The following is a 72,089-nucleotide window of genomic DNA, read 5'->3' on the forward strand; positions in this document are numbered from 1 at the left end:
AGATCTTAGCCAGTTGTCTTCCAAAAACAAGGTGCCACTTGACAGTGTGTCATCATTTGAGAATCCTGGTTACAAACTTATATCTGTGCCAGCAGCCATTTTCACGTCACCTTCTATGAAATGTAACAAACTTGACAATGTAAATAAGAAGAGTGCGTCACAGCTGATTTCAGCGAAAGTGGATCGCGAGAGACAGTGGTGACACATCCTTTCATTCTGAGGCCATTTTTTTTTTACAATGATGGGCAACTGTGGACACAACAACTAGATCCAAACAGTGGAGGCAATTTTAAGGGATGAACTCAGCAGCTATTTTGGTTACTAGCTCAATTTTGGTAATATGTTTTATAGATTTGAAATGTTATCACAAAGACATACAACATTGGCTTCACACTTCCTACACAGCCAGTAGGATACCTGAGTGATGCACATAAAGTATGCTTATAAATCATACAATTAATTCGAAGAATTACTCACATTGTAGTGTTTCTGAGTACACAAGTTTCCTTCAGAAATAATGGATTTCTTCTAAGCTATTTAGATTAATGTATAACTATCTCTTTTAATTAAATGGTTGAAATTATTAATATTGGTATCTGAAAGATGGCACAATTAAACAGGATGTGATGCCAACTATCACAGAAGCTAATGTGTCTCTCTGATTTGTTTCTTCCATAATTAATAATTCAATAGTCCAAATACTTAATGTTTAAAATATTAGACATTCATCAGCAATACACAAAATTAGCCAGTATGTTTGTATCAGTCATTTATATTCACCGTTTGCTGGTAAACCCTGATGTTCCCTATAGAAATCATTGGACTTAAATTACTCCCTGTTACTATCTGAAGTCACTCTCTCATATAAGTAGCTCACATGTTCTCTGTAGTCAGGGCCAGACTTAACACGAGGCAAAGTTATTGACTGGAACCCCAAAGTAAGAGTGCACCTATCAGCTTTGTTCTTATTTGCTTTGATGTTCAGAAATAAAATATAGAAACCTTTCTCTTCCTTTCTAACTCATACACTGTATACTCTGCAGTAACCTACAAAAATTCTCTCAAAATATTTACTAAATTATAGTCAAAGTGCAACTATCACATGATCAGCAAATAAAATATCCATCAGTATTTAAAGAAGCTAAAATTGACTCCACATTGAACAAACTTTAGAAATTCTAATATATTGGACTGATAATACTATTGTGCTTTTAATTCAGTAAAATACTGAAATCAGGATTTTATATATTTTTTACATTGGCTCATTGGTTCATTACAAAAGTTCTTAAATAATCTGAGCACTTAGTACTGCTAGAACTAACATTTTCATTTAGAAGGATGAAGACAGCTCATGAGGGAGGCACCATGACTGAGTTTGCCTTGTGCTCCCAAAAGACTAAATCTGGCCTTGTCTTTGGTCCTGATAGTAAAACAGGTTCAGTGTAAAGTTTTTGTACTTTCAGATAAAGGTCAGTCATTCAGCAAGGTCATCAAAGAAATTAAACTGCCATTTAATCCATGTGTGCAGAAAAATCGGAAAACTAAAATGGGAAATAAAGGTTAACCTTGTGAACCTTCCTCTCAGCCCAACATGGTTCCACATTATTAAATCAGACCACTTAGACATAAACATGACATTAACTTTTTAATAATTGGTTTTGCTTCACAGCAAACAACATAGCTGTCATCAACGAGACTAAGTCTGTTTTTAACACGCCTTCTCGACTGCAGCCACAGCTCAAGCCCAGGAAAGTGCGGACCATTAAGTGGGTTATCATTCTTTATTTGTGATCTGTTACCGGTTAATATGTTTTCCAGCCTCGGGGCTTGTTTTTCTGGCTGTATGTGAAGCATTGACTTCTTAACAGCTGTGTTGCTCTCGCTGCTGGAATACAATTTTAAGTATTGTGAATTTTCTATTGAGAGTCTGTTATGATGTTTGTTTCTCTGCTGTATGGGAAGTAAGAGAAATGTTTCCTTTACAAATCCATTCTTACAGCTGTGGGCAAAGGAGTGTTTGCATCACCATAAATATACTGATTCTGGCAAAACATTCCTCTCCTTGTTGTGGTGGTAAAAGAGTAATTACACAAATTGATATATATTCGCCTATCATTCTGTGACATACTTACAGAAAAGTATTTTTCCTTGTTTTGGGTGTTAGTGTAAGTTTGCCTGGTGAATGTTTTTCTGCTCACTTCAAGATTTTAGGACCCTGATTCGTGTGTGGGCGGAGCTGTGCGATGGTAGAGAATCGTGTGAAGCTTGAAAAGGCACATAGGCAAAGTGTAAACTGTGCCTCCAGCTGTCCAGCTCATGGCAGGATTGAACTAAAGATGATGAGTCTTAATTTTTCTTGGCATGCCATCATTAAGAGAGCAGCTCTCAGAAGTCTGTCATCCAAAATCTGTACTTCAATCTCTTCCCTCACATTTCACATTTTTTGAAAGTGTTGTTAGTTAGTACAACAAGCCAGTGATTAAGCATGTTTTAGCCCCTTACCTGAACTGTTTATAGTTCATCACAAATAACCCTTTGTTAAGTATACTTTTAAATTTTACTTTGCATATGCACCTAATTTATGATAAAAAAGAATAATAGCTTGAATTTGGATATACATCAGTTCAATTTGCTACTTTTGTAATTTTGTCTGTTATATAATTGTTGTGTGGCAATGACAACTTCTTCTGTGTTGTGGAACATTTACAACTTACAAGTTTTAATACAGGAAATGTTTCAATTTACATGGCCTTTTACGTGATATCCATGTTTTCCTACTACTTTTCGTACTACCCAACATACACTCATGAGTGCTTTGTGGTAGATGACTATCAAATCGCAAAAGAGTAATTTAACCCTAGGCTGAAAAGCAGTGTTTCTCTGACCTTGCTTCTTGAAAGGTGTGATGATAAGTTGAGACAGAAGGCCAAACAAGTTGTCAGCTCTCGTCATTCAGACCATAGCTGGACTGTTTGTGTTTGTTCGCACCACACAGCCAAAGTAGCAAGTGCACAGACATTATCTGTAAGAACGCAGCCATGTGTGTGGGGGTGTGCCTATGTGTCTTTGTTCAGCTAAGACTCAGACTATACTGAGAACTCAGAAACTCCCGCTCTTTGGAAACAGAATTTGTTTTTCACCGTATTTAGCCACATGGGTGTAGGAAACATTGACAGTGTGGGTGGGACAATCTCTCAGGAGTCTGGGATCTCTAACCCTGAAAACATAATAAATATCTTTTCCTATGTTCAGGTGCCTTTTAACAGGTGGTTTGATACTTTTATCTGGCTGTGTGAGCATGAGGAGAATTAGGATTTTGTAATTTCCAGAAGAAGTGGTTGTCCCAACATCACATATTTAAAGATATCAAAAAGTACAATCATTGTTTATTTAAATGTGAGGGTTTCTTTATGCTTTCATCACGCATTTGCAGTTCTTGTTATAAAAATCCGTAAGGGAAGTGGAGAGGACAGCTGCAGTCAAGGTGCCCCTATGTGTTCTCCAGTGAATTGCATTCATCTTCCAATCACTTCTGCTGCTGTGAACAACCACTGAAGCCTGTGTCTCATACCTCCATTATGTTGCTGCTAGCCATCATCTCTCTGTCTTTGTTTACACATACACAACACTGCTACTGAGAAGCACTCAGTTCATGACAAAAGGCTTCAATATAACAACCATCTGCCACCTTCTATGACAAGCAATAGTCTTGAATTCATAAGTGGCAAAGGTTTGAGGACTGGGTGTCAGCAGATCTATCAGGTTAGCAGGATAACATCATAGCTTTGTGGCACTGGCCTCTGATATATACTTTACTTTATTTTCAACTTTTCAAATAGCAAATAATTTAAAACCCAACAAGTAGAACTCAGAAATCTCATGAAATATTGAAATGAATGTGGCACAGTCATCAACAATGACTTGGTGGGGGGTGCTGGGGGCTGGGGGGTATGCTTTTAGCGAAATTACATAAGCTCACTCAATTATCAAGTGCCCAGTTGTATCAACCAATTTAATGGTAGCACTGCAGTAATATTTAAACGTTTTAGAGTTAATAATAAAAAATACAAGCCTTCAGTGACTTGGTAACTCTTCTTTATTTTTGTTTCCTCTCTTACATCACTTGTTCCTTCTTTACATCTTCATTTACATCTTTCTCTCCTTCTTGAGTCCTACTTTCCATCTTACGTTCCTGTCACGTTTCCCTTCTTCTTACCGAGTATATTCTCTTGGCTCTAAGCTTTTTGTGGCGACACCTTAACTCAGCTACCTGTCCCACACTCTTCTAATCGTTGCAATGCCCAGCAGCTGTGATTGGTGGTGTGGTTGGGTGTGTTCAGTGATGTCATGATGTACAAACACACCTTGGATTACATCATCCTGGAGTCTTATCATCAACATGCTGCTTCCAGGGAACTAGGGGCTCCAGAGGATTAACAGGACCTGGGTTCAGCTTTCGGACTCCGAAAGTCTTACACTTTGTATATCCGCAATCCAGCACAAACACTTTGTGACTCCAGCGTAACACATAAATATAATCCTTGTTTCAGTTCTTTTCTCTCTCTCTTTTTCTCTCTTTTCACATTTCCTGTCAACCTCTACTAACCTCTAACTTTTTTACATACACCAGAATTCTTTCTCTGCATTTAACCCATCACTGATTGGACACACACACATGCAACATGCAGTGAAACACACAGGAGCAGTGGGCAGCCAGTTCAGGCACCCGGGGAGTATTTGAGGAGGTTAAGTGTCTTGCTCAAGGGCACATCAGCTGACTAATAGAGAGGAGGAAATCGAACCAGCGACCCCCAGGACGCAAGCCGCTTCTCAAACCTCTAGGCCACGGCTGCCCCCAGGACGGGATCACTGTGCTGTGAGAAATTTACTGACTCCATCTTTTAAGATTTATTCTGTACTCATTTTCCTGAACGTTCAGTGCAAGGTTGCCTTGAGTGGCTTTAATGTTAACATTGGTAGAACGCTTCATCTTACTGAATATGTCACATAATATGAGGGTGATAAAAGATTCAGAAATACATACAGAATATAAACATAAATGTTTGCCCATAAACGCATATGTGCCTTGTCCTGTGTGATAAAAAGTATCACACATGACTGCACATGTTCTGTGAATACATGCCCCGGGGATATTTCACACACAGCTAGGAAAAAAAGCCACTCAACAACTAATTTCAAACTGTTTCTCCTGTTAGTGCGTGGAGCAGCACTGACACTGTGCCACCTGACCTGGTGTTAACCGCCTGCCTATCCTGCTCTGAGTGCCGAATTCCTCACCACATTGGTGTCATGGCTCACATCCTTCTAATAGCAATAGCTGCTGCAGGGAAGCCCTTTAAATCTCTCCCCTGAGGATTTAACCCATTAGGATAAATAGGCACAGTAAAGCATGTGCTTCTCCAACAGCTTATCCCCTATAGCCACAACCTGCCTGCATGCAACAACTCTAAAACCCCTTTGTGTGCGAGCCACATTTCCAGGTGTTGTACAGTGCTCATCAACAACCACGACACACAAAGGAATGCATTTCTGAAAGGAAATCTCGCTTTAGAGTTCCATTGGAGTTCAAAGGAAAAACTGATATCCATAATCCTGGCTGTGGTTTAGTGTTGTTGAGGTATAAAGAGAGGAGGGGTTTGTGTTGCAGCAAGCCATGCATGGGCTTTGTGCTACAATTTGTTGATTTGCTAATGACACCTCATTTGCCTTTCATCTGAGGCAAATGAGAAGCCTGTCTGTGGGATTAGCCAGTGCCTTCAGCTGTGGTTTATAATAAGGGATATTCTTTAAATTCACTGACTGAATCTCAATCCTGTAGCTCAGGGGCTTTTTAATAAGAAAATAATAGCTAAACCAGGTGTAGCCGGTACTTCACAGAAACTGTGATTACTCATATTTTGACAACATAATAATACAACAAAATGTTAAAAGTGATGATAGGACTGTGATAATATACTGCACAGTTGAGTCTTAAATTTCACAGTGACAGGAGGAGCGGCACCGTTTGTTCAAGTTCACGGAGCAACACTTGTCACTCATCTTGATGAGCAGTCTGCCTTAAATCAGGGAGGGTCAAAGCCACTCCAGGTGTTACAGCAGATAACATCAGACACACAGAACTGAAAGTTTAAACAAACAACACTGTGCTGATTTCTTACATCTCTTCTGTTGCCTGTAAAGCCTCAAAATTGTTGCCCATTTTTTCATATCAATCATTTTTCATTAACAATTATTGTAAGTGCAACCACAAAGTTAAATTATAACTTACACAATTAACAGTGACTTAATAAGCTGGAGAAAGTTTAACCAGGTGGCCACTGATTATTATTCACTGGCTAATGACAACATCTGACTAGCTGTATCCTGCATTATTAACATTAACTCTTTTCATTCCCATACTGATTCTTTAATACATACTTCTAAGATTCAATACTTACAGTGTGTGGGGTTTAGTAGCTACTCTGCAGTCCCCTTAGAGCAGCAGCTGCTCACAAAAGCCACTTTTTTCACCTCTGACCAATGAAGGGAGGGCGAAGACATACTGTAAGTAGGAAGTTTTCCCATGATCTCAGTAAAGTTGTTTCAAATGTAATTGTTACACTGAGTGTTTGAGTCCGGTGTTAGACTTTTTCCTTCATTTCCCTTTAAATCGCGGTGAACTAGCTGATGCAACATAAATGCATTAATGTAATCTTTAAATGGGCACTTCCTCCTAATGATGTTAATATGTAATCCAATCTAGACTGACATGCAATATGAAATTATACAAATTTGAAGAATGACAGAACCCTACTAAATTAGCTTTTTTGTTTAGTGAGATAGTTTCCATTTCTTTCTCTGTCTGCAATGCAAGATAAGAAAGCACTCAGTCAGTGCTGCCATTTCTGGGACATAATGCTTGATGTGTCCAAGGGACATGCTGTAATAGCCTTCACATAATGGAAATGCTGTGAGATAAATGTCTTTCAGACTACAGCAATAATAAGCCTCTTCTAGCTCACAGCACCCATAAAATGTTGAATTCTCTCGATGGTTCCACTCTTTTAATTTTATTTATATGATGTTTCAGATGGTTGCTTATCCAGACACTTGTCATCTTCAGCCTGGACTGCTCCACAAATCCCTCCTCACCAAAGCCCCTTCATGATTTCAGATGTGGGGCCTGATAATTTAACTCATTTAACTCTAAAGCAAGGCATCTCCAAATATCATGAGAACCGTTCATCTGATCTACTTAATACTTAGAGAACCCAAGGATGAGCAGCATAAGGTTAAAATTTTTCACAAATTTTCTCTGCTGTTATTCTACATAATATTACACCATGTCACATGTCACCTTACATTGTTATTCCGTTGTTTTCCTTTTACTTTAACAGCCTTGTAAAATGGCTTAAACTAATGTTACTGTTGTTAATGGGAGACACAAATTACCAGTATAACGAGGACGCTGTCAATTCTGGATAATTTGAAAAACATAACATCTTGAAAAATCCAAGACACACATACACAACACTGGATTCGTCTTCTGCATTTGACCCATCCTTAGTTGAACACACACATGCAAATTACATGCAGTGAAACACACACAGGAACAATGGGCAGCATCAAGTGCCCGGGGAGCATATTGGGGGGCGCTTGCTCAAGGGCACATCAGCCGGCTAATGGAGGGGGGGAGCATTTTTCACATTAATCACTCCACCACACCCAAATTTTTTCCTGCCCGTCCGGTGACCCTCCGATCACAAGCCGCTTCTCCAACCTCTAGGCCACAGCTGCCCCCAAAGGCACTGCTGGGTTTTGAACCCAGGATCTCCTGTTTACTAGACAGGCACTTTAACCAAATAAGCCACAGTGCCGAATAAAGTTTATGGTTTATATATGAAAACCACAAGTTTATATACCATGTGGTTTTCAAGGTTTTCAATGTTTTTTTCCTTTCCTTATTACAGTAGGGGAGGAAAAAAAAGGAGGAGAATTGATATTTTTGGAGCTTTAGGAGCCATCTATCGTAGCACAGCTGTGTGGAACAACTGTAACAGAGATTAAGACAGACTTGAAGCTGAATTTAATCAGTTTATTTAAAAATACCTCCCAGAAGCACATTTCCTGAAAATAAACCTGTCCGACTGAAATAGGCTCATGTTTACTGATAATGTTGCTTTGTGTAATAACCCTCTGGTCGCAAGTTTATCACTTTCACTTGGAAATGTTGACAGGACAGCTTTTTTTGTTTTCCACTTTAGATTATCCCTGCTAACAATACTGTCAGCTGTGATTATTTCCCTCTCGTCACTCATGAAAATTACTTGACTTTCTCAAGCATTGTTGAGGCTTGTTAATGGGGATCAGTCACAGTCTCTGTCATGTTTGTAGAGCAAAAAAAAAAAAGAAGAAAAAGAAAATTGCTTCTTATATGTGTGACTTTAGCTGTTGCTTCAGAATAGCTACTTCCTCGCTGTTTTCTCACAGCTAGATGTTTTTCTGGCAAGCAGTGCTGTGTGATGGCTTACCTCTCACATTTTACATTATTTTTCAATCAGCAAGCAAATGACCGACATTAAGAGACTCAAAATACTTTAGCAATATGCTATGGAACAATAAATATCAGCAAAATATACAGTATGCAAAACAAGGGTTTCAGATTTGAGAAAGAAGTCACTGTTTGAGTTAGAATATTGGAGTGAACCTCATATGAATAACCGATGAAGTATTGATGAATAAGGGTATAAGGATCAGCACATAAAGCACTGAGTACCAGCTACCGCAGGTCTTGTTCTGAGTATCAATGCCAGCATCAACAGGATTAATACCAAAGAAATGGACCCACACACACCCTTCTAGTTCAACAAATTCACAATAGCTTGTGTTTAACATGCATGTTATTGCTTTAGTAAATGAATAGCAAAACAATGCTTAATAATTAAGCACCTTTTTTGATGCATTATACTACATGAGATTATAGTACTATATTATAGCAGCTGCTTTGAATAAGACTGTAACAGCATCAGGGTTGATGGGTTGCCACTGGTATTTGTCAGTATCAGATCAAAGCCAAATTAATTGTATTTTCGACACTCATTATAATAACATAATAAACAACTGAAGATTAGAACTGTAAATAAAAAAGTAGGATAAAACATAAAAACAGCAGGAGAAAGTGTACAACTTAAGTGAAACAACAAGAATAAAGTCTTTCCATAAACAAAAAGGAAGTGTGATTTAAAAGAAGATACTGCAGAAGTCCCTCAGGCACGTTGTTCCATAGCCCTGCACCCCTAGCAAAGGCCAGACCAACAGAAAACAACTGGAAAAATACATCGAATATTTCCTTATTTAGTGTGATAACAACGCTTTACAGGCATTTTCCGTGTTTTGTCACCATCAAATATAATAATTGTTTACATGAACGACAGTAGGGTCTATTGGGCACCAAATAATGATGAAGTAAAACCAACTCAACAAAACAGAAGTTCACACTGTTATCTGGATGAAGGCATCTTGAATATTTGAAGATTTGATTAACATTCACAATTACTCTATGGTATCATAGAATTTATAGTATTTAGGTTTATTCCATTTTAGGAAACATCTTAGCACATTGCTAATAATAGCACTTTTACGTATTGCTTATGTAAATCTCATTTGACCTCTTTCTGTTTACATTGACGTAGTGCCTCTGCTCTAAATGAACCAACATTATGTGGAAACAATAATCCTTCAGCAACCTGCAGAAATATGGACTGTCAACCATCAACACTGGCCCATCAAGTGGTTTGAATTCCTTCAGAGAGTCATGGAAGCCATCCAATTATAACAGTAATGAAATCAATTTAGCGATTAAGCTAGAAGGAGCAGGTGGCCACAACCACACCAAGCTGAAAAACTGAAAACCCCATCCTTGAAGTTAATGAACTAGAGGAGGAAGCCTGGTCTCTGGGTGTAAATTTAAGAGAGTTGTGTGTGAATGGCCCTATGACTTAATATCATGAAGCACTGGATCTGAAAGCTTTAAATTTCAACACAGTAATCACTGGGCCAGTGCTAATCAAGTGTTTTTTGATAATCATCAATACAATTTAGAGCAAGCAAATGACGGATGTCACTTATTCATCCAAAAATGTTTCATAATACACGTCGAAACACATTCAAATGTACACTTGCAGCTTGTGTGACACAGTCACACATGGCCTTCTAATTCTCTATTTAAAGCCAAAGTGAAACTCAAAAGCACCCTTCACCTCATCAGCACCTCCACCACAGCATGCTTATCAACGCTGCAGAGGCCTGAATCCTCCATGTGTGACCAGCTGTGACCGTGACGGACTGCCGGGCCAGGGGAGAGATGTGGAGCACAATGACCCCTGAGTGGATAATCATCGGTGTGTGAACGCCTATGGAGCCGCACCAGCTGTGACTGCCGTCCCTGAAGAGAGTGAGGGGCTGTCTCTTTCAGGGCTGTGACCTTAGCTTGGTCAGTGCCAGTGCCTGGTTTTTTAAGCTCTGTGGAATGCATGCTGACAAATGTTTAAAGATATCGTACACACACACACACACACACACACACACACACACAAGCACACAAAAACTTGCATTGCTGTGTTGTCCAGGACCCTCACTGACTACATTACCTTCTACAATACATCCCGTTTGACTACAGCCCAGTGCAACTCCAGCTCTGTAAACAGCTCTGTCAGCGGCCCAGAGTAATCAGTTGAAAGTGAACAGGTGGATTTCTAAGTTAAGCTACATATGTCTAAACCTAAAGACAATTTTCAATTGTTTCTTTAAAGTTGTATTTTTTATTTTTTTTATTTTTTTTATATTTATCCCATTTTTGTCCTAAACTATATTTGAGATGTGGTTTTGAATAGCTAAATATAGCCATTTACTTCAAAAAGTACATATTTTTTCCTTCTATGTACATTTTATTTACCACTTCTATATACAGTCATGTCCAGGGTTTTGAAAAGACCATTTTCAACTTCAGTTTTCCACATGAAAGATGTCAGTTTAAAGATTCTTCAGTGTAGAGCGTGTGCTGTGTCGAGCAGTGTAGGAGAGAAAACAGCTCTCCATGTGCCAGAGCCATGAGGGAGATTTAACTGTTAAGCAAGAACAGAAACAGATGAAAGGGCAATGTGGGTTAACAATAATTAGAACGGAATAATTACAGTTAAAATATGTTTTCTTTCAAATCAAATATGCCAAGATACGAGTGGAAAAGGTTGTTGTAGCATAGCAACTCAATTTGTGACCATTTTTTAAAGTCCAACACAGCATAACCATGTCCTATGATCTGCTGCTTAAATATACTTTAACAATTTAATACCCAGGTATTCACACACTACCACAGAACCCTGTAAAGAACATTTTCGCATGTGTGGCAGAGCCATATACTAGGTTTTGAACTTATCTTGTTTCTTTAACTTTAAGTAACTGTTGCGCCTTTTCCATTGTGATGTTTATTACATTTACTTTTGAAAGGATTCTCCTACCTGTTTGTACAACATTTATATTTGAACACCTTTTAAAAGCAATACGAGTAAGATCTAAACACATGTTAGCTAATGTGTCACACATTCGGCAGACACAAAACAATATTAGTGTTCATTTGGAGCCATACGTTTGGCCTCCCAGAAAGTGTATATCCAACATTAACTCTCTTTTAGCTTTGTTTTGGTCTCCACCAAGCCTTGCAGGAAATAGCTTAATGCAGCTAAATGCTCAATATGTTCACCAGCATGCTGCAACCATTTTCTGTCTACTGTTTTGGGCTGGTAAAGGAACTGCAGAGTCTGTTGAGTATTTGTAGTTTTGTCACTAAAAGAAAACAATTTGGGTGTGACCAAGCTGAACCAGGCCTGTTCCAGTATGGGTCAGTGGATGTTGACTGTTAAAATCACATAATGAATGTGGTGGAGTGGGTTAGTGTGCTCACCCCGTGTACAGAAGGCTGAAATACCTTCACAGCAGTGGCCTGGGTCTGTGTCTGTCCTTTGGGCCTTTGCTGCACTTGTTCGCCTTTCTCCCATCCCTCATTTCTTGTCACTCTCTCTGTCACTCCTATCCAATAATGTCATAAAAAATGCACAAAAATATAATTAATTAAAATATATATATAATATAATTAAAGTGTACAGACTCGGAGAGTGTATGACAAACAGCACTGAAGCTGTTCCAAAGGTTGATGGTGGCCTAAGATCCTACTAAGACACTTTCTGTTAGATTTTCCTTTAATATCTCACCCATCTGTATTTACTTTTACTGTATTGGGTCTTTATACTGATACTGAGTCATATAGCTATAACCATACATTTTGTGCTTTCATTGTGGATTGCAATTTTTAATCTACTGATTTATAACTGCAGGCTGTCTCCTCAAATCCGCCTCACCTCTGGATTTGCGACAGGTTTATATGCATAGTGAAGTGCTAATCCCCTGCAGTCACTTAACTATGAGAGTCTATATGAATTGAGCTATCTGAGCTAGCTTAAACATTTATTGGAAGTTATAATTAGTAGTAGCATATATTTTCATACTTTAGATAATGCTAATTTCATATGATTTCTTTATATGCTTTACATTAAAATATTAGCATGTACTCCAGCAGAAGAGAAACAGGGTTGAGCTCTTGACAGGAAAACTCATTTTACATTCTTATCCTGTCTCAGTGCTTTTAAACTTATTGACACTAACCCAATAGTCCTAGCCCTTTGAGAAGACAGAAGAAACAATGTTTCAACCATTTTGTCAGTTTTCTGTCTACTTGAGAACATGCTGTCTTTGACCTTCAAGAAAGAAAAAAAAAACACCTTTCAATGCATTTCAAAAGTCTCACAATAACAAGACCCTTGCAATTTCAGCCACTTCGAACAAGTATTTTCAGCAGACTAAAAGAAAATTAACTCTGCCTCCAAGACAGAGAAAAAGAAGTAAAAACTTTACCCTATAACAGAATTTCACTGTGAAATTCCGCAAATGAAACCGGGGAGGTGGAGGATGTGGGCTGTTGTCTTTTGTTCAAATGACTGTTTGAGATACCAAAGACAGATTTGGAGACGGTGTGTGCTGTGCCTTTGTTAGTGGTAGATGCCAGTGAAGAAAGCTGGAGCTACGGCTCCTCTTCCTGTAAGACACATCTCAGGCTGACTTTCATGCCAAGTTTGGCTGCTGCTCCCTGTATCACAGCTCCGTCACTGAAGTCACAGGGAAAAGGAACAGGATCGAAGCAGAAGCTCCTGGGAGAGACTTTTAAGAATAGTTTGGACTAAGTGAAAATGCTGTAGCACTTGGACTGATGCTTTAAATGCATGTCACACTCCTGAAATGACATGGAGGGGGTTCAGGCCAGGTGAGTGACTTTAGCTGCAGAGCATGCATTTCTCTTAATAGTTTATAAAAGCAAATCTCAGTACATCCAGCTAGTTCCCAAATGATGTAGTGACACAGCTTTAGGGAGGAGAAACAATTCTGCTGAATGCATTTTAATCCTGTAGCCCTCATTCAGCATCTTCTCTGCATTTTTCAAACAGAACCTAGTCTGTAATGGTGGTTGGAGGATGGCCCTCTCTCCCACTAAAGCACTTCTTCATTGCAGTTAGGATGTCAGGAATGAGCTTGATGCCATTTATAAGCTAATGATACTGTTTACCTCAAAGATAAATGAAAGCTTAAGATGTTGCCTGTGCTGTACAGCACATTATTCAGGATCTACACTTTTAAAGTGACAAAATTGAACTGAACTCAACTGTGAAAACAGAATGAAAATGAAAGCTGTATTTTCTGGAAGGCGTAAATATGGAGATTTGCGCCACCGGAGACTGTATTTCATATGCACACATTTTTATAGAAGATTCAACTCAAACACACTGGAGAGGGTACTTGCACTATCCATGGGTACATCTTTATCATTTCTGGTAATTGAATTATTATTATTAATTGAATTGTCTTATTTCATAATAATGAACATTTTTATATTAATAACGGATCAAGCTCTGACTGCATGCTATCTGCCCTGCACCAAATGTCTAACAGATAACGTTAATGACTGGCTTGTGAATATATGGTGAAACTGAAGAATACAGCTTTAAATTAAAAAAAAAAAAAAGATTTTAATATTAAATTAAATCAAAAGATAAGATAAGATAAGATGAACTTTATTGATCCCGCAGTGGGGAAATTCACTTGTTGTGGCAGCTCACAAGAACACAAGAAGAGTGCAAAAAGTGTGCATAAACAGTTACAAAAAATATAGAGGTGAAATAAATTAACAATTTACAAGGTAAGTAAAAATAGTACACTATAAAGCTATATACAAGTCCTCATAAGGGAAGAAAGAGGACTAGACCATAGAAAAATGCAATGGAAATCCCGGCTTATTTGATTGGGGTTGTATCAAGTGCTGCAGGAATGAGTCCTAAAACCCCAAAATGAGCATTTTAGTGTAGTACAGCTTTGTGATGGTGACGCTGAAGTCATTCCACTGTGGTGTAGTTTTTTTCATAGCCGACAGCTTGTTACTTCAGGCCTATGTCTTTATGTTACCAAAATCATAAAAGTGGTGTGAATATCATAAACTTTCCTTTGCCACAGAACTCATTTTCTGATTTAATCCACTAAAAAAACAAAATCTATTTGGGTTTTTGTTGAGGGAACCAGGCTGATGCTAACCTCCAGGTTGGCCTACAAAATCCCTGCAGCATTCTGACTTATACCTTACATTTTATTTTTAGACTCTGTATGAGTGACACATATGGTATTCATTTGAATTTAATGTATAATATGTAGCTAATATTCTTCTGAAGACAACTCTGTAATCATCTGCAGCCTTCACAAACAGGGGAAGAGACAGTTGTTTCCAGAAGCCTCGGCACTGAACTGGGTGTGCATGTTGTGTTGGCTGCTTCAGTTTAGTCACTCAGACGTTCAATGTCAGGCTGCCTGAGCCAAAACAGGATAGAAAAGCATTTGCTGAGCGACTCTCCCACAGCAGATCCAGGCAGGGAGTAAAGATTCACATTTCCAAATGCCAAGATGTGATTATTTTTATTGCAAATGGCAGCAGGAAAAAAAAAAATGCAATTTTCTACAGTTTGATGCAGTAGAGTTTCAAAATAGTTTTATCCATCTTGAAAATGATTAATATTTAATATCATTATAAATATGAATGTGTGACTGAGCAGTGGTCCTTTTAAGCTTGAATTATAGTACATACAGTACATTAACAGGCCTTTTTTAAAACAGAAAGTCCATAATCACCATTGCTTTAAACTTCTAAAACAATATGTTAAAAGAAATCTCCAAATCTTTAATTACTTTTTAAATTTTCTCTATGGTAATACTGTATGTGACATCTGCCTCAGACAGCTTGGTTAGATAAGAAAATTAGTTAATCAACAACTAAGTCAACTTCCAAAATTACAGGCTTGTTCACTTTTCCTTTCACCCTTGGCTGCATTATCATAAAACCTGATTTTCTCTGTGTTGTGTCTGTATCTACACAATCATTACATTCATTCAGGGTTTTAATACGCACTGTGCATTGAATATTGAGGAGGAGAATGATTATTCTCCTATTTGTTGAGTGGATTTTGGCTCACTGGTACACTTCATAATTAATGGAAGTGTGGGAATTTATAAATGTTGCCTTAAAACCCACACAAATAGAGACATAGACCATTGATTTTACAAATAAATATCAGTTTACCTCAAGTTAAATACTTGTCAGTCTTTTATATCTGTCTCATGTTACAGTATGTATGTCTGCTGTAATGTAACTCTATAATGTAAGTCTAATGTTAGTATGTCTGGTTAACTAGCTTACTAACTAAAGTACTAACCAAGTGTTTTCTCCAAATGTTATATCACATTATTTTGTTACAAGTTAAATAAATCAAAAGCACCATAATTAGCACATCTATGGTATTTCAAACAGTCCTAGATGTGTTCAGAGTTTAGTCACTGCTCTACTGGATTTGGGAAGGAATTTGCAACTCCAGCTAAACTATTATCCAAGATAGTGTTGGATATATATATATATATGTATATATAAATTGGAAAGTTCTTATCCGAAAATACTTTTCTTTTGTAGCATCAAAGATGAAAGAATATGAACAACTAGAAAATTTCTTCACAAGAAATTCTGAGTGGGCCAATGGCGCTCGCTGGGGCTCTGCTGCCGGACGGGACCCTGCCTATTGCAGGGACCCTGCCTGCCTGCGCATGTCTTTTGATGTGCATGCATTTTTCATGTGCATCTTTTAAGTAAAAACTGAAATAAGTCAATGAAAGACTTGTTAAACACACTTCTTCTCAACATGCCGGTCGATTTGATGTATAATTTGTATGGGTTGCTAGCGCTAGTTAGCTCTGTAATGATTTTGAGGCATCTAATTTGAAAATCAGCGTGTGTCTGTGCAAGAGTGTCTGTGTGTCTGGGTGGGTTGAAAACAATCACTGACATGTCTGATAATAGGATTGAGGCTTTTATTTTGAAAATCAGTGTGTCTAACCTTTGGCTTTGCATTAAACCCCATTCTAGTGCATTGGCCCACTAACAAAGAATAAATCTAACCTGTAAGCTATAAGTTATAGCTGACTTAAAATTCCATGTCATACTTACTATCAGACTGGCTAACTAACTAGCTCTACACAGCAGTACAATAACAGTGCAGTTTATTGTCATGTCTTTTGCATGAATCTTCAACCGGTGAGGATGTTGACTTTTGCCCAAAACATGCGACTTTAGTGTGTAGTCATCAAGTGCATATTTTACACAAGGCTTCTTGTTTTAAAAAATGTTTTTATTCTTGTTAACAAACTCACAAATCGAGAGTAAAAACTAGCATAATTAGATAAAATCTGCTGGCATTTCCAGCCAAACGCCTTCATCTAGAAATGAGGACCCTGTGTGTGTCTCTGCCTGAAATCAAGGACTTGTTATTTTATAAAATGAATTCGCTAACTGCAATTAGTAGCTCTGCCCCCTTTATCACTGTAAACAGTATATGTGCGAGAACAAAAAGCCTGACAGTTGTAGAGTAACTAATAGGGGGAAGGCTCAGCAAATGGTCATTTGAAGTTAGAATATTTTCAGGAACTTCATTAAAAATGGCCTGAATCACCTCTCTTTGCATGCCTTGTTTTCTCTCCGGCTTTCTCACAGATTCAGTGCTCCTGCCTCTGCATTTTGCTCAGGTAAGTTTCCCCTGGGTATTTAATGTGACACAGTCTGCTCCTCTCTTCCACCTTATGTGTGTTTTTCTGCCTCCTTCATCCACCACCTAGCAGATGATTCGGCACCGGGATCAGCGTTTATTTTGGCTCCCACTTCTTTTCTTCCCTCCTTGTGCCTCCCAAGCACATCCCTTCCTCTTAAAGTGAGCAAGCAGAGTAGGAAGTGAAGGAGAGTGATGGTGCCCTATAGGAGGGAAGAGGGTTGACTGATGATCCATCCCTGCTGCACAGTTGGTTGTCAGTATATAAATGGCCTCAGCCTCACGGCCATTCTATCTGAGCTGTAGCGGGCAGGCAAGATCTCACTCCTGCTCTTAATGCTGTGCAGTTTCACGTCTGCTTCCAGCTGAATCCAAGTGACAGATGTCGACAGAGAGCATGGCACATGTTTCCCATCACTTTGGTGGTATGAACTTACAGTGCATTCCCAATTCTCTCTTTTGTCATAAATATGGTTTTGTTTAACCAGAATTACCCTAATACTTGTGTGGAATGTTCACCTGGCTTGTTTTGAAGGCTATTTTCAAATTCATGAAATTTGCGCCATCACTTGACTCACGTAGCGATCAATAAATCAAGACTTGTGGAGCTGATGTTTTGTTGAAGGAAAATACAAAAACAACAGCTTAAAAGTTTTCCATTTGGCATAACAGAAGAGATGACACATATCCCATTGTCTCCATGGGCATCCACGTCTTCCATTGCAGTGGAATTACTGACATTCAGTTGTATTGGCAGCCAGTGTCACTGACATCGCCATTGTGCACGCCTCGTTTATTGAAGCCGAATCCTCCCTGATAGGCTCGGTGCTTGTCTACAGATAAGCAGGTTTGAAAGACAGCTTTTGAAGAGAGAAGAGACACCATGGGGAGGCTTCTAGAGTAAAGCCAAATGAGAGAAAAAAATGAGAGGACAATAATGAAGTGAGGGGGTACACAGGGCTGATTATAACTACAGAAATTGTCAAAGCTTAAAAAAATGGATCCGTATGACAGCTCACATCCAAGGGAAGCATGGGAGTGTCTCAGGTACAGGAGCTTACTGTACACCAGTGCTTCTCAAATAGTGGGGCGCGCCCCCCCAGGGGGGCGCGGTGCGATGCCAGGGGGGGCGCGTGTGACCCTGGGGAACATGCTTTTTTTGCCGTACTAGAATAAAGTGTAATTGCACATCCACTACAGTAGTTGGCAGTGGCGCTCTCATTGTCAGAGTGTGCGCAGGGAGTATTAGCTCTGTGGTGTAGCGGTTTTTTTGCACCGAGCAGGCGATATGAAGTGCAGTAAACGAACCCTTAAGAGACAACATGAAGAATTTTTTAACAGGCATGAGAAGAAAGGCGGAGAGAGACGAAGATAATGAGACAAAAGTAACTCACCCGAAAGCTAAGACGAGGAAATATGACTAAGCATATGTAGCGCTTGGCTTCACTGTGACTACAGTGGGAGACGAAAGACCGGTGTGTTTACTGTCTAAAAATGTTGGCAGCGGACAGCATGAAGCCAAATAAATGAAGGCGCCACTTGAAGACATTACATCCCAATCATGCTGATAAGCCGCTGGAGTTATTTCAGCCAAAACGTGCCGAATATTGCCAACAATCATCCCGCTTTGTGAATGCTACTTCAGTAAACCAGCGAGAATTGTTAGCATCCTATTATTACATATTATTAAATATTATTACATATTATTATTACTATTATTTATAGTCGCGGGGGGGGGGGGGGGGGGGGGGGGGGGCGCGAATTGTTTTCTACTTGCTGGGGGGGGGGCGCAACAGAAAATAATTGAGAAGCACTGCTGTACACAGACAAAGAACTAAGGAAATGTAACATGACTTTGACAGAGGCATTAAAATAGTACCTCTACGTGTGCATCTGCAGTGTCTCTGATGTGTTGTTGTGCACTCAAGCTACAAGTGTCATACATAAAACGTACTTTAGCATCTGATGTTGTCTTCTACTTTTCTCCCCATTAGATGCTTTTCTGACAGGTATCGTGCTGTAAAATGATGCATACAGTAGTCTAGAGATGCCATCAGGCCATGACACCCACTCTGGATTACCCACAGCTACTAGTCTCTTGTCTGTCTGTCACTTCCCAAGTCTTGCCGGATCAGACTCTCCTGCCTCGGCGGCATGCAGTAACGGTGTTGCCATAGCAACAGCTCATCCCCCCCATCTGTGCAATCTGATCTTGTTTATCGAGTTCTTCTTCTTGTCAGAGCAGCTGCATGGAAACAGCCCTTGATACCTCACGGGCAAAGGAACAGCTTCAGATCTGAATAGAAATTGATCACAAAAGGAATGAAAATGCGGCATCTTGAGGATCCCTAAGAAACTCCAGCAGGACTGTTAATCAACCTTTCATTTGGAAGCTCTGTGTGGTTCCATACCTGTTGTGAAGACACACAGCAGTTCTTCTCGGTTAAATTAGATAACTGCATTTTTTAAAAAAGATTTATTATTACTAAATTATTATTATTATTATCATTAAATATTTGTAATTATTTTGACACCACCAACCTGCCTGTCAATATCCACCTCTTCCCCTGACATGCCAGGCACCTCTAAATGGTGTATAATATGCACAATATACATGACCAAATGTATTAGAATATTGAAACATTACACCCATACGTGAACATGTTATTCCAAACTCGTGGTCATTCCTGTGCTATAATGCTGTTATTCCCAAACTGAGATATGTGCAACAATGTTCATACACTATATACACAAAAGTATGGGACCACCCGATCATTACACAGAGGACTTTGGTGACATTCCATGCACTTAGAAAAACTGATCACTGGTTGAAAGAGTTCAAGTGCTGTCCACAGAGACATCAACTGCCACCGCCGGCAGAAGGCCAACTATCACGGACACATCTGCCAATGACAGCAAACCAATTTGCCCTTCCAAGTCTACCGCTGTTCTGGATGCTAGCTGCGGTATTGGTGTTGCTGGTCAAGCTACTAGCAAGACTGAGATTACGTGTCTACAAAACTTTGACTTTAGGAGGAGAAGACATTTGTGGCTGTAGTGGATCCATGGCTGCACATGTGAATCCATGCAGCATGTGTTGGATTGACAGTTAAATGTCTTGGTCTCTCTCTATGCCTCCTTGTTGATGATAGCCATGTCCAGAAGGATTATGTTTTAGGGTTGTCCGTCTGTGTGTACGTCCCAATCTTGTGGACATGACATCTCAGGAACGCTTTTTCAAAATTTGGCACAAATGTCAACATGTACTCATTGGTGAAATGATTAAAATTTGAAGGACAAATGTCAAAGGTCACTCTGACCTCACAAAAGTCATTTTTAGCGGTAGCTCCAGAATTCATACTAATTATGGCAAAATTTCACAACTTAAACAGGATAAAATTATGAAATGATTACATTTTGAAAGGTCAAAGGTCAACTTCACTGTGCTGTCATATTGTTTTGCTAGACCACTTTTCTGTCCATTATTTAACAACATAACTGAGTAACAGAAGGACAGATTATGACCATATTTCACACACAGATCCTGAATTGATAAAACTAATCTTGGGTGTCAACTTTGAAACTGTGCTGACTGTATAGATCACCTGTGCTGCCAGGCTGAAGATGCATGTGAAGCATATACATTTTAGAATTTGTAGCTTCTTTGCAACAATGACACAATAACAGCCGTGTCTGAAGCATTGTAGTCTACCGTGAGCTCAGTGATTCTGTTCATACTGATCTTCAAGTGACAGGACCTCGAGAAGTATTGGTCACTGGCATCAGAATGTTGGGTCCTCTGGGCTCTGTGCATTGAGGCTGGGTGCTCCTGCTGGGAGGGTGGAGGTTCTAGTGCATCCCACAGATTCTTGATCAGGTTGGGATCTGGGGAGTCTCCAGGCTGTTGTTGCAGTCCTGGAGACATTCCTGAGCTGTTTTCAAAATGTGATGGGGTACATTGTCTAGCTGGGGGGGAAGTCGCTGCTGGAATTGGAAACAGATGATTAATGTTATTCACTTCACCTGCCAGTGGTGTTAATGCTGTGGCTGTTCATCGTATATAAGTCCGGACAGACATGGATGTAAACTGCAACTTGACTGGTGCATGGAGACATACCACCTTGAGGTGATAATTCAAGTTGTTTTTTTCATGCTTGCGTTGTACTACTTCTGATAGTACTGATTTTGAACTGTATAATATTAAATTAACTCTCACCCATTACATGCTGGAATAGGCCCAGTGTAAAAACCTCTGTTTTACCCTTTGAATATCTAAAATGGTCTTTATGGCATTCAGTGCCGCACTGTCAGAGAGTCGCTTTGAGTGTTCACCTGAACACAAACAAAAATTATGTTGTGCAAGTGTTGGGACTCTTTCACTTGTAGAAATACTGAATTCATTATAAGGAAGATAGCATTTTAATAGAAAATCATAATACAAGTGTCGAGGGCATAGGGAGTTAGCTGAGGTTAATTTCATTCTCTCCTCCCTCTCTGGCAGCAAAACGCTATCTCCACCGACACATTTAAAAGGAGGAGTAATTGAATCATTTGTGTAGCAAAGGCATTTGAAGGCCACAAATTTTAAAACCAAAGAGCATAAAGTAATAACTTCTCAGCAACACAGGGTTTGAGTGAGCTGCGTTTTAAGCGGATGGCAGGAGTTAACTGGCCTTTTGTATATAGGAAATGCAACTTTGCATAAACACCATAGTCGTGGTTAAAGTAGTTGTAGGTCACAGAGCTCATGTGGAGCTTATTGATCTGAATTTCTGTGATAATACAAGGAATATTCTGGGCTTCAGTAGACACTAAGACAATGAAGCTGCACATCTAAGGTAACCTCAGATGAAAAAAAGGTGTCTCTGGGTCTTTTGCAGTTAGGATCAAAATGTATCCAAATGGCCCTACAGTAATGTTCAGAGGTGATCATTCTAGTCTATCTGCTGGTCATTATTTATGAGAGTCCCTGATAACTGAATGGAAATAATAAATTTCTGTTTTGTTCTCCTTATTACTTCCAACTTCATATACACATTATATAGACAAAAATATCTAGACACTTTATGGGGCTGTTTATCAGGGATTTGGTTAGGTCCCTTACTGTGCAGTGAGGTATTGTATTGTTTTGGGTTTTATGTCTCATCACTTCCTGTTTTATTTTGAAGAGTAACTCTCCTCTCGTTTCAGGTCACTTGCCCTTCCTCATGTGTCTCCAGTCTGATTGTCTCCCTGATTACCTGATTGTACCCACCTGTTTCCCATTACCCTCATGTGTTTGAAATAGTCTGCGTTTCCCTTGTCTTGTGCCAGTGTGTTTCGTCTTTAGTGAGATCACGCCAGCGTTCTTTACCACAGTCATTGCCACAGTTTCTTGCCTTGAAAGCTCTTTCTCTGTTAAGAGTTTTTTGTAGTACTTTTCATAGCTCAGTTTAGTTTCTAGTTAGGTATTGTAGTTTAGGTCAGAGCTTTTCCTCTTTATAGAGCGATTTTTAGTTGTTGTCTTATTAGTATTGATGGTTTAGATTTTCCTCCGGTTGGAGTGATTTTTAGTTCTTAGAATCAATGCCTCAGGCGGTAGATTTATTCCTCCCTTGGGAGCGTTTTTTGTTCTTTAAGTTTTATAGCCAGTCGTTGTTTCTTTTTCCCTTCCATTATTTTGATAATGTTTCATAGCCGTGCGTTCTCTCCTAGGAAGAACGCACTTTAGGAAATTTTCATAGCCTTTTTGTTTTCCACTCTGCCAAGAGGATTGTGACTCAGACTTCATCAATAAAGTCTGTTTATTCGATATCGAGTCTCTGCGTCTGAGTCCTGCCCCGAGCCCCAGTCTGACACTTACTTCCAGTGAAGGGAAATCTTAATGCTTCAGCATACCAAGACATTTTGGTCAATGCTATGCTTCCAACTTTGTGGCAACAGTTTGAGGAAGGCCCTTTTCTATTCCAGAATGACTGTGCCCCAGTGCACAAAGCAAAGGTCCATGAAGAGGGTGCTCCCATTGTTTTGCAATGTCAGACAACTGCATCTCCATGAAGATGTAATTGCCCTGAATTAATGAGTAAGAACATTGATTTCATTATAATATTTAGTCTATAGTTACAGAAAGGAAATTTTCAAAGTTGTTGGCCACCCAGCATTAGCTCAGAGTTGGAGGACCTGACTGTGCCTTCATTGTGAGGACAGTCATGCTGTATGCAGTCACTCAGGCTAATGTTAAGATGGCTGTTGATGGTCAGTAAATACCTCCATTTGCTCAACACTGTTTGTGTGCCATTAAGGCAAGATAGCAATGCTGATCTTCTGATCTAACTATTGGCTAAAAATAAGGGTGCTTCTCAGAATGTCTTTCACTACTGTACAGCCAGAACATTTATCCCTAGTGGGAAATATGTTCTTTCAGATGAGTTTCTCAATACCTAGGAGCTGCTGCACTGTGTTTCCTGAGAGCACCTGTCTTAGACAATGAAGATTGTCTCAGCATCAGCAATCTGAAGCAACAGTGAAACGAGTGAAACTGCTGAAGTGTGATTCATCTGTGAAAGGGGAGAAAAGACAGCAAGGTTAACTAGACAAACTACAGACTATTCGTTGGCGTTTATTGCTGTCAAGAAGCTGTCTAACAAAAATCTGTGAGATCAGAAGAAGAACTCAAGTTCGGGAACTGAAAACAAAGCGTGCACCAGATGAAATAATGATGTGAATAAAGAACTCAGCCTCAAATTAAGAACAAAATATCGAGGCCTATGAAGTACTACCACATACTTCATTACGTTTCACAAAGTGGACTGAAACAACTTGAGTCATCTATTCACTACTTTTCAAAAAGCATGAAAAGTAGTGAAGAGGAGAATAACACATGTTCCAAAGAATCTGTGAAGTTGGACTGGAATTTATGGCTTTGAATATGAAAAGTAATTTGATGACTAAGTTCGAGTGGGAGACGAATAGCAAGTAGGAGGAGTATGAGGAGGACGAGTGTCGCTTTGCAGGTACACTGTTGAGTTGGCATATTAAACATACTTTCAAAAGAAAGCATTTACAGTATGTGGCTTGTGCTGACTTTTTGCCCGTTTGACTGGAAATAAACCTGATTGCTTTATGGAAAGGTTAAGTTCCTATGTCGTCTCCAGTTTCAACTCAGGCAGGTAAACAACCCCCACCCCCCACCCACCGCATGCGCCAGATATTCCTCTGCACACCTACACTCAGCAGTTTTCGAGGGAATACCAACAAATAAGCATCATGATTGAATGGTGTCACGTATATCAAAAAGGCGAGCGCCTCCATTCCGAGCTTCAGCTTCTTCCTGTCAGACGTTGCTGCTTGCACTCAGTTTTGCACGACCCTGAGAGTGTTTTGACAGTTTTGGAGAATGTGCCACGAACAGCAGACGGGGCTGGGATGGTGTCATATACTCGGTATCAACAAGCTGACACTGAGGACTCATCAAAGTGTCACAGCTTCACAACTGCGTTGTAACAAACTAATGCTGCCTCACACCAGTGTGTCAGGCCGAACACAGCTGCTTTCTATGAACGGGCCATGAGGCGAAACGTGAACTGACCCGGTGATCCTTTTTTTTTTTCTTGGGCAGTTCTTGAACAGTTGTGGTCTGAGGACTCGGCCCTTAAAAAAAAACCAAAAAAAAAACAACCACAGCAGCATTCCCGCTTGTCACAGCATTTTATTAGCAATGACAAACGCATTTTTAGTGTTTGCCTATGTGTGGAGCCGAAGGCTAACTTCATGTCTCGGCAAGAGGTTTTCAAAACTGGCACGAGAGAGTTACAGGGAGAGCCTCAGAAGCAGAGATGTGAGGCAAAGCTAAGTGGGGTGAGAGGGATGGGTGCATGCAGGTGTTCAGATTTTATCAACACAGTCAGCAGTTGCAGCAGCAGCAGCAGTGCGTGTGACATACAGCTCATGGAGGCAATTTAGGTACTTTAAAACCATTAGCGCCCGATTGCTGCAATTTGTGTTAAAATTTGTGCTTCCTCTCGGAGTCATAACACAGTCAAAGTCGAGTCACATTGAAAACCGCGGCCTAGAAGATCTGAAAAAACAACAAGTACAATCTTTGTCGTTTTGTATAAAGATAAATGCAAAAGCACACGGCAGCATTTTAGCTCATGCAAAGGCAATTTCAAGGCACATTTGAATTTGAGCTACTTTAATGAATACAAACATTACAGGGTTGTACTAAACAGCAGATTGATCACTTTATGATATCAGTACCACCATCTAAAGTGCTTTCAGTGTCTGATGTAAATGTGTTACCGGCAGCTATGTCAATTGTGGTGGAATGGAATGAGAAAATGGTGTTGCTATTTTTGTGCATTTGCTGCCAGCTATGTGCAGGCACAATCCCCCTAATTGGTTACTCTTGTGTTGCAAAGGCAGATGTAAGAAAGCACTAACTCAACAACTGGCTGCCATGACTGACAAGCAATTAAGGGCAGAAAACTCTTTTTAGGTGAAAGTGACAGGTCTGCTGCAATATTTCCCATTTTGTTGAGGAACATATCCAGCATACTCACTGGTTTGGTATGACATTATGGGTTAGGTTTCTTTAATACATCCCAATCCTATTCAGTGACGTGGCCATGCAGTTACAACAGCAAGCTAACTATTGCCATGTGTTGAAATGTATTCATTTGGTAACATTGCAAATTCACTACTCTGCAGTGTTCTGATACCATAAAACTATTTCTCGCACTGAAGGCTTGGGAGTGTCCAGGTCTAAATTCTGCATTTGAAGAGGCCTCAGTCCAGCTACAGTTTGTGCGCGGCACAAGACTGCCCTCCGATGGAAGATGCATGAACTGTCGCTCAATGAGACTGACATACCACAGACGTGTCATTTCTTAAGACCAGTGTCGGTTCCAGTAAAATATAATGCAGTCGAGTGGCTCCATTTTCAGAGTGGTCTGGTTCTGGGCGATATTCTGCCAATCACCGTGGCACTTCAAGGCCTGTATGGAAGATTTAACTTGCGCATGGATACTAACTGTAGTACATTTTTTCTGCTTTTGCAGTTCATCAACTGACAGCTCCACAAATTTATCTATTGGACCCTTGGGTACAGGCTGTGAACTCAGTGTTCAGATGTGTACTCTGAAATAAAAGTACCAGTACAACAGTGTAGAAATACTCAACTACAAGATAAGGTTGAGTAAAACACAACAGAAGAACTCACCATGGCCCCTGAAACTAATATATAATTATATATCACACTATTAGATTGGTAATGCAGAACTCAGTAGCATCTCACTGTTGTAATTGGTCAAAACGGACATACTTTTTACTTTTATCAAGTTAGTCAGTGTTTCCAAAACCAGAGGTCAACCCTTTTCAACGGCTCACAAGCTGGGTACAACACATCACAGAATAAAGTACAAGTACCTTAGAACTGAACTCAAGTGCAGTACTTGAGAAATGCACTTTAATCCAAGGTTTATTTGTAACTCCTACAATACTTTTGTCTATTGTCCAAAGGAAAAAAATGAACCACAGGATGCAATTCCCTGTCAGTTTTTACTTCATTTTACATTTTCAGTCAGATCACCCAAGAGAAAATATCCATTGATAAATTCAGATGGAGACACAGTGAAATCAATTCCCTCATCTCTTGGGTGCAGTGAAATGGTTCTCACAGTGCCGTTTGTAGCATGCGACCCTTTGTACCTGTCACATCCCATATGTCTGGTAATTTATCTCTCTGTTGATACAATCATCTCGTCTCATAATTCATTATTTGTCTCCACTGCGGATGTACAGTCTCTCTTGTCTGATTACAATAAACAGAATTCCTATGATGACATTGCTTTAGGCTGAGAGTCTCCTTTCCACTTTACATAGGATTTGTTCGAAAACAGACAAATGAGTGCCCTGAAGGACCACTGTGTAAAAATGAAACGTATTCCTCATTCTGCCCACAAACGCAGGACTCGACTGGAGAGATTAAATTTCATGCCAAATTAATGACTTTGCACGAAGGAATGTAATTAATCATTTGTTGGATCCTTATCTCCAGCTCTTAGTGCACTCTGGCCCTCTAAGAGACCCGTGCTCAAAAACCATCTTGACATTTTTGTAATTACACCTTTCCCACGCAGCGCAGAGCAACTCAGCAGCTGTTGACAAACTGAGAGGTCACAGTATCGCAGCACAAACACAACAAGGCTGTGTGTTACAACAGCGACCATTAAAAAGGTTGGGGTTTTTTTTCTTTTTACTTTTCAGTAAAAATTTCACGTTTTCTGAATCTTTGTCTCATTTTCACACAACTCCCAACACAAACGTTGCATTCAAATCCGTTTTATCTCTCTTCCAAAACACATTTTTTAACACAATCATATGAACTGAACTTTCAAACCAATCAACGATGTGCTCTAAACAGAACACTATCTTATCATTTTCACAACTGTAGCCACTTGTAAAAGGTTGTTACAGTAAGAGCCTGGTGTATATTTACACAAATATATATGCAGTAAATAAACGCACAAATGCAGCCCAGTAACAATGTTGGCGACTGTGTTGTGATGTCTTCATCTATGTGACCAGCAGTGCTAAACGGCAGAGACAGATTTTTCTGGAGAGCTCCTTAAACTTCACCACTGACATGCTCCATTATCAGTGAGACAGGCACGGCGGTCAGGCATGGGGAATGTGGTGGGAGGTATAGATATGTGTGTGGTTGATGAACCAGTTGCAGAGCCTGACGACAGCATACCTGGGCTGTTCTGTTCCATCCCAGTGTGTCCAGGAATGTGTTGGGAAGTGCGGTGTTGCATGAACCGAGATTGGCACGGTGATGAGGACGTCTTACTGGCGAACAGCTGCTCACATGGCGATATTCCCTCCACTTTGTGCAGATAGAAAGAGAAGGATGGGTGTCCTTATAGCATAATGTGTGGTGGAAAGTAACAGTACACTCACTCAGGTACAGCTACAATACAAATATGTGGTACTTGTAGTTTACATTTCCATATTATCCTATGTTACACTTCTGCTCCACCACAGTTCAGAGGGAAGTAATGTACATTTTATTCCACTGACATTAGCATTGGTTACTAATTATTTTTCAAATCAAATTTTTACATGAAAACAGATGATAAGCCTCTAAAACAAAATAAATAAAGCACATTACTGAAGACCAGACCAATGGACATTTTAGGTGCCTAAACTGTTTCCACTTCCATTTTCACCAGACAGATGTTTCCCTCTAAACCTCTCAAAGTGTGGCCTGCGGGCCAATGAAATGCATGCATTATATATCAGTACAACACTACTACTGGTTCTGTCAGGTTAGGAAAAAGATGCAAACCTGTATATGTCAGAGCTACTGGTTGCAGTGCAATAGGTGGCACGCTGTGGGCATCACAGAAATGATGTTCTGTCACCGGTGCTAGTGTCGTTAGCTGAGCGATTTCAGTGGCTCTGCATATGGGAGATGGAAAGGCCACCATGGAAGAAATGCTCTATGTTTGAGTAGAAAAAGAGGTCTCAGGAAAAACGGCTCAGCTCTTACTTTGTCAGACTTCAGGGGGCAGATAAAGTCATCCGCCTTATCTGCAAACAGGTGAATTCAGTGCTTAGGGAATTTAATGTTGAATGAATGTCAATGATACTAATCACAAATCCTATGAAAAGTTCACAGCTTTGCCTGTGCACCCCTCCTTTGGCTGGCTCTCAAGCACTCAATTGTCAAAACCTTGAGAACCTCTGCAATCAACAGTCCAAAAAAGTCTCGAGCATGAGCAGAAACTACACATATGGGTCATTTTGGAAGGAAATAGCTTATTACATACTTCACCGACTTCAGTTGAAGAGTCACAATTCTACATATTATACCTTTATATGGTTACATGTGAGTATTTTTGTTTCCTCGAAGGCAAAGGGTTGGGCAGCCATCGTTTCTCGCTGGCATAGGACTTAGCTTTGTGCAGTGACTGAAGACTCCTGTAACGTCTCTAACAATTATTAGCACAGTCAAGGGGAGCCTTTTCAATCACAAGTCTGGCATAATGATTTTGTTTTCCAGCTGCTCTATCTCACTCCCAGGTCACACAGGACTGCAAATCAGATGCATTTTCTGAGGTGTAGTGCAAAACCAGAAATCTGCTATCAACACAGTTAATTAAATATCAACACATACTGGGCCATAGGCACTTCCGATTGCCTGACAATTGCCACCCTAACTGAAAATGAAAGAGCCCTACACAAAATAAAATCACATGTATTCAAACAGGCCTGCTCATTCAGAATGCAAAATCATGCACGCCATAATTAATTTGCCATTAAGGCTGGATTGATGTCGCCTTCATGATGCAGACAACCAACCCATAATTGCCTCTGGTGTTGCATTCACAGCTTTGCCTCATTACTGAAACAGATGCTGATTTAGCAGAGCAGCTTCAGGTTGACAGGTGTGTGAAGTGTGTGTGTGTGTGTCTCCAAGTGGATCGTTCCGCTGCTGCTTCCCTACATGTGAAGTGCACTGCAGAAGGGAAACGAGGAGCTGTAAATACATCATAATAAGCAAGGGCATGTTCACGAGGAAAAAAAAAAAAACCTTTTTGCTGGAGCATCTTTTAATCGTAATGAACGGCACAGGCAGTAATTGGTACGTGAGGAGAACGAGGCTTAATAGCTTGGGAAAACAAACCATTTTGCTGAATTATTAAGTTGTACAACTGAATTATTTGCTTTCGGGCTGCTACGATTTTTCCTGTTTTTCAGTTTATTAGGGTAATTGTAACCCTCCTTCTGTGTTTTCTGAAAAACGCCTCATAACTCAAATGAACTGATACATCAAAAGAAGTTTATTCTTTTGACATTAAACCCCAGTCATATAAGTTTAATGGCAACATTAAGCTATGTTGAAAGAAACGATACAAACAAATGAAAAACTACAAAATACAATTTTTTCTACCACATTAGTTCAGTTCATTCTTCACATTAACGTCTCAGTCTATGATCTGCTGAAAAGCTGGTGTGTTTTCAGCAGCACACTGGCAGATTGTTGTTCTTTCACTGTAGGATAACAAATGTGGAAGACTTGCTGGTTCTGTTCAGTTCGGAGTTCAAAAATATGTCCTCACATCTTCTTTGCCCGTTTCTTGGGTCTTTGATTGAAGACCGGCGAGGTCCCCATCAAGGAGTCGGGCGAATGCGAAGCATAGCTGCCATCTGACGCCGCTCCTCCTGGAGAGGGCGCCATGGCTCCTCCTGACTCGCTCATGGTGGACATGGGTCCCCCCTCTTCGAACACATCTCCACCCAGGACACTGTGGTGATGGTGGTGGTGGTGGTGATGATGGCCGGCACCCTGGCCCTCCTCACCATCCTGAGGTTCCATTTTTACCTGTGGCCACAGCGGTGAGTTGTTGGCCCCACCTCCACCTTGTAAGAGAGTGAGTTTAGCAAAGGTAATTTTACACCACAAAACTAAATCTACCGTAAGCTGAACTTGCTGCTCGTGGACAGAAAAGTGCTACGTGTATTATTGTTCTTGAAAAAATTCACTGCGATCAGAATAAGATAAATATGGTGATAGCAAAGAAGAATCTCAAAAGTAGTGATAAAGTCATAAAACAAACTTGTATCACAAAGTAAATGAAAGATGAAATAATTAATGCACAATACGGCCCAGTTATGTACAGGCGCAGTCAATTTATCAGCGAGAGAAACACGATGCTGCGCTGTCAAAACCTAAACCACAGTTATCTACAGCAGGAAACTCTCAAAATCTTGTTTTTGTTTGATATTTAATACGTTTTGTTTGAATCTACTGACACAAATGTAATCTGCTCAAATGAAATTCCTATTTAGGACCCCATTTTATGATCAGTATTTTAGTATTTTTTAGTACTTTTAGTGTATTTTAGTACTTAGTATTTCAGTGTCTGCACTTATGAACATCACACAGGTAACGTTCAATAAGCAGTACACTAGAAAAACAGTCATATTTCTGTAATATCATCATATTATTCTGATAAACCACTTTATTAGAAGCAGTGAAAGAGACAGGGCTACAGACTAACTTTATCCACTAATAGCTGATGCTCCCTACTGAAGCAGCACTTAAATCAGCATTGCATACGCAACACATTCATATTTTTCCATCTTAACTCTAAGACCGATAAAAGGTTGGTAACAAATGGACAAAGCTGCATTTCATAACTTTTTAAAAGGGGGACTGCAGCATGTCGAAACTTGATATTATATTATGTATTTTTCACTTTCCTACTTTTTTATATGTATTACGTATTCACATTAGTCCTCCTCCCTTGTGATTTGGACTCCATCGCACAAAAACACTGAGGTGTTTTAGAGGAAGTTTTTCAAGTGTTCCATTAATAAAAAAAAAAAAAAAATCACACATCAAGCTCTTTGTTTTCTTCATTGGTCAGATTACCAATCAGTGATGAACTAAATATACTTTATCTCATTCCATTGCTGGTTATTCTAAATTTTGACCCTATGAATTTAAGTTTTATTACAAATTTATAAAGGGCTCCAAATATCAGTGAATCCCTATGGTGTACAGTGACGCTTGTGAGCATTTTGTACAATAGGACGTGTTATTAGGTTACAACATCTGAGCATAAAATCGATTTGGCGAGTTCACTTTTAACTCCTCCAAAATGGTGGCCAGTACGTCCATCACTGCGATTTTAATGATGAGAGTCCGTACACTTGAATTCTCTCTTGATGAATGTGGAGTATACACCTGAACAGGAATGCTAGCCTCACCTGATGTGTGAGGAGAATGGTCACCATCCAGGCCCGAAGTTAACCTCTCACCATGGGCCCCGAGGACCCCCATGGGCAGAGCTTGATCCCCTGACGCCAGGTCGGCCTCGGGCTCCTCGCTAACAGGGAAGGAGATATCACTCATGGGCTCCTCCTTAATCCTCGGGGGTTTGGCGTCTTCAAGAGCCTTCTCCGGGTTCACCAGTCTCTCGTACTCCTCTGACAGATCCTTACTCACCTGGAAGAGTGAGTCCAGGTTAGTTATTAGTCCTGTCTCACTGCTGAAGGCTGAAATATAAAGCAATGTGAGAACCAAGCCTAGATGATCTAATATTTTGAAACAATCTTGATCATACTATTACATAACAAGAAATACCCATAACCCAACACATTGTGAAAACAATAGCCTGCGTTGCCAGCCACAGACAGAAAGGATCAGCTCTTCAACCGTTTATCTTTAGAAGTCATGCTGGCACTGAACACAGGGAATCTCTCAGTTTGCTTTCAGTCTCACTTGCAAGCAGATTGTACACAACTTGCCACACGGTCCATTGTTTTTATGCACACAGTACTCCACATACACAATTCTTTATGATTAAGCATTGTTGTGGTGATACCACGGCAGCTTACAGAGAAAAACATTTTTCAAGCATTTTCTCATCACTGTGCCAAATGATATTATTTTCATTATCAATATATCATTTAATCTGTTGACCAACATAATATTACAGAGCTTATGGTCACATCTTCTGGTGTTTCCCCTCAGGAAACTGATTAGCTGGGTGGTAGGTGCAGTGCTGAGGCTGTCAAATAGCAGAACCCCATGAATAGTTATGACCCACTCTAACCTCACCTGCAGCATATAGCTGTGATAGTCCTTAATTCGCACTTGCCAGAAGCGCTGCAGGGCCAGTACGCTGCCGATGCCCACCTCATGGAACACTTGTTCCACCACATCTGGGAAGGGACTGGCTCCCTGCCGAGCCTCCCGGTCCACCGCCACCCGCAGGAGGCGGGTGATGCGCAAGTAATGCTCGTGGACCAGGTCCGTCAGGGTCTCCAGTACGCTCTCCTGTGCCGACTCAAAGCCAGAGTGGGCCAACACGGTGGCCACTGACTGATACAGGAGCTGCCTGCAGGAGGGCCAACTGAGCTCTGTGACAGGTTCGCCTTTACCCCTTATGATGGAGAAACCAGAGGAAATGAAAAGAAATGATGATTAGTTGGTAGACAGACTTATCTTATATCTGTGAAAAGCTGGATAATAGGTGTAAAATAAAACATAAGTATAACATCTAAACTGATAGACTGATAATTTAGATGATATCCTTGATATGGAACATGTTTCATCACAAGGATACAAGGAAGGGGGTGAAGCATATTGGCTCAGCTACACCGTCAGATTAACTTACTTATAGAAATCACTTTCAGGGTCACTGTGGCGGAGCTGGAAGGGCTGCCGTGGGGCTTTGCTGTCCGCAGGTAGCAGGTCATCTGGCATCACAGGTGGGGTGGGAGGACGCAGCGGCAGGTTGGTATCAGCATCCTCCAGCTTGCCACCACCCTCAGAGAATCCTGAGCTCTGACCCTGAGCCTGGGCTTGTGCTGCTGCCAAGAGAGCACGGAGGCGGCGGACATGCTGACACAGCTGCACTGTGTGAATGGTGAGGCTGCAGGGCTCTGAGGGGATGTCCAGCATTGTGGTGGGCCGTGGACGCTGAGCTGAGGGCTGGTGCAGGGGAGGGTCCTGCATCTCCACTGAGCGAAACTCACGTTGGAGCAAGTCAAAGGAGCTGCGACTGGGAGGAGCCCCTGCAGGTCCAGGGATCTCACCCCAATAACGCATCATGATGAGTGATCAAAGACACAAGTCTAATTCCAATTTGCATTCAATCTGAAAATTGGAAAGGTGGAGAGGATGTTAGAGTAAGCCTAAGAATCAAGGATGCAATAGATATAAACAACATCAGATTAAAAATAGTCTAGACTCTGATTTTTTACATTTAACTCAACACTTAATAACTCAAGGTTATTACAACTGTCTTTGGCTTGCCAAAATAAATAAAAGGGTGACGTTTGTGCTGATACATAGTGGCAACTAAACCTAAAACTTGTCGAGGGGAAATCACGCCAAATATTAGTCAACAGCTTTGAAATTTGTACTCAACTGTATGGTGGCAATCGTTCACAACTCACAGACAATGCTTTACGATAGGCTGCAACAGGGTACTTATCGTTTACTAATTCGGCATACATTTGACCAACCACCAACATAAAGAAAACATTAGCAATTATAGTTGGATCCCACTGTTGCTCATAGAAAGTGGGGATACCAAGGATTAAAAAAGTGGAAAAACTGGAAATACAATTAATTGCATTTGATGTATGCTGAATTGAAGGTTAAATTGCACTGATTCGTGTAAACTCTGAAATCAAGGTTTAACAGACGAATAGCAAGACAACACAGAACGTCAGGTGTCTGACTAGAATCTGGTACAGCATGAGCACACAAGAGAGAGCGTTTGTCATACAACGCTCATTCATGAAGGAGCAACACTTAAGCTACGAGTAAGCCAGCCAAGTGCAAGGCAAGCATGTGTAGCTAGTTAAATTATGTATTTTAATAAAAATTCGACCGTGACTCACATTAGACGGAAATTCATGAAACGCCCGTGAATACTTGGAACCAACAGCTCTTGAATCTTTTTGACGGAAGTTGCACTGGAACTCGTTGAAAAAAAAACCGCTTTGAAAAACCACTCGGGTGAACAGTTGAACAAGAGAGTTCCGCAATAAACCAACTATTTCACAGTAAAAATATATAAACTCTATTAACACATAATCGTGTTTTAAATGTTTTTCGACGACTTTTTGTTGAGCTTTATTTTTCAATTAATCGTTTATGAGAGGTTTTAGAGGTCTAGCACAGACTGTAAGAAGACGGAGATAACCCGGGCAAAATTTATAGTCACACCAAATAAACATGGCTGCCTCCCCGCCGTCAGAAGTGTGTGTGAGAAATACGGATGAAGAAATGAATTCTGCAATAGAAACGGACGATTGCTCGGTCACGAAGAATGGATGTGAACCCCAAAACAAAGACGTACTTAAAACTGAATCAGAAACAAAGGACATTTTTAAGAAACCGGCGCTTTTCGCAGCACCTTCCCTCACCAGCAAACGCAGCACAGTCGCTGCTACGTCTAAACCAACAGCGGCCGAAACAAAAGCTTTGCCAGAAAATAACAACGTTGACGTTGCAGACACTACTCGAGAAAATTCTGTAACTGATGTCAGTGAAAACAAAACTACCGAAAAAGGGAAAGAAGAGGGCAAAAAAGGCGCTAAAGACGCTTGTGTGGCTCCTGATAAATCCAAGACAGAAGCTAAACCCAGGGTGCTCCCTGTGAAAGGACCCCCGGCTGGTAAATTCCCCCCTATCCCTTATAAAGAGCCGCCCTGGGGTGGCAAGGCTCCAGATACCGCCTATGCTTTGGAAATCCTTAAAAACGGCACTATCGTGGACACGGTACCCCTCACACAGAAAAGTTACTTTGTGGTTGGACGTTTACCTGTGTGTGACGTCTCTTTGGAGCATCCGTCCATCTCCAGGTACCACGCAGTGATTCAGTACCGCAGAGAGGCTGGAGCGAGAGAGTGTGTCGGGGAGGAGATCGGGTTTTACATCCATGACCTGGGCAGCACACATGGTACTGTGGTTAACAAGAACAAGATTCCCCCGAAGACCTACATCAGATTACGTGTGGGACATGTCTTAAAGTTTGGCGGGAGCACGAGGCTTTTTATCCTGCAGGTAAATGATGATCATATGTAGCAACCAGGACCGTTCAAGTCATTTATAACCCATCTATGACCCTTGCAATCTTCCCACTGTGCTCAGAAAGTCTTACGTTCAAACCTTCAAAAGTTTCTCACCTACAGGTCCTCACAGTCAAGGCACATAGTTTTACACTGTATTTATGTTCTGTTGACAAAAGAGATTCACAAACCAACATTTTTTGCAAAGTCATTACCAAGTGCAAAATCATCTTAATATCTTGTGTGTAATATCTTCAAAGTTTGGAGTTTTGGCTGTACAAACAAGGGGTAGTTGGAAATACAGAAATTGTGGATGGACATGTTTCACATTTTAAGATATTTTTAATTAAATAATTCATTAAAAAATAAATGAAGTAATTTTCTGTTGCCCAGAAGCAACACTGTGTTAAATAAATCTCATAAAAAGCATGGATTATTAGTCAGTAGACAACAGCCATTTTCACTACACTGTCGGAATCCTAATTTTGTCAGCTTTGTTGTGTTTAAGGACCTACATGGCTGCTTCTGTGTGTATGAGCCAAATTAGTAGCTGCAGCAGGAACGTTTCTGAAGTTAATTATTTGATAATTAATTAAGTAATTCATCAAGCAAAAATGCCAGTCAGTCTCTGATTCCAGTTCATGTCTCTTCATCAAGTGTTTTGGGCAGGCAGACAAAGCAAGACACGATTCTTCGGTTCTGAGAACATTCTGGTGGACCTTTTGTACTTTTTCATTTTAGGGAGAAACCAGTGGTTTTATTTAAACTGAGAGGTGGCGCCCCCTGGTGGGGTACATAGCCATTACACCAGAATACAGAGCAAAACTAGATGCTGAGGAAAAAAAAACCCTTTTTAACAGCAGACGTTTTGACTTGTCAGCCAAACATGTAACAGATAACATTATTCATCTCTGCATTGCATTTCCACTGTGAAGAAAACTTAAGTATGATTTATTTGGGAGTGTTATTTAAAAAAAAAAGAGAAAGAAAAGAAACCATAGAGAGCTCTGAAGTCTGTAAAGCTATCACAATTCAGTTTGCAAGATTTTTGTCAGACAGCAGAATGACATGTAAAGGACTAGATTGACATATGCTTGACAGGGGGAAGGGGGAAACAGATGATTCTCTTTGTGCAAACACCTTCATGTGAAATCTAAAGGAGCCTGTGTTGCTCTCGACGTCACTGTCAGTATTGCAGTATCCAAGTTCTTGAAAATGTTATTTTATTAAAAATCCAACATGGCTCCTTACTTGTACAACATTGTTCATAACATCTTTTCATTTAATACTCTCACACATTTCTTTTTGCCCGTTTGCTGAATTTAAAGGGTCACTCCACTGATTTTACACATCTGTGGGCAGCACTACTACATGTTTATCGAAATGTTGTATGAAGCTGTAGTCTCCAGAGGGAGTTAAGTGAAATTTGACAAATTACCTCAAGGGAAGATGACACTTGAGTCCGGATCCTTTGGGGCTGAAGACAACTTTGAAAATGAGAAACAATCTGGAGGGAAACGGCAAGTTCTGACAAAGGACATGAAGTTGTGGAATAAAATACATATTGTTTCTGATCCTTTGTCTTTTTAAACAGTGCTAAACCAATGGAGTACTCTTTTAACGAGAAGTTGCTTAACATTCTTCTCCAAAACACAGAATTAATGGAAGTTTATTAATAAAATCCCCCAAAGTATTTTACATCATCTTCCCATTTTTCTTCTCTCAGGGTCCAGAGTTTGATGAGGAAGAGGAGTCTGAGCTAACGGTGACAGAGCTCAGGGAGCGAGCCCGGAAACAGAAGGAAGAGCTGGAGAGGCGGATGATGGGAGAAGGATCTGATGATGAGGAAGAGGCTATGGAGGGAGAGGAGGAGGAGGATGGCAAAATAAACAAGGGCCAGAGCAAACTGTCAAATGAAGACTCAGGCTGCTCATGGGGAATGGGTGAGACCTTCTGCTGGTTGTAGGATCACTCCACAGCATGTTGTGTAACCTGTGTTGTCATCCTGAGTGTGCCGTGTCAACTTTCTCTGAAGGCAAGTAACTAAAAAAAGTCCTTTAATCTCCCCCTGCAGCTGAGGAGGTTGTTCCAGAGGAAGACGAGAACGAGGAAAACCCTTTTTCAACAGAGTTCCACGAGGACCAGGAAGCTGCCTACCTGAAAGACCCAAAGAAGGCTTTACAGGGCTTCTATGACAGGGAAGGTGAGAAGACTTACTATTAATCCACAGATGTCTGGTTCTTCTGTTTTTGGGTTTCATTTCTTGACTTCGTTTGTCTTAGGAGAGGAGCTGGAGTTTGAGTATGAAGACAAAAGCCGTGGAAGCTGGCTTTGCAGAATAAAGTAAGTGACACGAAACCCCTGATTTGTGATCGTTAACTGACAAAATACATTCCCTCGTTTTGTGTGTGCAGAGTCACACAGTTGATGTTGATGCTGATGATCTGTCAGGCTTCCTGTGGACGATGCCATGGGCCGGCAGCTGGTTGCTGAGGTGACCCACACAGGGAAGAAGAAAGAAGCAGCCGTTCAGTGTTGCCTGGAGGCTTGTCGCATGCTGGAAGCCAGAGGGCTGCTGCGGCAGGAAGCAGGTGTGCACTCAGCTCCGGTGGCAATGTCTGAGAGTAGAACTACAAACCGCCATCTGGAGATCTTATAGCTTGTTGTCATCGATTATTGTAATAATGACTTCTCCCGTTACGCGTCTGATTTCTAGTGTCCCGTAAGCGCAAGAAGAAGAACTGGGAAGATGAGGATTACTACGACAGCGATGATGACACCTTCCTGGATCGGACCGGCACAGTGGAGAAGAAGAGGCAGGAGAGGATGAAGAAGGCGGGAAAGATTGAGGAGCGGCCTGACACCTATGAATCATTGGTAAAAATCTGCTACTGTTGATGCACATGACTTGGAAAATGACAATATTCTGACTCAGTACATCTTTATTATGAAACTACGTGCACGTTTTGTTCAGCTGGATGACATTGTTCTGAGAATCCACAAAGTCAGTTTCGTTTACTGAAGAGCCAAACACACATCACCATCGGTGTAGAGCCTGACACCATGTGGCTCTGTGGAGCTGTATTTAGGCAAAGCAGTGCTTGTTCTTCCTCTAGACCTCCTGCCTGGCAGCTCTAACATCAGCATCCTTTGACCAGTATATTCACTATCCCTCCTTTGAACATGTCCAAACCATCTCAACCTGACCTCTCTGACTTTATCTCTGAAGCATCTCACATGAGCTGTCCCTCTAATGTACTCATTCCTGATCCATCCTGGTCGCGCTCACAGAAAACCTTTAGCCTAGCACTACTCTTTCGCACAACCTCACTGTTTGGCTCGTCAGCTTGATACCTCTGTAGTTTCCACAACTCTGCACATCTCCCTTGTTCTTGAAAATCGGCACCAAAACACTCCTCCATTCCTCAGGAATCTAAGTTAGCAGGCTAATATTTACTAATTAGTACTCAACCAAAAGTACAGCTGAGGAAGATGGGAATATCATTAGTTTTGTAGGAATTGAATCATAATGTAATGGTGTAATGGGGAAATTAAAAATCTTGGTCATTGAATGTTAATGGAAAAGGCAAGGGGTGACATTATTACAATTCATCCTGAGGGGTGGATATGAATGTCTGTACAAGATTTCATGATGATCAGTTCAATAGCTTTTCGGTCAAAATGGCGCATGTAAACCTCATAACAACAGTGTTGGTATCAAAGTCAGAGGATGACAGATATCTGTACCACATGTCATGGCAGTCCATCCAGTAAATGTTGAGATGTTTCAAACTGCTTCAGAGTGGTGACCGGCTGACAAACATCACTGGTGCCCCACACTGTGACACCACAACCTCATAAACCTCACAAGAGGTGCCTGTGTCCATGGAAGAGATAGGAACACGTGTAAAAGCAGTTTCTTTCTGTAAGGTCTGTGGAATATTTGGTTTGTCCAGAAAAGAACCCAAGAATCAATTGCAGTTGGCTTTGGAAACAACTCTATGCTGGAAGGTGCATTTATGTAAACTACACTATGATGTTAAGCGTACTGTATGCTTCTGTGGTAACATCCATGTGTTTGATCCATGTAGGTGGCCAAACTGTCAGAGGTGGAGAAGGAGCTGGCAGAGACTCAGAAGAAGCTCAGTGCTGCGAGGGGAGGTGAATCATCATGGCCTTGGTGTTCACTGCTCTGACGCCACACTACCTATGGGTGCCTGTTCTCCTCGTTTTATTACACGTCTCATCTCCCCCCTTAGACTCCTCCGGCTCTTCTAGCGAGGACCCGCTGGACGCTTTCATGACTGCAGTGCGGACTGAAGCGGCGATGGACGGCGTGGAGCGCAGGAAGCTTCACGTGCATGTAGCCGACTTACGCAAGGAAGCTCAGAGGCTCCGCAAGCTGGTGGAGCTCACGCGGCCCGCCCAGATGCCCTCGCTGCTGCCGAGGTTAGACACAGAAACTTAGATTCCTGAAATATCAGCAACATATTGTGTTGAGGACAAAGGTACATTAATGTGCTTTGTAGCTTCTTTGAAACGTTTTCTGAAGTTAAAAATGTGATGGCATTTTTAATACATACAAAGCGACATTTAATACTTTGATGTGTTTTGGTGTGATAGTGGCAGCTCAGAGACAGAGAAACCCAAAAGAACTTTACCTCTGTTTGGAGCCATGAAGGGAGGAAGCAAATTCAAACTGAAGACCGGCACCATTGGGGTGGGTGTTGTTTCTCATGTTCGATAAGTCCAATCATCTGAGTGCATTTCTTTTCTGTTTTTTTTTCCAGCCTCTCTCTGTTTACTGATGTTTTCTTCTCTTACAGAAGTTGCCTCCTAAGCGTCCTAACTTGCCCGCAGAGCTCTTCAACATGAAAACACTTTCACCAGGTGGAGAAGAGGAGGAAGAGGTGGAGGAGGAGGAGGAGGAGGAGGAGGAGGAAGCAGAAGAGGCAGAAAAACATGAGGATAATGATGAGAAAGCAACACTTACGAAAATGAATGCTGACCCTGAAGAGTCCAGTGCATCAGTGTCTCAAGAGAGCACTTCCTCAGCGAGCCGAGGACGGCAAGCGGTGCAGTCCCAAGGGCCAAGAGGTAAAAAGACCGAACTCACTGAAGAACTGGAAGAATTTTTGTCATGTTGGCAAAGCGTGAGGAAAGAAAAATGGCTGGAAAATGCATCCTCTATGTTTTGGTTCAGCAGTTTTAACATGAGTTTCTTATGTCACTGGGTAGCAGCAGAACAAACACAGGCAAAAAATGTACCTGCAGTTATGTTAAAAAAAATAATCCCAATGACATTTATTTCATTAATTCTAGTTATTAAAATGAATTTTTATTGACAAAATATCTGTAAAAGTTCGATCAGTTTTTGCGTTTTAGGTGACTAGAGGTGCTTTCTTGTTGGACCGAAAATGCTAGAAAGATTTCACAAATGAAGAGACTGATAGAGACTGAATATTAATAGAACTTGCAGATCAGTGTGTATCCTAATTATTACACTGAATATTTCTTTTGGCATGACTTCATGTTAGAGCAAAGCCACAAGCAGAGGAGAGGCGAGGACTCAGCTGAAACAGTGGAGGAGGTCCCTCAGCAGGGCAGCAACAGCAAGGCTGCGGCCGCGTCCAGTCCAGGTGGGCCCTGTGTTTTACTGTTTCCAGTATACGTAGAGGGCCCCCCACCCCCCCTCAGGGGGGCGCCAAAGACCACAGAGGGGATGTGTGAGGCTTTGTCTTAATATCACACTTAATGGATAGTTAATTTAAAAAGAAATCTGGATATGAAACAATTTTAAAAATAAGTTATATGATTTACAATTTAATTAAGAGTTTGGTCTAGACCTGCTCTAATTGGAAAGTGTCATGAGATAACTTTTATTGTGAATTGGCGCTATATAAATAAACTGAATTGAATTGAACTGAATAGATTTTTTTTGTGCTCTCACTTAAATATCAGGCTGTTTAGCCACAGCTCTGTGACCTGCGCTCGCAGTCAGTTTCATCAGGTGGCTAACTAGCTCATCCTCGTTTGTCCTGCAGTGAGAGTTTTATGAATGAAAGAACATCGCTGAGAAAGTGACTCATCAGTATATATATATATATATATATATATATATATATATATATATATAGCTTCACTCATATACATGAAGGAGAAATGTTTTGGAACCACTGACTCTTATTATACCCATGTCTCTCTAGAGTCCAAAGCAGAAGGTGACAGAGAGCCACCAGCAGGGTCCAGTGCCAGAAAGAGTGTGAATAAGAAAGTGATGGGCCCCAGGAGGGTATGCACACAAACACACAGAGGAACTACTATCTCATTCCATTATGCAGAAAAGTGTTTTCAAATTTCCTCATGATTTGTCTCTTCAGCCACCAGTGAAGCTCTCAGGACAGTATCCAGAGGACGACCCTGATTATTGTGTGTGGATGCCTCCAGCAGGTAAACTACCTGACCTCATCTATTTGCACTGGACTCCAGGACTGACTGATCATGTCCTTAGGTCCTTGTCAAGCTGTGTAACCTTTACGCTATTGCTCCTTGTTCTGATAAGCAAAATTCTTTGTCTAAATCGGTAGACCTTTCTTCATAAATCCATTTTCAAATATAAATACAGGTAGGATCTAGGATTCAGATATGATTACAGTCTATGTAGCAGTGAACAGATAGCTCGGGTAGCTTGCATGTTCTTGGCCTGCTGAGCACAGGAATGAACAGGCTTTCATGTCCCATTTGTGCAGCTGAAATTGCGGCAACATTTTTATTTCACACTAAGGAATGCAGATCAAAGTCACTTACAGGCGATAAGATAAGCTGGAATGAACCGCCATTCTGAGCTTGTATTCGGGGTCAGAGCTAATTGCACGTCATTGTAGGATTGTTGTTAGTTTGATGAATGGTTGCACACAAGTCAGCAGTCGGGGTTTTTTGCTTTACTTATGGTTTACTGGGTGAATTTGTACGTAACCGTGTCTCCGTTTGATGCTAAATCTTGCCTTTCCTCACGCGCAGGTCAGACTGGAGATGGCCGCACAGCCTTAAACGACAAGTACGGCTACTGAGTTCTTGCGTCTCCACTGCACCCAGCTACTGGAGATAATACCTGCAGCACAAAGCCTTCTTAGTCCTGACCATTAACCCCCTCCACCAATCCCAGTTGCCCAGTGTGTGGTTCAACTCGGACAAGCCTGTGACAGAACAGGCAAAGTTAATAATGCTGCTCCTTATATCTTTTGGAAATATTTGTGTTCTCAGATAGCCATAAACAAAAATTCACATTGAACTGGCCCCCCTCCGTGCAGACACTGGGCAGTCAGCCTGCTGGCACTTTTCAGTCTGGACTATAATTGAGATGTGTAGCACTTAAATCTTGTTCTTTTATTCGAATTCCATATCATCCAAGCAGAAAGTAGAAAGGGGCCGAGCAGGAGCAGTAACTGATCTGAATTCAGCTTTCTACTCTTTGGCTGCTCCCCTTGCAGTTAAATCCACCTGACATCCAATCTGTATCCCTCCCCTGTTTGGCTTCAGTCAATCGCTGGCATAACCTTTTTTTTTTCCAAAGGAGAGTGTGTAGCAAGAAGGGAGAAAGAGGGAGAGTATTGAAGCAGCTTTTCTGACCATCTGGACACTTGGATGGCTTACTGGATGAAACGCAAGCTGATAATGACTCAAGCTAAGCGGAGTGTGTGTCTTGTGTCTACACAGAGACACACACACACACACACACAGCGTCCAACCTTCCCAAGTTCTCTTTTTAACAAGATTGTCTTTATGAGCGAGTCAGCTATTGGTGTGTGTTTGCCTAGAGCAGGATTCCTCGCGCTGTGAAATCCCACTCAGTGCTGCTCTGTTAGTTTACTGCCATACTTTCCACCCTCTTTCCTGTTTTTGTTTCTTAAATCACAAAATAAAGAAATGTAAACCTTATTTTGTTATATAAGTGTATAATAAAAATGTCTGTACATAACTTGGGAGTTGTTCTAAGCTTTTTATATTTGCTCTGCCCCTTATTTTCAAGTCAAACGTCCTCTCTGATGTACTCCTTCACATCCAGTCCAGCACTGACGTCAGAGTTTCTTTCCCTCTCTTTCATGCTGTCTCACTCACACAAAGAGTGTTTCTCAGGGTATGATCTGGCACAAAGAGGCCTGTGGTATTGGCTGTAGATCTTTGCTCTGATGTTCTGTGCTGTGACCTACTAATCAGTGTTAGAAAGCATTCAAACACGAGATGAGTCCACCTGGAAGATCCTTCTCGTGCACACTCTCACTCTATTCTGGGGGGGGTTGAGGGTTAATTGCTGCTTGACAAATTTTGTGAGATTACTGTGCCTCTTTCCTTAAATACCTATTAGGTATTTGAAAAGTGATGTACAAATTGAAAAGTAGGACAACCACGAGCTGACGAGCCAGCTTCAGTGCTCCTTGGCAGACAAAGGTGTTTTGATGACGGTCACAGAGAGAGCTGTCTAACATGTAGGTCACACTGGGATTGTCCAACCAGTTACTAAGGTTTTCCCTTGACTTTGTCACAGTTGCCACAACATATATTGTATACTAATACAAGTAAAAACCACCCCCTAAACAAGAGGCCACAGGGCATTTATTGATTCATTTTGGGCAACAATGGACGAAAATATGTCACAATGTTACATTCACTTCGGCAAAATCTTACAGTGGTGACATCGTCTTTAATCAGTTGGTCAGCTCGATTCAGGAGCTGAGAATTACCTTAAGCTTCGTTCAATACAACAGGAATGTGATTTCAAGGCATTAAGAGATCTTTAGAAAACACTGGGATGTCTTGGATTTACCAGTGGTCCTCTTCTACCTAGAAAGTAATGAGGTACAATATCGGAGAAACAAAATGGCACACTACAAGTAGGCTATGCGTAACATAGCACCAATTACACTTGCCAAATGTGCAGCAAACTATTCTCAGACTTTCTTTTTCCCCAGATACCTCTCCTTCTGCAAAACAGTGGAATTCATGCAAGGAAAAGAGGATACGAGTACTGAACTTTGAGTTGGACTAAATGACAAATTCATTAAGAAACGTACATCACCAAAGTCAACTATTCAACTACATACATGTCATACATGTTTGTTATATCTCATCGTGACCTGCATATTCAATGACACATCCAAAGAAGTAATTTTTCAGACATACGAATGTGACCACTGTCTATGTTCATCTCAACAATAACAAGATATCAGGTGACTCAGGTGACTTGTTTAGTATGGAACGTTACTAAGAACCTTACAAGATGTCCAGTGATGACATCAAAGAAAGAAACCTTGGAACCGTTTGATTGTCTTACATGCATTATTTCCCTCGAATATTAATCTAACCCAGAACTAAATCCGGTTGGAAAATGGTTGGCCTTGTCCTTGTGTACCACCTCTGGTCCATGTCTGTTTTTCTCAGTCTTCCTCCAATCACAGGATCTTTCCGGGGACAGCTATACATAAGGAAAACCTCAAGTATCCTTACAAGTGTTGCGTTGAGAGTGTTCTCCGAATGTTCCATCTGATTTCTCGTGGAGAACAATGATCAAAGTGACAGGGTTACAGGGTGAGATTACCTGAGTGTGCAATAGTTCCACCATAAAAACGAACGTCTTTCTAGCGGTCAGTTCTTTCAGAAGGTTCACTCCTTGGTTTCGCTGCAGAAGCCACAAAAAAAAGCAGCTGTCTGGGAATGAAGAGCAGGGGAGAGGATTATCTGGCCATGGCTGAATTTTCTTATGGGCAGGGAGGATCCTCGGACGGGGTCAGGGGGCTGCAGGGGGGCACTGTGCTCAAGGAGCGGAAGGCAAAGATGGACGGATCGTAGGTGTACCTGGGTGGGGGACGACTGCCGGTCAGATTCTGAGGACACAAAAAGAGACAAATGGTCATGCTGAGTAGGGCAGGCCTGTCGGACATACAGTAGGTGTTCGGGTTAATCCAGCATTTGAGCTGACGTTGATTATCTGCTGTATCTAAAATAGTAAACAGCATCAACAGTTTTCCATTTCGCACTGTAAATGTGCAGCTGTGTCACACGTAAGACTGTGTGTTGGCAAGAATCTGCCGATGAGATACCAATCACGATACATGGTTTACAATTCGGTGTATTGTGATGACATGTTTCATACTGTTCTTAGTGTTTACACTAGCAATATGTGCTATCTCGATGTGACATGGGAGGATCAAACAACTGAAGACAGATTACAACTCAGCTGAACCACTGCCACAAATCTTTGCACGGAAGCTATTTCTATCCAAAACATAATATTGCGGTGCTCAAGTATATTCATATTTTCTTGCACTCCTATCATAAGACCGAGAAAAGCGATTGCAAACTAAACTAGCAATGGTGGGAAAATTACTGCTCCATGTTAGAACATTTTCACACTGATTTTTTTCATTCACACCGCAGTTTGGGTGACATAAATGCTTTTCCACTCACAGAGCCACCCCCGTCCAGGCAGAACCTCACTTCTTGTGGCTCTACAAGCCCTCTGTCTATAATTAGCCCTGGTCATTCTCCTCCCTACAGGAAACGACAGGAAATGACTTTGTTGGATTTGGCAGTGAGGCAGCACTTTCTCCAGAGCCTGCTGAGGGGGAGTGAAGTTTGTGAGAAGGTGGACTGGGAAAGATTAGGACCCTGAGACAGACTCACTGTAATGTGAGTGTGTGTTTATATGGATAGCTGTATATTCTCACTGTCAACTATCACCAAACATCGCTCTGAGAACAGATACATCCCTGTTACGGACAGATTCCTCTGAGATGCTGAGAAAGTGCTCCTGGAAAAGTACCCAGTGACATCAGTGCATATGAAATAAGGCCCCATTAACAGTGCATGCAAGGATACAGGTGTTGCTATGACTTCAGGCAGCATCTTAAGGGATTCAGCACTGAAAACTGAGCCACAGTAGCACAGCGACAATTCCCAATACCACTTAGAGCTGTTTTGTCTATAATGTTAATATAAACAGGCAGAAAGAGAGAGAGTGGGAAACATCGCAGGCCAAGAATAAGTTACAGTAAACTTGATAGGTGTTGTGTGTTAAGATGTTCTCCATATGGTAGCTGTGGGGGCGAATCCTACATCAGGATGGTTCCCTATCCCGGTTAGCAATCCCCAAAGAATTGTCCTGTGTACACATCTGCAGTGTGATGAACATTAAGGGCCCAGAGGGGTCAAACAGAGTACAAGTCCCAAAAGCACAGGACTATGCGTTCGTGCAGACATCAAAAGCAGCAGATGAAAAACAGAGTTAAAAACATCAGTAAAATCTCACTCATCCTGGAGCTGAAATGGTTTACAAAAAAAAAAGCTTCTTTCTGGAGATTTACTGTGGTTTTAACTTTGTCCTGTTGACCATTAGTTTAGTCTGCACTTCTGAAACGTTTTCGCAATCTGTTAAAGGAGTAGTTCAACATTTTATAGAAAAACATTTATTACATGGGTGGATTACTGCATGGGCCTACTGGGCACTTTACCAGGAGCCCAGGGTCTCACGGGGACCTTGAACTAAGCCTCTAAATGAGGTGATTATTATTAATAACCAATGGGTGTGCAGCACATTTTCCCTCAATTTAGTTTCCCTCTCTGCTCTCCATATCTGCACCACTTCCCTCACCTCAATCAATCTTCATCTTCCGCCCATTCTTAACTGTGGCTGAAACCAGACGCCATTACTCTTGCTTGCTGCAGCCTGGGAAGCTCTCATCACCTCACTCTTCTATTCACCTCTAAAACCTAGAAAGGAAGGCCTCAGCTGCGGTGGCAGCGGCCAAAGCTCTCCTACTGCGTCCACGTGACCCCCCCACCCCCTTTAAACATACACCACCATCAACCTCCTCAACCCCTGTAACAACTCCCATGCTTCAATGCTCGAATCCAGTCTCCAAGCCGGGGCCCCTTCCAGATCCAGTGTCTCTCCTGGATCCTGGCCAGGAAACCGAGGGTTGACAGGCAAAAAAAGGGAATGAGGGATAGAAAAAGAGAGGTAGCAGCAGAGAAAAGACAGGGAGATGGCGAGGATTTCATTGTGTAGTGGCACAAAAGCCTCCAAATGGCTCATCAATCCAAAGACTCCGTGTGTGTACTCACTTCAAGAAAAATCTATGAACTGGAACATAACCAGTGCCCACAGACGTCACTGACAGGGACAACAACACTACCAACAACGCCAGCGAGAACAGAGGATAATGAGCAATATCTCTATGTATCAGTGGAGCTAAATAGATAGCAGCCGGCCAGGCTATAAATGGAAAATGACTTCATCTCTGGAAATACACCACAAGGGAACCGCACAACACTCCACCTCCTCTTCCTCCTCCTCAGCTCCATCTCTCATCGCCACTCACTTGTTCTTTCTAAACCACTCTCAAACATTATCTCAATGTTTTCTTTTTGTTTCCCTTCTCCACATATTTGTACCGATGATACATACCTATATGGATGCTGCAATGTAGATGGTGTCAGAGTTGATATAAGCGCGTGTGTGAGTGTGTGTGTACACAAACAAGTGTGAGATAAGGTTCCATTTACACTATCCCACACAACGTGATAATAACGTCACTTTTCTCACCACACTGTGCATCCTTCTGGAGTGCCCTGCTCTGTGCCAAGATGCCCAGGCGTGTTCAAGTCCACTGCCCAACATGCTTCCCTTACTCACTTCAAATAAAATCAACCCATGCACAGTTGGGAAGAGGAAGATCAGTTGAGACACAATCTTGGGAAAACACCTTAGGCAAGGAAATATGCACATCTAAGACCGCTAATGGGACAAGTGGAAAGCTAAGCTATTAAAGGTTGATGAGTGAGATCAAGAAATCAAATGAACCCGAAAAAGAAAAGAGCACTTTTTTGCTTTTTTGGTTTCTTTGTCCTGAGTTTTACTGCAGTAAACAATGTTTAGCTGTTTAGCTGGATGCTATTTGCGAAAGGAATCTGACAGCGCTATCAGATTTTCAGACGTCTCATGGCTCTGGTGCTAGCAGGGCATGGGAACAAATGCTGTTGCCAGATGCTGCCCCAGTATGCAGTTGGATGGACATCAAGGTGCTGGCGACAAGACAGGCTGGTCTGCTCACGGGGGCCGAGCAACCTTATCACTGCTGTAATGGACACCCTGATGTGGACTGCCTATAATGGATCTACGTTAAAAGAAAGGCTGTTGGGTGCAACTGTTTGTGTGTATATTCAAATTAACAGTACTTGTATAGCCATAAACAACGCAAACATGCGAGTCATAAACATACCACAAATCATTTGCATTCATCACGGCAAAATGCTGCATGAGGGTTTTGTGTTTTTACTGTGGGAAACTAAGATGAATAAAAATGAACTCACCCGGATCTTTATAGTCCGCGTTTTCCCTCCACAGTTCTTTTTCAGCAGCATTTTCTGTGGAGAACAATAATTCACAATGACAGCTATAGAAGAGCATACAGTTCTCAACTCAACTAAAAAAAAAAATAAATCTTCTGCAGCAGCTTTTATGAGCATCCATGACAGGCATCCACGCAGTACAGTACAAAACTTGAAACTTTGTTTTCTACAATTCCAAAAACTTTTTGTACTGCAAACTCAAAAGTCAAACTCTATTACAACCATCAGAATAAAATCATACATGTGCATATGGACATTGATTTTAATGGAGCACATTCTTGAAATTTCGAAACCATTATTCAAGCAATAATGTTTACATTACAACAGCAAAACCTGGAATGACAAGACCTGTAACCTGGCAGTCAATTAATATCCAATCAGGATGATCAAGGAAGTGAGGCAAATCCAGCTGTCTCACTAAACTAAACAGTCAGCCAGTGAAGATTATGCAATATCCTGTCTCCCACTCCCCTCCATGTCCACGCAGCTCCACTATTCTCAAAGAAAAAAAAAAAAACAGTGGGGGTGGAGGGACCACACAATCATCGAATTGTCTCGAGTCGGGGAGGTAGCCTCTGAGGGGGAAGGGAGCACAGGAAAGAATGGAAACACAAGACTCCTGCTGTTATGATGTGGGAGAGAGCTGGTGTGCACTTGCCCTCATGCTCACCTCCTGCCAGCCCTTATCTTTTTTTTTTTTTTTTTAAATCAGTGATACGACAGCCATGTGGGTGCATGCTCCTTAAACAATTTGAAAACATGAATTTGTATTTAGTATTATTATTATTTGTATTTAGCATGTAGACAAGTTTTAAATCATCCAAAACTGGACCACTTTATGAAGGACCATAAACCTCCAGTGAGCTGTTATTATTGGAATTTATCACGATAAATCTACATTTTGTCCTTCTCTCTTTTCATCCCACACAACCACCACTCTGATCAAAGCACAGTCACTCCATCCACCATCACCCCACAACACCCTGCTCTCAAACTACACGCACATGTCCAACAGAGCGTCATTTGCCAACCAGCTAACTGTTTTGGCTAAGAGTTATTGTTATTAATGAGTATGTTTTGTGTCATTGTTTACCATTGTTTATTGTTTTAGGATGAAAGATTTAAGGAGGCTGATTAAAAAAAAATATTAAATATTACAGACATAAAAATATTTCTGTGTGTGTGAGCATGATGTGAGATTAGTCACTGCGAGCAAGTTTTCAGCCTGTTGATTTTCATACAAATAATAAAACAAACAAAATGAAGGTAAACTAGCAAATTAGCTACAGCATGTAAACATACTGCTATGGTCCTTTGAGCATCCAGTGTGTATTGTGTCTATGTCCTATTTTGTGGAGTTGCACCATTTGTGTGCAGGGGTCCAACATATAAATCAAATGACACCTGCCACACAAACTGTTGTTCTTTCATCATCACCAAACTAACAAACAAAGGCACTGCTACATCTGAGCAACTAGTCATGGATTAACATGCATGAGGGAGAGCAGCAGAAAACAAGCTGCTGACCCCTTAACCCTTCCTTTAAAATGATGAGAAACACAAATGTATGACTAAAGCTGGACACAGAAGCCTTGCTTGCCAGTCATTAGTCTGAGATAGTCCTGGATCAGCATTGTCCAAAGACGAGATGTGCACGACAGCTAGACTTTGCTTTTGTTTCTCTATCTTCCACACATATAATACAGAATTCAGCTGGTTTTGACACCTTTAAATTGTTTAGTACGAAGCATATGCAAAAGAAAAGACAGTGACGATGTAGGGTTTGACACAGACTTTGTAAATAGAAGTTGTCCAGCTAAAGGGTTAATGGGAGACTGGAGCTGTGTCTGCTAACTACCTCTGTAGGCCCCCTATTGTATTCTCTGCAGCACCTCCCATTCCACTTGACTGAGTGTGCACACACTCTCACACATACAGACACACACACTGATACAGCAATAAACTCACAGACAGGAGGATGTACACATGCAGACACAAAAAGACAAGCAGGATGATGGACGTACGCATGCATCAGTTCTACACACACACAGACACACACACATCCTCTTTCTTTCTCTTCACCCCTCTCATTGCTGCCCGCTGTCTCTCATCATCTGTTCTTTCCCTCTAAAAACCCCATGGACATATGGACCCCTGAAACCTGCAGTTTCTCTCTCTCTGCAAACACACACATACACACAATCACACTTACACACGCGCCCTTTCCCATCCACGGTGTGGGCCAACAAGTCTATTGGATTTTAATGATTAGTGGACCAGCTTCTCCATGACTCATTAGTGGCTGTCGTTTTTCTGTTGTTTATTTAATCCTCTCCTTCTGCCTCCACCCCTCCATCGTTTCCCCTCGCTTGCCAGCCTTTGTGAGAAACGAGGGCGGACATCTGCCGTCCGTGCCTCCCTCTCCTTCATCCCTCTCCAGCCAGACCACCGTGGTGGTGAGCGTCCGGCTATGGAAAGGGAAGACTTTGTTTGCTTGTGTGAGTGTGTACATTTGTATTGCCATGTGTGTGTGTGTGTGTGTGTGTGTGTGTGTAGAGTAGCCGGTTAGACTGCAGGGACGTAATTGTATTTTTGGACCAAATCCACAGTCCGACTGTGAGTTGTTGTTGGGGGGGGGGTGTAGCGTAAGTCTCATCTGCTGTTTGGTACTGTATATCAGTACAAATATACAAATACAGTACAAATAGGTTGGTGCTGATAAAAAAGCACTCGTGAGGTGTTTAACTATAGCCTAGACTACTAACCTGTTGCATTTTCTCCAGGTCCAGACTGGGCCTCCCTGGCTCCCCACCAAAACTGTGCCGATACTTTCTGTAAGGTGCTGCCTGGTCAAAGTGGGTCAGAATGATGGGCCGTGCCACTGGCTGCACCACCTGCAGCTGAAAGCGCATGGGGGGTGGCTTGAGACTACGTGGTGGACTGGAGCTGAAGAGTACAGGGCTGGGAGAGGCAGCCAAGCAAGCGCTTGGCTCAACCAGCGGCCTGCTGGAGGCAGCTGGCGACCCGCAGCCACAGAGGTCCCGCACCTCCTCATCACTGGAGGCGCTGCTGTGGTGATCGCCGTGCCGCTGGGGGAGAGCAGACACCCACTTCCTGTTGTCACCACAGCTGATACGTTCGAGCTCTTCTTCTGAAGAGTGGCGATCCAGATTGGCATCTAAAAGGAGGCGGAGGCGTCGTAATCGGGCAGGAGAGAGCGGACCCTGGTTGTGCTGCTGACTGGTCGCCAATGGGGTGAGAGCACAATTCCTCCGTCTCTCTGAGGAGTCAATAAACAGGAAGTCAAGCCAGAGGAGAAGGAAAAGACATATTTGTAATAGAGTGCAAATGCTTTTTTTAACAAACATATTATCTGTTGACTTGAAACATCTAATTACAGTGTGTGATGAGTGAATGGGAAGATCATCTATTTACAACAGGCATAATTTGGTTAGCAGAGGGCACTTACCTCTGTCAATCTGTGCAAGCTCCTGGTTCTCCCCCTCTGAGTCATCACTCTCCCCTCCCTCTCCACTGCCATGGTATGAAATCTGGGAAAAGGATTGAGCTTGGACTGTAGTTCATATGCCATATGGTAACACCTCAAACATTTAACCCTTACATTTGTGAAAGAAAGCTCAGCTCTGTAAAATTTGCAATTTCATTAGTTGGCCACAAACAGAACAGCAACACAGATAATGCGGTTATTAGTTGCACTACACACTGTGTAGACTGCAGGACTAGTTGAGTTTCAGCTATGTTTAAGTTTAGGCTGCTTTCTTTTTCCCACAACATGAACCAGTCTGTCTCTTTAAAATCAATTCCTTGTCTACACCAGTAGCAACAATACAGATACCCTGCAGACTGCAACGCCAAGAGTTAAGTAATGCGCCTCACACTCAGTAATTACCACTCCGAGGCCTCGCTGAGCAGCTGCCATCTGTGCTTGTACGAGTGTGTGTGTACGCTTACACACATACATCCACACAAACATACAGTGTCCTCCCTTCTACTCTCTAGTACACAAAAACACACACATACACACACACTCACACAAACACACACCTCTTCTTCTTTCTGAAGCTCTTCAAAAAGAGGGAAAAGGGAGAAAAGAGCCAGGGCCTCTGAGCCCACTAAGGGCAGACAGTATTCATTTCATTTTAACTGTGAATTCCAGCGTATAATTTCACTGTTTACTCTTTATTTTGCTGAAATAAAACTCAGAGGGCTGCAAAGCATAGCTCTGTTTCACATTTTAAATTGCTGTGTATCTAAAATGTCACATAGTTTCCTGAAATGACTACAAAATGTATGCCTATTTTCAAAGGACTCTATCTATGTAGTTTAATATTGAAATTCAGGAGAACAGACACACCAAAAAAAGGCGAAATTAAACATTGGAAATAGTCTCGTGGTCCAGTATAGTCCTGAATACTACATTAGAAAGTATTAAATAGCACAGTCAAGGATATGCAAGTAACCTCATTTTTCATGGATCACAGTATTGATATTTGGGTAAGTCCCGAAAGCAGCCTTCTTGCTTTTCAATGGTACACAAGCTGTGGGACAGATTCTCAATGAACAGGCCCAAAGCCAGCATACAAGACAAAAACTCTTGGCTTTCGAGGAGTCTCAAGTTAAACAGCAAAACTTCATGAACTCCATAGCTGTGGGAAGGAAATGTATTTTGGCAAGTGGCTGGCTATGGGCTTGAGCTACACTGATCGCTCGGGTGAATTATTGTTGGGCAGCAGCCACGAAAAAGCTGAAACCCTGTTCAAAGTTACTGCTGCGGGATACTAAAAAGATTCTAGTAGTTCATAATTTTGATGTCTTAACTGTATATACTGTGTAATGTGTAGAAATCTGTATTCACACACATTGACATCATCAGTATGTATGAACATTTTCCTACATATTTTATCCTTTAAAGCAACGGAGTTAGAGGCTTCAGTCTCTGAGCTTCTTTTGACCTCAAAGTCTGAACTTTCTCCAGAGAGAAAATATAAGCTGACGGTAGCAACATGGCCTTTCCTTCCCCTTAGGGACTGCGTCAGAGGTCTACAACAGAAGATCACCATCAACAGAAATGTAGCACATGTGTAGCTCACTTTGTAGGATATGGACTGGTGTCTAACAGTGAAGCACAATGCTTGTTATTGTGTTTCTGGTCCTGTCACAATATGCCCTCAGATACACACACTCACACTCAGTATGTTAAATCACGACACACAACTTCTGTGTGTTTTAGCAGCTGACACAACAGTCTCCCCCTTTCAGTGACTTCCTAACTTCAGCAACACGCAGACACACTGTAACACCACACTTACCACCACTTGAAGAACTAGTGCACTATCTTAGAAATCACTATACAAAGCAGGTCAGTTAAAAAAGACCATAAAAAAAATTCAACCGTGTGAATCTTGTCTGGGGGTGTACAATAAAGACTGAGCGCATGTATACATATTGGAATAGGTTTCAGTTTGAGACCCACCTCAGTCAAGTATGGGTTTTCTGGAAAGTGGTAACTTGTTACCTGATATCAGAACTAAAGGAACTGTTCTTACAAATGCGATTTGTATTTCATGCAATGTGAGTGTGTGTGTGTGTGTGTGTGTGTGAGAGAGAGAGAGAGAGAGAGAGAAAGAGCTAGAAAACTTTGCATGTGTTTTTCAGTGAACCACATCTGCTGTGGTTATTGCTTTGGCATAACTGGCTACAACAAATACCAGATTCTGTCTAACTGACATCTAGTTTATGGTTAGAGAGGATGGTAGGGCTTTTTCAAAAGAAATAACAACAACAACAGAGTTTCACCATCATACTCTACTGCAACACCATCATTCCAGCTCCAAAATATGGTGTTGAGTGGATGTTTCTGTGCAATTGCAACTTAAAATACACCAAATATGCAATAAATAAATGAGTCAGCACTTGCAGTTTGTGTTTTATCATCACAAGTTGTAAACACAAAGTTTAGCAGCTGGATATATTTGCTAACTGTGTATTTACACAATTTCACAGGACAAACATTTCACCGTGTGTTTCTTGTAACTTCCAGTGGTTTATTCTTTTTCTTCAGCTCCTGTATAATACTGTGGCTATGCCTGACTGCACCACTTGGACCACTGCCTCACACTATAATCCCTGCAGCTAAGCATCGATACTGCCTTTCCATAAATTTGTCCAGAACATTCACTGTCGTAAGCTGTCACCTCGCAAGACACGTTATTTCTGCAACTCAGTGCTCTGAAGAGTGTTCAAGTACATACAAGCAACACATTTACGCAACGAGATAAGGAACACATACGTGAAGCCCACAAACACATCCCAGTGAGATGTTCAGTCAGGACCACCCACAGTTACACCCTTCCCCACACGCTTATTAGTCATTAGCATCACATTCACAGTGAAAACAAACTGTGGTGAAAGAGATGTGTTAGGCTGAAAACAAGTGTGAAAATGGCATTTAAAAAGCTAAATGACCCTACTGCTGCTTCCACAATACTGTACTCGAAGTGCCTCTGTAATAGCTTCTGCGGGTATATCTTTCCAATCAATCACTGGTAGTGTTGGGCTGCTATATCTGGTTCCACTACTACTTTGCATACAAATATTCAAATCATCTTTGAGGTGAGGATTTGGATTGCTGTCAGCCATGACAGCAACATGGGCCTGCACTGCACCTGAGAAAAACTGCACCCAACTGGCTTTCCACATTTTCTCAGAACTGTGTTTGGTCCACACTTGTCCAGTTGTCCCAGTTTTGCAATACTGAATAGCTAGTGTTAAAGGTCTGAGACGTGACCCAATATGCTAATCAAACTTACAAATTCAATCTTTACCATATTTTGCACATTTCTGCATGCATTAGAGAATATCAAGAGCGATATCATTTGCTTTGTACAGCTCTTGTTCTTTCTTAGAAATAATAATCAGAAAATGACAGGAGACAAAATTGCTGGCAAGTTCTTACATATTTTCTCCATAACTTAAAGACTGCAAAGTCAAATTTGATTTTTTTTTTAAATCTGTGTAAGTCATTATACATATATGCACAATAACTGCAGACTACTTGATATCACTCAGAGAACTGACACACATAAGCAAGGTGAAAGTGAGGCTGCATGAATGAAGCATTAAAAACTGCTTTTGTGCATACATGCAAAAACAGACAAAGAGTTTGTTTGTGTGTCAAGAACAGCTGAATGAAATCCTTGTCAGTCCCTTGCATCTCTGAGCAGCTTGCTAAGCTGGATCAATGGCAATTGCACAGCGTACACACACAACCCGGTTCACACACGTATCAGCTTTGCTCTGTCCTTCTGCACTGACATGGACACTGCCACACTCTATTCCCCCTCTCATGAAAACACACAACACAGAGTCAGAGATAGTTGACTGTCTTTCCCTCACACTCCAGTGGATCTCCCCCATAGTGTAGCTTAAATAGTCTTGATTAGTGTAAGCTCCTGGGACAGGTACCATAACAGAGCTTAAGAGACACTTAGCCTCTTTTCAACTATCCTGAAATGGCCATTCAGCCCTTGAGCCGCAGAGCACTGCAGCACACTTTAAATTTAATATTATCTGAGTAACTCGTGAAAAGAGACTGCACCCGAAATACTAGTCAGTTAGTAAAGTAATTATTCCATTAATGTACATGTAGGAGCCATTTCTAGAGCCAAGTCTCAGTGCACCACACAGGTGCAGCAGGTGCCCCCTCTGTGCTTTGGCTCACTTATAATATTTGTAGGAACTCAGGGTACAGAGGTGTTGCTGAACAGAGACGGACAAAACGTTTTTTGGGCACTTTGCTAGGCCAAAGTTGCATAGTTGAATTGCTGAAATGTTTGTCTGTACGGAGATTTAAGGACAATAGTTACAGCTTCTTGTATGTAACATGTTGAAGAGCAGAAATAGTATAGTAAATAGTAAACAAATATTCCATCAAAGAAAACAAGCAGAAGTTCGAGTATTATTTCATTAGACACTGCTAAGCAGTGCTATAGCAAGCATGTGAGTTATTAGCCTGTCTATCCAGCCCCTCAGTAACTTTAATTTTAGGCTAAGCCACTAAAACGCACATATAAATTACATACTAACATAATTTCCACTTAAATGTCATGTGATGTTTTATTAAAAAGAAATAAAGAAAAATGAATGTTGCTAATGTCAACAACGCCACTTAACTGTTTACATTACTGCCTTGTAATGTAAACAATGGTTTTAATTGGCTACTAATAGCTACAACAATAATAATAATAGCAATACCAATACCTCACCATTCTTGTTTTAGGGTGTCTTCACAAAGAAGTGCTCTGCTAAATTCCTGGCATACACTTTGAAAGGGTAATTCCAGTCTATTAGATCTGAGGTCTTATAGCTTTCATTCCCATCAGTAAAATCAAGTTTTCACACAAGTGACTGCAGAGCTTTAGGACAACAACGACAATGGTAAGAATTGAATACATAAGCATCAGACAGGTAATAGATAAACCCACAGGTTAGCCAAATTTATTAAGCAGAAAGTACAAAGGTGTGTGTTGTGTGATTATATTCTGACTCAACCAGTGTTGTTTCCAAAGGGAATTCCTTGTAAGTAGTGTGAGTATCAGTTTCAAAAATACAGGGCCCAGCCTGAGGAATTTCTGTGCATCTGGCTAGGATGTAAGCAATAGGCCTCGTCACCACTCACAGTTCACTTCTCCCATCACACTAAACACTTTTAGCGGACAGGACCTGACCACTGAGCAGAGCAACGAACACAAACAAAAGCAGACAACAGGGATGGCACACTTTCCACTGTATCCACAGCCAGGCCTTTGAACAGGGGCACTTTGGCACAAAATGGCTGCCATGCGACTATACAGTTGGTTGACGTACAATATTGTTTGGGATGGATCAAGTTAGTGACCCATGCAGGATACAATTCACTCCTCTACTCAACAAAAAGAGCCATTATGCAAACTGAGCAGTCAGTAACAATTGAGGAGCACTTATATGGACTCTGTTGGAAAATTGGAGGGTAAAGATGGAGAATAATAGCTTGTCACAATCAGGTTTTTATTTTAAGGTATTATTTTTTTCGAGTCTCATATAAATGAGCTTCCATTGCCACCTACTTGCATACCACACATGTGGCTATTTCCAATAGGAAACTATAGCCTTGACATGAAAAAAACTGGACTAGTTTCACAGCTATCAATGTGACTCTCCGCACAGATCATCCTCATTTCCACACAGCTCTGGACAATAAGTGTGGACACATACTATGTTGATTCACTTTCTCAACCGGCAAAGCGCTGAACTAGAGTTTATGAGTCAACCAATGTCCATCTGTGAGTGGGAGAGTTTGTTGACATGCCACATGTTTGCTGATGTGTTTGTGTAGCAATGTGGATCTCCAGTTTCTTCCTGTAAGCATCTGGTTTGGTCCTGTAAGCCACGAGGAGTAAAATTCCTGCTAACATGGTAATGAATGGGTTGAGGTGCTTAGAAGCAGAAAATATCCCCAAACAACACAGACTCATATCAGAACACACAGGCTGAGGCTGAACAAGTATGTAAGTATGTTGCCTGTCTCATAGTGTGTAGCTGTGAGTGTGTGTGAAAGAGAAAGAGAAAGGAGAGAATGTTACTGAACTCACCACAACCCCATTCAAGTAAGGTTACAGGCTGTGTGAACCTATAGTGTTAAAGCTGCGTAGACAATTGGCGTGTAAGTGAACAAGTCACAAGACAAAAGTAAAGCCACGCTGTTCACAAACAAGCTCGTTTCTTCTTGTTCTTCTTCCTTTGTGCTATGTATTTTAGTGCAGTATGTCCTGACAACTACAGCACTAAAGAATATAATGTACAATAGTATTCCATTAGTAAGTAACTCTGTCAAACTTACCTTCAGGTGGAAAGGATGTATTTCATTAAGTGAATGTCTTCTTAGCTTCTTCGTCAGCGTCTTAAGCATTTTGATGAGTAGCTTATGGCTTATCCCGTTATTACGTTTTACGACTGTTTTATTAAACGTTCAGTGCAACTTCATTAGCTAACAAGAGCGACTTTAGGCGTTTAAAAGAAGGCACACGAGACTCACTTGACTGCAAACTGCCAATAAAAAAAACAACAAGCGCGTGAATGGCCGTACTCTAGCTTCAAGTTAGCTGCTGTCAAAGCACAGATACACCGAAATTCATTTAACTGCGTAGATGTGGCTTGTTTTCACACGCTATGCGTAGCAAACTTATTATTTACGAGTTCATTAGTGTCCGTTTTTGTGGTAAGTCTTTTTCTTTTCCTCAGGCGACTCTGAAAGATGGCTCACTCACCGCGGCCAAGGCTTTCTTCCAGAGCCTAATTCAAAGATGTTTGGAAAATTAAAAATAATATCAACTTGTTCGCATTCAGACACGCACACTCACACACATACACACAACCAAATGCACACTAACCACACGAGCATACAGAGTGCTCCCTCAGCTTGCGAGATCCGCCCTCTGATTGGCTGCGCTGCTGAGTGATGTCATATTTTCTTTGAGGAGGAGGGCCGAGAGTTAAAGCCACACTATCTTGTCTGTTTACTTCCTCTTTTCGTACTAGGATAATTTATAAACACTTAAAACGTCAAAAAAATATGCAAATATGCTTGATTTGATAAACCAGCCCCTACTTTTGACCAAGTGAACTTGCTGCCATAATGACCCTACGTTAATTTAATTTTCTAGTAGTGTGACAGAAATTGTTGTGTTTTTAAATGCCTCTGCTTGTACTGCAGTTAATGTAGGTATAATTAGTAACTTAAATTATGGCTGTGTTTCATTTAGGTGCTTTACTTGGACCTTTAAATGGAATGCAGCCATTGTTAATAAGCTGATTAGTTACATCTGTACTTTTCCTGCTATGATAAAATGTTTCCTATGTAAAAGGATAGAGTCTAGGAAATGTATATCATGCCATACTTAAAACAATTTGAAATGAAAGACATGTTATTTAGTCTTTTTACATTCTCTTGGGACATATGAAATTAAAATTTAACCAGTACAGAAAAAAGTATCTAGTGTCACATGGCCAAAATATTCCATTACACATAAAAGCCCTGCATTGGAAATCTGATGTATAATGAATGAAAAGTATTAAAATTATCAAACATAAATGTACTCACTGAAGGAAAATGTCCCATGTGGAAGGTTTCATATTATTATATTACTGGATTATCATTACCAATGCTTTACTGTATAAGCAGCACTTTTACTTTAATATTTAGCTGATGTGGTGCTAATTTTCAGTGTTTTATGTACTGATGGACAGTCTAGTCTATGCATCATATTATGCAAACTCCTAATTTTCTAAGGTAACTAAATACTGTAGCTGTAACAATAAATGTTGTGGGGTCAAAAGTTCATATTCCCTAATATCTGTAGCAGTGGTCAAGTTGTAGTGGGTGGAAATACTCAAGTACAAGTTACAATTAGTAACCTTCCACAACCCCAGTCAAACATATATTATATATATATTAGCTGGTCATTAAAGAAACACTATTGATATTAATAATTCTATGCACTTGATCTATTATTAAATCATCTTAATAAAGGTAAACTTTAGCCTCATCATGTCTCACAACTTTTGTGATGAGCTTGTGATATGAACCGAGCATAAACAATTTACCAAAATAACTGGGCTGTTCTTGCCTATTAGTAGGACATCCATCTATCCATTTTCTATACCGCTTATCCGTCAGGGTCGCGGGGTGGCTGGAGCCTATCCCAGCTGACTACGGGCGAGAGGCGGGGTTCACCCTGGACTGGTCGCCAGTCAATCGCAGGGCCAACACACAAAGACAAACAACCACACACTCTCACAATCACACCTAGGGGCAATTTAGAGTAGCCAATTAACCTAACGTGCATGTGTGGGATTGTGGGAGGAAGCCGGAGAACCCGGAGAAAACGTACACAGACATAGGGAGAACATGCAAACTCCACACAGCAGGGCCCAGATCGAACCTGGAGCCTCGAACCCTGGAACCTGGAACCCTCTTGCAATGAGGGGACAGTGCTAACAACTGCACCACTGTGTCGCTGGTAGGACATTTGTTGTTAAAAACAAACTGTGTTCATTTCCATTATTGTCTTACATTTATTTACATCTAAGATACATTGTCCTCTTCTGTAACACCAAGCGACTTGTTGACTCTTGTTCTCCTGCATGTCATCAAATGAATTGTACTGTCGGGCAAGAATTTAAAGTTATGGAATTTAAAGTTATTACCCCAATGAGTGAATACATAAAGATGACTGTTATAAGCCGATGTTCCATTAGTTTTAACAACTCAGTTATAGTACAGTGTAGACAGCTTCACAGATAAAGACTCTGCGGGGGGTCATAAGAGCAAAATGTTACTATGTATGCTTTTGGGACATAAACAAGTGTTTGTAAAATGCAGTTATATGTTCTTCTGATCAGATCTTTACTGTATTAAGCAGTGTTATTTATGACATGACACTTCTGCAGAAGGACAAAGAGATTACTCCTTTCACTGAAGAAGGTGAGCACGGTGAATACTTGAAAAAGCTGTTGTGATGCTTTCCATCATCTGACTACCTTTTAACAGTGGTTAACCTTTGTTTTATTCCAGTTGCCAACATCAACCGGACCTACTCATGAAACTACAGAGAGACACACAGAGAGTAGCAGAGGGAGATGTGAAGAAGGAGAGTATGTCAGGTATAATTGGTATAAGTGGGGCATCCAGTTTCAGTGATGTCATTCTTTGCCAACACTAAGATGTTGTTGCACGTGTGCATGCAAGTCCAGCACTGCAGCTGCATTTGAAGTCTCAATTTTCAAGCTGTACAAAAAGAATTATGCTTCATGCACCAAAAACTAAATTCTGCACTACACTGCATTCATAAATAACACCCCACAACAAAGCAATCAGTATGAAAATAACATTTTAATAACATGACATACTGCGAACATTTTGTAGGTGGCAGTGTTTATTTATTGAATGAGTTTCTGCAGATGTCTCTTTTCATTGCTTGTTCATCCAGTGTGGCCATAATTGCTTATTCCACACATAGCACTTATTGTGTTTATTCCAAAACCTGCAGTTCTAAATGTAATATCCCTCTATTAGATTCATGATGTTAACTATAGTTGTTGCCAGTTTATTCAGTGTTCATCCGTCAGCCGCTGTTGAACACACAAACAGCCTCCTGTGCCTTTAAAAGCTTCTGGCTCATTTGTTGTTGTGTGAGAGGCTTTCTCACTTAACACCTCCGGGCAATGACCTGGTAAACTTTCCAAGGAACCTGTGGCTTGGCTACAGGTCAAGCTCAATGTAAATCCAATTTAGCGCTGAATATAGCCAACAAGCCCATAATATCCAAGATCACCTGTGTTGCACAGTGTCACAGGTATTTATTTTATCTTTAATAGATTAAATATATTGTCCAAAGTCATCACAAAAGAAAAAGTAGCTCGTAGTTAGGAAGACTAGAAGTTGACTTCATTTAGTGGCTTCAAGTGTCTTGATGTTGTTGGCCACATGAGGGCAGCACTTGTATTCGTTTAGAGGCAAGGAATAAGTGGATTACATCAAGGCACAGATTCCAGATTGTACGGAGAGTCACAAATCCTTTGAGCGGTGGTAGAGTTGAAGTGACTGTTACTAATATGACTATTTGGATAGTGGTCATCCTGAATTAAACACTGTTAAGCGCTTTAGTTCATTATTTTAAAAATACTCTTTGACTTAAGTAAATAAATCCCATGGAAAAGGCAATTTAAATGTTTTGCTACTGATATGCTAAGAAGAAAGAAAGAACCACTGGGAGCTCCAAATGATAAGCAGCGTTCCTCGTTGTGAATAAGCACACTGGTTTATTTATTTAGAAATTTGCAGTGCATTATAGCCACCTTAAGGAATCTATCTATCTATCTATCTATTTATCTATCTATCTATCTATCTATGTGCTTTAAAGCTTAGATCACCCGTGTCCAACGCAGCACTGCAAATAGCAGTGGTGTATTGCAGGTGTTGAGTGACTGACTAATCTCAAGTGTAACTGGTTCATTTTCATCCTGTCACGTTAAGTTTCCTGTGCCTGCCTTGCTCTCTGCTGGCAGCTCACTGATACTGCATAGGTTTTACATGTGTTGTAGTGTGGTAGTGTTTGTAGAGAGTAAGTGTGTGAGAGATGTGTGTTTATTGTTCTTCACTTTAAGGGAAAATGCACAGATTTTGCTTATCCTAACATCAATTATTACTTGTTAAAGGTCAGAAATCAGAAAGGTTTCTTTCTTCCTCAACTGAGGTTTCATCATTGAACATACATTTGTGTCTCAGCAATTCCACTGGACGTAATAGATGTTACAGTAAGAGTTCAGCGTAAGTCCATCAATGGCTCATCACAGTTATTCATCATTTATTTATGAGGCTTGAATGGACAACATGCCATGATTCACGGATAAATCAGGGAGAAGAGAAGAGAAGATCTTTGGTGCAAGAGGCAGGACTAGAGACCACCTAAAGGTGATGCTATGACACAAGTTTTCAGCCACGTGATACCACTATGGTCCTGGTTACCAAATATGGCACAATCTGAAATCCAGGAAACAGTGTTTGAACTGATGATTGCACAATCGGAAGAATGTGGGGGGAAAGAAATGATGTGAGCATGTACTAGTGATGTCAACATTTTCCCCTCTCCCTCGTCAGTTGTTTAACATTGCTGAAATAGCTGATGACAAATCAGCCGGCTGACCTCTGAGCGTCATCATGTCTGTTTTTAGCAGTGTATCCTGCAAACCTCGGCCCACTTGGCCTTGGAAGTCCTTGTCTTTCTCTTTCCTGCTGCCCGCGTCGCCCACACTCTCCCCTGGATAGCGGCGTTTGGCCACAGCCTCTCCTCTCGCCTCCAGTCCCCTCCACTCTTCCCTCACCCACTGACCCACTGGCGGAAAGCGTGGGGACCATCTGTGCTGGAGAGGTTACTTTTAGTTTCCCAGGCTGCTATTTTTTGTTCACTGCTTTTTTTTTTAAAAAAAGTCTAACTTACGCAATACTTATCTCACTCTCTCCCATTGCTTCACAGTTTTGTTTGAACAACAGTGCTCTTGGCCTGTGGCAACACACCCTTACAGGAAGAATGACTGTCAAATTTAGACATGAGATGATTTTCTTTTTTTTTCTAGCTGAATGAAGAAATCAATCGTTTAAAATTGCAGTCTCTCCACTGAGGATGAATATTTATATTCACATTTGAAATATGGCTGCACATGTCAAGTCAGCAGATTTTATCCATTTGGAACATATATTTAAAGCCACAAACTCCTTAATATGTGACCTAGTGTGTTTCCTTTCCAGTCCCTCAAAAAGTGACTAAACTTTTTGAGGGACAACTATTATTGACAACTATTCACGGTTAGTTCTAAAATGTAATGTATATTTCATATATTTTGTTAAACAAAATTCCAAGATTCTCCAAATATGTTCAGCTTATATAATTCTACAACCTATGTGCAATAAATATGTTGAATGTTGTGATATTAAAATGATAATTGATAATTTTGAGAGTTTTAGCTTCAGTTGCCACTAATCCTGTTTTAGTCCAGTTGTTTAGTTTGGTTTAGTTTAGTTTTCGTTTCATTTCATTTGTGCATGGCCAGTAAAAATATTGATTTTAATCAGATAAATTTGGATAATCTTAGGGATTTCCAGTACTGTGACACACAGTTAAACTAAACAGAATAAGGCTGTACATCCAAATGCCCACAAGATATGTGAAAGATAGAAACACAGTGACATTTCAAACAGGAGATGCACAGTGTGTTGTTAAAAGGTTAATATATGGACGTAGCCACTCCTACTGCCACAATGTCATATGTAAAATACCGTACTCTGAAGCCGTTAAAGGTTTGCCTTACAGTGTCCCCACAGAGATGGCTTTTTCTCTTTTACGTAGACTCTTATTTTTAAAATTGATGTGTTTTAAAAGAAAAAAAAAATCCAATCCCGTTAAACCAATCAGAGTTTGCAGTCTAATAATCCCCCACAAAAAAAAAGAAGCACCACATTTTCATTTTAGTATTACTGTTTGTCTCCAGATCAAACAAACCAGATGCAGCGTGTTAATTAATGTTCTTATCGTTCGTAGTTGTTATCTGTGCTTTTGAACTCTGGACAGAGCCAGGCAAGCTGTTCCCCTCTGCTTCCAGTATGCGAGAGTGGTATGGATCTTCTCTTCAGCTATTTTCAAAAATGTGGAACTCTTCTTTCTGTTCTGGGACAACACCAAACTCCGATATTTTAAAACAACATAAATAAAACACAACATGTTGGATCATATATTTTAAGATGTTACAGATCATGAAAAAAGGCTACACATGCTTCCTTGATGCTGTAACACCATCTCAGACACGTAATGACGGGAGACTTTTGATGACTGCAGAGGAAAAAAAAGAGAAATGACCTCAGCTGTAGGTCAAACAGCTGATACACACACTGCTGCTAAAGTTAGCTCGTTTCACTTCAATTTGGTCTTGTTCCCTAAACCATGTTATCTTTAACACATGACATCAGTTTTAATATTCAATTTTAATGAAGTGAAACCATAGGTATCTGAAGAATTCAGTTTTAATCGACAGTTCTCCATGTTCTAACTCAAAAAATGAATGTTTACCTACAGTGACACCTTGCTCTCCAGGGGCGGGAACTTAATATGCACTTTAATGTGCAACCTTTTCCATAAGATGTTAGCCACACCACACTGGCCTTTAAAAGCACATTTTCCTCTGCAGCTGTTCCTCTGTTTTTATCTGAGTGTTATTCCAGTCACGGTCATTCTTGTGGAACAAAGTGGAACTCTGAATGGAAAGTACAGCATCTCTCACAGGGAACACATCGTTGATTTATGTCCTGCAGTTAGATTGAAAAGTCAAATTAATGTGCCCTTGCTGCCTAACTACATTAACATGGTGGATCATTGTGTGCGTGTGTGTACGTGTGTGTGCGTGTGTGTATCCACTACCAGGTCATGATGACCTGTATGAGGGCTGTTGATTTTTGATTGCTCCTAGTAGTCTAGATTTGTCAAAAATTTCCATTACCGAATGTAAAAATATACTGTAGGGTACAATGTTTATTGGATCCAGTTATTTTTTCCATGATAAATTCAATAATTAACACAGAAAAAAAATTCTTTTGATTTGCAATAGGCAAAAAAAACCAAAACCCTTTTAGCCGTGAGTAGCTTAAGATTGTTGTATTAGAATACACTGAGCAAAGTACATTTACTCAAGTATTTCACTTTGAGACATAATTTCATTAATTTTCAAATTTATACCTTTTACATGTATCTGACAGCTGCGGTTAGGAGTAAATATGCAGATTAAGATTTTGCACAATTTAGAAAATATGCTGTTTCTTCACAAACTACAATATTTTTTATACTTTAAATACATTTTGCTGTTGAGGGGGAAATAAATACTTCTACCACCACTGCCAATATTATACATTACATAATAATTTAATTTTAAGGTATCATTTTACGTAATGACTGCTTTTACCTTTGATACTTTAAGTACATTTTGTGGATCATACTTTGGTACTTTTAGTAAACCACAGGACAATTTGGAATGCAGGATTTGGACATCTCAGAATACCAGACATAAATCTGTGCATCTGTACAAAGTTTGGCTGCACAGCATGGGACTCTAATGACTGACCAACCAGAAGGTCACTTAAGACCTTTCAGTCCCACAGGAGCCTATAACTAAGATGCCTTCATGGACAGTGTGTTCCAGAGGCCCAGCTTGCAGCTAGAGATGACAGAGCCTTTGTGGTTACAATGTTAAGCTAGCTGGGTCAGTCTGAATTATTCAGTTTTTACCCGCTTTTACTCAGACTGTAAAAATCTTAAATTACTGGAATTTATTTTACCTATTTGATTGTGGTCCCATTCATGTCTTTTGTTACCTTCTCTGCACTGCATAGCCTGGGTTTCAAAATGTGCTCTGAAAATAAAGATTATGATAATAACAATAACTTTTCAATTTTTCCATTTAACTATTCAGTCATTCGTTATTAAACTGTAGAGAACAACAGAGGGCAGCAGAGTGTTTTGGTGTAATCAGTGAGGCCCTCATAGATGTCCGTAGCAGACAAGCTGTATCACTATAACACAGGAAAGAGAGCTGATTTAATGAGAGCAGTAGGAAACACAGCATGCTTCAGCGGCCCTCGTCACTGGCTTGGTATGAAAGCACTGCACTTAGATGAAGGATGAAGCCTGACCGGCCGTGGCCAAGATTAACAGAGGCAGGGGGCCTCGGGGTGCTACTTCCTCCCTTCCCTCTCTTGGCAGCGGCATAATTGCTGAGGTTGCCTAGCGACCGGAAGCATGGAAACAGAAGGTGTCACTTGTTACCTCAGAGCTCGATTTAGTCAAATTGTGAAATAGCCACGATGGATCATTATGGGGATTGAGTTAGTAACGATAAGGAGCAGAAGGCAGGAGGAGAGGGAGGTATCAGAAAATAGACAGAGGTCACTATGACGGTCATTGATCCATGACTATATATTGTTTTACTGGATACTTTAAAATAAGCATAAAAAATGTGACTGAAGATTACAGAATAATCCCAGCAAGAAAGTGTAAAACGATATGTTTTTGTAGCAATACATGAATGGAAATCTTAAACCTCATGGTGACACTACATAAAAAGTCAGAAGATCAGCAAAGTCACAAGGATTCACCCTATGCTAACCATGAATGTATGTACAAAATTTCCAAAATTTGTTGTCATATTTCAGTCTGGAGGTGTGGGCTGACTAACTGACCAGCAGAACAACACTGTCAACCTTAGAGCGATGCTGCAAGTATAATATGAATTGAAGATATAACATGTAACATTTTTTTTTATTAAAATGCCTAAAAATGACGACACCTACAGTATGTATTTTGCTGTTTTACGTACATTCCCAAATATTTCCAACAGTGCTCAAACCCAGAGAAATCTGTATCTATATGTCATTCAACATGCATTTCATTTCATTGCCTGCCAATGTTGTCATGTCCCCATTACACCCAGAAGCTGCTGGAAAACATGGGAAACACCAAATGATATGTCAAAGAGTGAGAAAAGGTGTTAGCTAACATGACCAAAAATACCTTGCGAACATTTCTGTCCAAATTGTACTTCCTTTCTTTAGTAACCCCAAAGAAGAGCTAACTTGTGCCATGTTGCTACCATGGATATTGGTCTTCCAGGTCTTTAGCCAGGAATGTTTTTTGACTGGCTGACTAGTCCTAGATCTTTCTGATATAAGAAAATAATTTGTAACCATCACAGAATGTACGTAATTTAATACTTGGACATCCCAAACCCAAGAGAAACTGAGGGGGTATGGTAATATACCCTTGTAAACAAGCTCACTCAGTCCATTTGCAGCCCTCTCAAGACATGGTACACAGCACAAGCTTTCCAGACCATTTCTTTATTGTGTGTTGGATGTATGAGTGATGATTTCTGCCATGATTTCATTTAATGAGAGGCAGCTTTCAATAATTTTAAACATTTCTGTGTGCAGTAAGACACGGCAGCAAATATCGTGGGACATATAAGCAGAAACATTAACAGCTCTACTTATAAACTTGAAACAGACATAGGAAACATTCCAGAGGAAACAGAATTAAACTTTTATTTACTGATATAAATATGCTTAGATGACTCTGATGGAACTCAGGATTTATTCAATGTATGAACCTGGATTGTGTGGGTGACCTGTTGGTTGTGTAGAAGAACACAAAACATTCACATTCAAATATGTATGAAGCCTTAGACACTGATCAACCGTCAGATTAAAACAGCAGGGAAATTCCGATTATTCTTATCTTGTTGTTTTAACTGATGAAAATGGATGAAAAATTGTTATTGTTAGGATAGTTAGCATATGTTCATACATTTTGGAGAAGGGGTATCTATGCAAAGCTGTTGCACTGTTGTAGCTAGTAACTGAGCTGAGGTAACCTGTAAGCTCAATGCTCAGTGTAGAGTTCACGAAAAAAACTTAACTATCCCTTCAAATGTAAACCATAGCTGACCAAAATTATACTTTCCAAATCTGTGTGACATAAATTTCTTCATCAGAGATTGTACATTTCACCAAACAAATTTTTCTGAACATGGAGACTTGCATTTTCAGCGTTATCACAAGCTATGGAATATGTCTGCGCATCCTCCAAACAAACTCCAAAAAAAGTAGTATAAACAGACCTACGTGTGTCCACCATGTCAGCAGCTCTGTTTGAAAATATTTAGACCCTATTTAGTGAAAATAATATTGGCAATGAATACAGGCCATATTCAAAAAAATAAGTTCAGTCGATGTTATTTTTTATAGCCACCGGCAATTACACTGTAGGAGCCTACAATAACAGCAAGAGAATCACAAGAGAATGAACAGGTTTCAAGGTTGAAAGTAATATTAAGTGTCATAACCTGTTTTGAGTGCTGGTGACATTTGTGTTATGTTATGACGTGCGTGTGAAAGATCCTATTGAGCACCCAAACCAATGGCACCAATTTGATTCTTGATCGGTGTCATTCAAGTCTGTAATTCTAATTCCTGACCTTTCTGAATTCCTGTCTTTTCCACCAGTCCTTCCCTCATTTGTCTGTGTCTTCCGCCGGCTTCCGCTCCTCTGTGCTTATCTCCCCATTATTAGTGTCTCATTCCCTCATCTCCTCCTCCTCAAGCCTTATTTTTCTCTCTGGATTTTCTCACTCAGCCATATCTCCCTTCAATAAACCTATGCAACAATCTGTGGATTGAGAGATGCTGTACTTTCCACCTCTCTCCTGTCCTGTTCCCCATTCATCCCCATATTATGCTTTCCTGTATCAATCACTGTCTCCTTCTCTCAGGTTTCCACTCAGTGTTCAGATGCCTCCCCTCCCCTCTCTTCTGCCATGTACTTCCATCTCTGCCTCCATCTCTGGTGCGCACACAGCGGATGGCGGCGGCCCACTCAGTCCTCTCAGGGAGCAGAAGGTTTGTCCACTCCCACTCAGGCTTTGCGTCATGGAACACAGAGAAATAGAGACAGAGGAGAGAGAACAGATGGGAGGAGGACACACTGGCTGCCTGTTTTATAACATTACTCCTAACAACGCTGTGGTCATCAGTATGACTATGTAAAGTAGCAGGCTATTGTGGCTATCCTATATATAGGACTGAGCTATATATAGAGGATCAGGAACCAACACTTTTGGTGTGAACAGGAAATTTTGTCCCACGCTTGGGGATAGGTTAAAAGGTTTATGCATTATCCAAGGTGTTATGGTGCTGTATGAGAATTCTAACCTTTTCAGAGAAAAGATGTCTTTTATTTTAAACAATGATTTTAGCAAACATGAGGAACTTTTTTATTTTTACATTCATTTCATCGACTGGATGCAACTTTTCTGATCATAAAGTCACCCTCATCGACTTGTTGCCTATGTGTCTGAGGGCTTCACTTTTACAAGATTGGTGTAACCATAGCGACCTGATGCACATCAGAGCATGACATCATAACTGACACAATCATTGCCATTTACGCAAGTGGAAAGACAATTCAGACCATTCTGCTATTATTGTTATTGCCTGTACCAGCTCCTACCCATGACTTTAAACAAGCATTGCATAAGATTCTGGTTGCAAGTGACAATAATAAAAATGGGTGTATAAATGGCACAGAGAATACTGGTAACGCAGCATGTCTAAATGCAAATGCTGCTTTACTGGATTTACACAAAAACAAAAAGAAAAATTAGATTTGTACCATCATGTCAACAAGAGATTAGATCTTATCATTGCAAGCAAAACATGAACAGTCAAATTTGGGTCACAGTGAAAGCAAAAAAATCCACCCTGGGAGAGAATTCCCAGTGATCTTGGACAGCTGGATTAAGATGCACAGACAGAGACAAGTTGCATCAAAAGCTCCAAAGAGAGAGTAGAGACCAGTGTATGGTGTGATCAAGCAGCATTTTCTGGAACAGCCTCATTATAATGAATTAGAGACAGAATGTGAGGACACCAACAGTACCCAGGGTGGTTTGTGGATAAAAGAGAACGTCTTTTGATTCAATGCTGCAAGTAAGATGTGGGTGTAAAGACATAATGAAATATTCTTGAAGTCCACAAAATCAACCACCTACAGCTTGACACACATAAAGGTTCTGCTCGATTTCAGCATCTTGAGAGCTGTTAAATTAACTGATTAAGATCTTGAACATTCAATGTGTAATTATATTCAGCAGTGGGCTTTCCAATTCATGAAGGTATGAAGAGCTGAAATGTAACAACACCAGTCTGTACAGAAAGTTTGCCCTAACTGAATTATAAAGTTCATGTGGCACTTAGGATGCCATGTATTATTCTTCAATTTTAGAATTTATACCTTTCTGTGTGATTTTGCTCCATGTGTGATGGGACTTTTTGGGAAACACACTTTGCTTTCTTGCCAAGCATCAGATGAGAACACTGATTGCACTCTCATATTTGTATACTAAATTTGAAGCTGAGGCCAGCAGCCAGTTAGCTTAGCTTAGTGTAAAGACAGGAAAAAGCTACCTTGGTTCTGTCCAGGTGTAACATATTCTGAAGTCTAGTTGTCATTATGAAGCTGCTAAAAATACTAACACATTAAATATAGCTTATTTGTTTGGGTTTGTACAGAGTAAACAAACAAGATACAGCGTATTAATTAGTGAGCTTTAGAAGAGCATTTAGAAGACAGATTTTGTTTCCTTTGGACAGCGCCAAGCTAACTGTTGCCCCAGCTACAATTTATAATGAAATTATAGTTGACAAATAGCTGA

The 72,089-nt window shown here is 40.7% G+C and overlaps 3 protein-coding genes and 1 non-coding gene across 4 annotated transcripts; 1 reads left to right on the forward strand and 3 right to left on the reverse strand.

Moving 5' to 3' along the window:
• Nucleotides 1-7,803: 7,803 nt before the first annotated feature.
• Nucleotides 7,804-7,877, reverse strand: trnat-agu. The gene has a single exon. It is a non-coding gene; the product is annotated as a tRNA-Thr (tRNA).
• Nucleotides 7,878-29,815: 21,938 nt separating this feature from the next.
• supt7l (SPT7 like, STAGA complex subunit gamma) lies at nt 29,816-34,776 on the reverse strand. Its single transcript, XM_046412313.1, has 5 exons — nt 34,644-34,776; nt 33,410-33,891; nt 32,851-33,175; nt 31,998-32,235; nt 29,816-30,644 (listed from the first exon to the last, which is right to left on the reverse strand). The coding sequence occupies exons 2-5, from the start codon at nt 33,844-33,846 to the stop codon at nt 30,340-30,342; spliced, it is 1,305 nt and encodes a 434-aa protein (XP_046268269.1). The 5' UTR covers nt 33,847-33,891; nt 34,644-34,776; the 3' UTR covers nt 29,816-30,339.
• Nucleotides 34,777-34,936: 160 nt separating this feature from the next.
• LOC124071613 (solute carrier family 4 member 1 adaptor protein) lies at nt 34,937-43,794 on the forward strand. Its single transcript, XM_046412312.1, has 14 exons — nt 34,937-35,811; nt 37,543-37,759; nt 37,891-38,019; nt 38,099-38,159; nt 38,268-38,407; nt 38,533-38,693; nt 39,908-39,977; nt 40,076-40,265; nt 40,440-40,536; nt 40,643-40,913; nt 41,354-41,455; nt 42,023-42,108; nt 42,197-42,266; nt 42,837-43,794. Exons 1-14 carry the CDS (start codon nt 34,981-34,983, stop codon nt 42,884-42,886), a joined length of 2,475 nt encoding a protein of 824 aa, XP_046268268.1. The 5' UTR covers nt 34,937-34,980; the 3' UTR covers nt 42,887-43,794.
• Nucleotides 43,795-44,411: 617 nt separating this feature from the next.
• Nucleotides 44,412-59,649, reverse strand: si:dkey-16j16.4. Its single transcript, XM_046412314.1, has 5 exons — nt 59,122-59,649; nt 52,693-52,774; nt 51,989-52,503; nt 49,185-49,238; nt 44,412-45,697 (listed from the first exon to the last, which is right to left on the reverse strand). The coding sequence occupies exons 1-5, from the start codon at nt 59,188-59,190 to the stop codon at nt 45,572-45,574; spliced, it is 846 nt and encodes a 281-aa protein (XP_046268270.1). The 5' UTR covers nt 59,191-59,649; the 3' UTR covers nt 44,412-45,571.
• Between the last annotated feature and the right edge of the window lie 12,440 nt (nt 59,650-72,089).

This window comes from Scatophagus argus, chromosome 15 (genome assembly GCF_020382885.2).
Source record: "Scatophagus argus isolate fScaArg1 chromosome 15, fScaArg1.pri, whole genome shotgun sequence".
Lineage (NCBI taxonomy): Eukaryota > Metazoa > Chordata > Actinopteri > Scatophagidae > Scatophagus > Scatophagus argus.

Coding starts and splice junctions, on each gene's coding strand:
- supt7l (XM_046412313.1), bottom strand. CDS start 33,846: ATGATGCGTTATTGGGGTGAGATCCCTGGACCTGCAGGGGCTCCTCCC. Junction 33,176..33,409: donor CCTGAAAGTGATTTCTATAA/GTAAGTTAATCT, acceptor CTCCATCATAAG/GGGTAAAGGCGAACCTGTCA. Junction 32,236..32,850: donor ATCACAGCTATATGCTGCAG/GTGAGGTTAGAG, acceptor TCACTCTTCCAG/GTGAGTAAGGATCTGTCAGA.
- LOC124071613 (XM_046412312.1), top strand. CDS start 34,981: ATGGCTGCCTCCCCGCCGTCAGAAGTGTGTGTGAGAAATACGGATGAA. Junction 35,812..37,542: donor CGAGGCTTTTTATCCTGCAG/GTAAATGATGAT, acceptor TTCTTCTCTCAG/GGTCCAGAGTTTGATGAGGA. Junction 40,266..40,439: donor ATGCCCTCGCTGCTGCCGAG/GTTAGACACAGA, acceptor TTGGTGTGATAG/TGGCAGCTCAGAGACAGAGA.
- si:dkey-16j16.4 (XM_046412314.1), bottom strand. CDS start 59,190: ATGCTTAAGACGCTGACGAAGAAGCTAAGAAGACATTCACTTAATGAA. Junction 52,504..52,692: donor GCTTGCACAGATTGACAGAG/GTAAGTGCCCTC, acceptor TTGACTCCTCAG/AGAGACGGAGGAATTGTGCT. Junction 49,239..51,988: donor ACCTGGAGAAAATGCAACAG/GTTAGTAGTCTA, acceptor TGTTCTCCACAG/AAAATGCTGCTGAAAAAGAA.